The sequence below is a fragment of the Brassica napus genome, chromosome C9, assembly GCF_020379485.1.
Source record: "Brassica napus cultivar Da-Ae chromosome C9, Da-Ae, whole genome shotgun sequence".
NCBI lineage: Eukaryota > Viridiplantae > Streptophyta > Magnoliopsida > Brassicales > Brassicaceae > Brassica > Brassica napus.
The window spans coordinates 56,442,291-56,496,433 of NC_063452.1; the positions used below are offsets into that span (position 1 = coordinate 56,442,291).

General features: G+C 35.1%; 5 protein-coding genes, 2 long non-coding RNA genes and 1 pseudogene across 14 annotated transcripts; 4 read left to right on the forward strand and 4 right to left on the reverse strand.

Moving 5' to 3' along the window:
* The first annotated feature begins 4,028 nt into the window (after positions 1-4,028).
* Positions 4,029-7,603, forward strand: LOC106426120 (protein DETOXIFICATION 25). Its single transcript, XM_048769081.1, has 9 exons — positions 4,029-4,274; positions 4,795-5,079; positions 5,465-6,006; positions 6,094-6,180; positions 6,262-6,318; positions 6,413-6,651; positions 6,792-6,910; positions 7,147-7,233; positions 7,319-7,603. Exons 2-9 carry the CDS (start codon positions 4,813-4,815, stop codon positions 7,412-7,414), a joined length of 1,494 nt encoding a protein of 497 aa, XP_048625038.1. The 5' UTR covers positions 4,029-4,274; positions 4,795-4,812; the 3' UTR covers positions 7,415-7,603.
* Positions 7,603-9,950, reverse strand: LOC125593090. The gene is made up of 2 exons (XR_007328999.1): positions 9,250-9,950; positions 7,603-9,159 (listed from the first exon to the last, which is right to left on the reverse strand). It is a non-coding gene; the product is annotated as an uncharacterized LOC125593090 (long non-coding RNA).
* A 190-nt stretch (positions 9,951-10,140) lies between these two features.
* LOC106426184 (chromo domain-containing protein LHP1-like) lies at positions 10,141-12,330 on the forward strand. The gene is made up of 6 exons (XM_013866893.3): positions 10,141-10,623; positions 10,827-10,852; positions 10,950-11,036; positions 11,121-11,825; positions 11,897-11,957; positions 12,061-12,330. Exons 1-6 carry the CDS (start codon positions 10,315-10,317, stop codon positions 12,106-12,108), a joined length of 1,236 nt encoding a protein of 411 aa, XP_013722347.2. The 5' UTR covers positions 10,141-10,314; the 3' UTR covers positions 12,109-12,330.
* Positions 12,331-13,393: 1,063 nt separating this feature from the next.
* On the reverse strand, positions 13,394-20,279 carry LOC106426117 (annotated as a pseudogene).
* A 251-nt stretch (positions 20,280-20,530) lies between these two features.
* On the reverse strand, positions 20,531-22,069 carry BNAC02G07380D. 2 transcript variants are annotated; one of them, XR_007328998.1, is made up of 5 exons: positions 21,831-22,069; positions 21,609-21,751; positions 21,324-21,451; positions 21,122-21,231; positions 20,531-21,050 (listed from the first exon to the last, which is right to left on the reverse strand). It is a non-coding gene; the product is annotated as an uncharacterized BNAC02G07380D (long non-coding RNA). The 2 variants fall into 2 exon arrangements; XR_007328997.1 differs by having other exon boundaries at positions 21,609-22,057.
* Positions 22,070-22,178: 109 nt separating this feature from the next.
* Positions 22,179-25,604, forward strand: LOC106426186 (tRNA (guanine-N(7)-)-methyltransferase-like). Of its 5 annotated transcripts, XM_013866894.3 has the most exons (10): positions 22,179-22,436; positions 22,512-22,568; positions 22,675-22,750; positions 23,007-23,086; positions 23,185-23,234; positions 23,347-23,431; positions 23,521-23,619; positions 23,738-24,389; positions 24,631-24,902; positions 25,175-25,604. In XM_013866894.3, the coding sequence occupies exons 1-8, from the start codon at positions 22,179-22,181 to the stop codon at positions 23,963-23,965; spliced, it is 933 nt and encodes a 310-aa protein (XP_013722348.2). In that variant the 3' UTR covers positions 23,966-24,389; positions 24,631-24,902; positions 25,175-25,604. The 5 variants fall into 5 exon arrangements, with proteins under 5 accessions (XP_013722348.2, XP_013722320.1, XP_048625036.1 ...); XM_013866866.3 differs by lacking the exons at positions 22,179-22,436; positions 22,512-22,568; positions 22,675-22,750; ... (2 more) ...; positions 23,347-23,431; positions 23,521-23,619 and having other exon boundaries at positions 24,194-24,389; positions 25,175-25,535; XM_048769079.1 differs by lacking the exons at positions 22,179-22,436; positions 22,512-22,568; positions 22,675-22,750; ... (2 more) ...; positions 23,347-23,431; positions 23,521-23,619 and having other exon boundaries at positions 24,384-24,444; positions 25,175-25,535.
* A 20,441-nt stretch (positions 25,605-46,045) lies between these two features.
* On the forward strand, positions 46,046-48,383 carry LOC106426181. Of its 3 annotated transcripts, XM_013866891.3 has the most exons (4): positions 46,052-46,386; positions 46,567-46,681; positions 46,827-47,479; positions 47,578-48,383. In XM_013866891.3, the coding sequence occupies exons 3-4, from the start codon at positions 46,872-46,874 to the stop codon at positions 48,269-48,271; spliced, it is 1,302 nt and encodes a 433-aa protein (XP_013722345.2). In that variant the 5' UTR covers positions 46,052-46,386; positions 46,567-46,681; positions 46,827-46,871; the 3' UTR covers positions 48,272-48,383. The 3 variants fall into 3 exon arrangements, with proteins under 3 accessions (XP_013722344.2, XP_013722345.2, XP_013722343.2); XM_013866890.3 differs by lacking the exon at positions 46,567-46,681 and having other exon boundaries at positions 46,046-46,386; positions 46,796-47,479; XM_013866889.3 differs by lacking the exon at positions 46,567-46,681 and having other exon boundaries at positions 46,053-46,386.
* On the reverse strand, positions 48,337-49,947 carry LOC106426182 (xylulose 5-phosphate/phosphate translocator, chloroplastic). Its single transcript, XM_013866892.3, has one exon. It carries the CDS (start codon positions 49,711-49,713, stop codon positions 48,508-48,510), a length of 1,206 nt encoding a protein of 401 aa, XP_013722346.1. The 5' UTR covers positions 49,714-49,947; the 3' UTR covers positions 48,337-48,507.
* Between the last annotated feature and the right edge of the window lie 4,196 nt (positions 49,948-54,143).

The following is a 54,143-nucleotide window of genomic DNA, read 5'->3' on the forward strand; positions in this document are numbered from 1 at the left end:
CCTACCTTGAGGATTTTAGCTCATCATTTTCTAAAACTATTTTCAGTATATTTTGTCATTAAAAAAACTCTATAATATATTTAAAATTTATTTCAATGTATTCTTCTAAAATAACATTCTCCTAAATATAAATTAAAATATAGTCATATTATTTCTTCATCTAAATATAAAAGAAAAAAATTATCTTTATTTAAAAAAAAAAATAGAAATAAATTGGAATATATTTACGTTTAAATGATATTCCTTCCATTTTTAATAGGTGACATGTGAGAATATTTTATTTATTTCAAATTAGATGACGTTTTTAAATTTCAATACAAATTTATTAAATTTACATAATGATGATTCTTTATATTATGCATTGTGTTTTTATTGCCTGAATTATGATTAGGTGTATAATTAATGATATTTTTGTTTTAAAAATATAAAATTAAATATTTTCCTAATTTCTGTGCATAAATATAAAACGTCAAGTAATAAAAAAACGGAGGGAGTAATATAAATAAATATAGAAATGATTTGGAAATACTTTAATTATTGTCTCAAAAGAGTTATGCTGATTTTTTTTTAAACAATTCATATGTCTTTCAGTGATTATCCATTCCACACAAATTTCGTTGTATATTAAATATTTTTTTTGTAAACATAGAAATATGCATCTATTTAGATATACAACTAATAAATAGTAATTACATAATTTTGATTTTAGCTATATCAAAAAGGCCAAATAATTATTTCATTTAAAAATCATAATAACCAAAAATATTTAAAACATAATTTATGAAATAGATTGTCTGTAATAAATCTATTTTAAAGATTATAATTTTGGTTGAGATCCATGTTTGTTACATATCATGTTATATAATCTCGCAGTTCCAATATATTCTGAAACTTCTAAACATTGATGGTCTTTTTATAAATTTTCTATCTGAATCGAAATTATTTGTTTTTGTAATTGTTTTGTTTCAAGATGTCCGCAGTTGTACTTGATATTTAAATGAAAAAAGATATATGCAAGATATATATGAAAAAAACATGAATGAAAAGTTGCTACTCTTTCGGATATTAGCTAAAAAGCCGTCGTCATCTTGTCAGCCGTTAGGTAAGCCATTTATTTTCATGAAAGAAAGCTGTTTTGGAATTGGAGCAGAAAGATTGTTTTTTAAAAAGTGAAAGAAAAACAAACAAGAAATTTGAAGGATTTTTACCAAAAAAGAAATTTGAAGGATGAGGATAGGAAAAAATACTTTCCATATCGACTTTAACCGAGGTTCTCTATTGAGAAAAACATCATCTCTGTTTATCGTCATCATCAATTTGATTTAATTTTGACTGAAAAACACTCATATTCATAGATGTTTGGTGCATCTGAAACATGAAAAACAATAACATTGGAATAGCAAGTTATAAAGTTAGCTAAAACTAGTAAAATTTAAACAAAATAAAAACTACCCACATTTCGCTGCATGCTACAATTTAATACTTGACAACCAAGAAATTCAAGTTATAAACTTCTGGCCAGAAGTTGGATGGGATGAGTCATAAGTGTAATGGCACCTAAAATAAAGAGAAATATAATCATACTAAATAGCTGAAAAATACATATCATAATTAAAAGTCGTCTTTATTGTTCTTAATAAGTTAATGCAAGGATTAGTAGGACAAGAATAAAAATAAAACAGATGGAACGTATCCAATTGAAACGTGGATACATTGCTAGGAAGGAATTGTCACAAACTTATATTCATAACGTGTAGCTAACACGGGTCCCTCGTTTACTCTCGAGTCATCGAAGGTGTCTCTAAAACATCGCGTACTGTGTGCTAAACGGGGCGTAGTTTGTTTAACTATTTTCGGAATACTAGCTGCGCTTCTATGAAACGGGACGTAGCTCTTTGGGTTTCAGCTTCTTCTTTTTTGGTTGACGTAGTTTTTAAGTTTTGAGGACAAATTAAGGGTTTAAGAGTAATTACCAAAAGAACAATCAAGGAAATTGTTTAAGAAATGAACAATATTTTTAATTGTTTAAGCACTTAAAGGAACCTTTACAGAAAGCCAGGCCAACTATTGTCGTTTATGTATGACATGATTAACCTAACCTAAAGCAAAAGCATCTATTTGTTTCACTATTGGCCATTGCTTTTTGACGAGAGAGATATATGCTCATTCTACTCCAAAAGTCCAAACTTTTGATCGGGGATCCATGGATTTGATGTTTATTTTCAGCACGTGGATAACACCTACAAACTTGATTGGTGATGCAGATAAATATTTGAAATATTTCTAAATATTTATTATTTAGTTTATTAATTATTTAGATAATTATCTTTATTATTTTAGGATTTTATGGTGTTTTTATATATAGCCGTCTAGGCTTAAGTTTGTATTAAATTTATGAGTTTATTAATAAAAGTTAAGAGATTTTTCTTTAATCCTTGTTTTTGGCTAGATCATTGGTGATCTCAACGAATTTAAAAAGACATTGATCTTAGTTATTCTTAGACTAAATAAGATCTTTGTGTTATTCTAGTTTTCCGGATATTCTCAGAATCAACGGATCTCTAGTTCTATCTTATAAAGCTTCCGTTACATCAGTTGGAATCAGAGCAGGTTTTTTTTGGTTTCTTAATCAAAACTCGATTCTGGAATCATGGAGAATTTGTTCGTTGAAAGTGAAGAAATCGTTTACATAGAAATTATTGGCGATCATGTTTATGATATCTACTATGACGATAACATAAACTTCATCAACGATCAGTTATCAAGAGACGTGGCTGTAAATCAAAGTCAAAGCATGATATCAAGAGAAGAAGTCCACGTGTGCAGCCATTCCAAGCCCATTGAAGGTGTGTTCGTAAGGAGCATGGAGATATCAGGGGCTTTGTCTCTTTATCATAACGAATACATGAAGATAAAATTTCAGATCCTTGTGATGTGCTTTGCTATGGTAGATGTGAAGATCAAATTGATGGTGCAAAAGAATTATATTATTTATTTGATGGATATTATCGATGGAAGGCCAAGGAAAAAGAAAAATATGTGTGTCATGGTCAAGGTTTGGGGATCGAAGACCACAGTTAAGATTCGAGGACGAATCTTCTTCAACCCGGAGAGAATGATGCAGATAAATATTTGGGATATTTCTAAGTATTTATTATTTAATTTATTACTTATTTAGATAATTATCTTTATTATTTTAGGTTTTATGATGTTTTTATATATAGACGTCTAGGCTTAAGTTTGTATTCAGTTTATGAGTTTATTAATAAAAGTTAAGAGATTTCTCTTTAATCCTTGTTTTCGGCTAGATCATTGGTGATCTCAACGAATTTAAGAAGACATTGATCTTAGATATTCTTAGACTAAATAAGATCTTTGTGTTATTCTAGTTTTCCGGGTATTCTCAGAATCAACGGATCTCTAGTTCTATCCTATAAAGTTTCCGCTACATCAATTGGCTCTCCTGGAGTCTATGTCATATACTTTTGATCTTTTAAAAGGTTTTATATATATATGTGTGTGTCAGTGTGTGTGTTATTTTTTAAAGACGTTTGTTATTTGGAAATCAACAACAAAACAAAAATCCATTCACATAACTATTCTTTATATTAATAGATTTCCAATGTCAAAGAACATAAATTATTGTAGATTAATGAAAATCTATATGCAGCAGAGTTTTTAGTTTGTATGTATGTTAAGAGTAAAGTTGTTCATCAGAAACATAGCGCAATGTAACCATTTATTTTGAATCTTTGTAGTTGAGATAACAATGTATGTTATATTGTCATAAATGAAATGTAAGTATCATATGAGATTTGATCCATTCGTAATAAACAAAAAAAAAACAATTTAGTGGTTTAACAGTAACAGACCACAGAAAAAAATCAACATAAATTAGAATCAAAACTTGGTTTCTAAAATTTCACATTATTGTTGTCCTGGCACAAAACGACAGCCTTTCCCTAACGTTTTCACATCAGAAGACATATGCATTTTTAGTGTCTGTATATACACGTCGTATAAATCTACTCTCTCTTTTCTCGGTCTTTCACTATATATAGCTACGCATTTTAGTATAGTCTCACAACAATTTTCCAGAGTGAGAGAGAGAGAGGGAGAGAAGAAGATCACACTTAATTTCCTCTTGCCTCTCTTCTTCTTCTTTGATTTTTCTCGGTAATACATAATTTCGCTCTCCGTTCTCAGAAAATAATTTTGTTGCTGTTGTTATTCTTGGTTTCTCCGACTCTTTCCACTTGAACCAAGTTCGACAGGTAAGTAAATCACTCCATACCTTTTAAAATCTTGTAGAGTATACTACAAAGATGTATATACATACACATTTATATATATATAGATATCTAATGATGAATATGGGGAAGAAAACCCTATATCAAGAAATGAAAAAAAGAAGTTTTTGAGAATTAGATATATTTAGGCCGTCATAGTCGATTAGTTTTTAATGGAGTTTCTCAAAATATAGTTTAGCATTGAAAAATATTGACCATCAAGAAAATGACATGTTTGCTGAAAGTCTCTCATAGAAAAATCGATCATATTCTTCTCTTTTCTTTTTCTTCAATTTATGTTTTTTTTTTATTATATTGTTTCTAAGAAACTCATGGAACTACTCTCCCATTGTGCATGCTCGTAGTTCTCTAATCGCTGTCGCATTTGCATAGCTGTGTTAAACAATTTTTTCTAAAACCAATATGAAGTTTTGATTGGAGGTTAATTTATCTTTGTGACATGTCTATATAAGTAATTAGTATAACGTTTAATTTTTGTTCATAGAAATTAAAGAGGGGGGAAATGAGTAGAGGTGGCGGAGAAATGGAAGAGAGACTGCTAAATGCGTCAGAGACAGAACAGAGGAGAGAGAGTCTCTACTTGAGAAAGAAGATTTGGAGTGAAGTAAGAAAGATGTGGAGAATAGCTTTACCATCAACTTTGTTCAGAGTGATGTCGTTTGGTTGCATAGTGGTAGCTCAAGCCTTCATTGGCCACTCCAGTGAAACGGGTCTTGCTGCTTATGCTCTCATTCAGAGCACTTTCATTCGTTTCATCTATGGTGTTATGGTAAGCACCTTACAGTCCATGATCGGTTTAAATCCAGGTGACGACATATCGACATCTCTAGTATATATCATCATATGTTAGAATAGTACAAACATTTCTCATTATAAAAATAATTGTAAACGGAAACATGCATAACGCAAAGAAAAGTAAGAAAAAAAATACTTTTGTGAAAACACTAAACTAAAACGTGGTGGTTGATTTGAAGGTAGGAATTAATGTCCTAATATATAGTAAACGGGAAAAAGATTAAACATCTATTTCACATCGTTTATTGCAAAACCAAAAATAAAAAAAATAAACAACGAATGAGTATCGTTATGATGGAAACAATATTGTATGATTGAAACGCATGTGTGTATAAAAAATGGTTTTTTTTTTGTGTTAGGCCGGTATGTCGAGTGCGACGGAGACGCTATGTGGACAAGCATACGGAGCACAACAATACCACATGATGGGGATATATCTACAACGTTCTTGGATAGTAGACACCTTTACAGCCACTCTCTTTGTCCCTTTCATCATCTTCGCGGGTCCTATTCTTCGGTTACTTGGCCAAAACATTGAGATCACCAAGACCGTAGACGAGATCTACCCTTGGGTCATTCCTTATCTATACAGCATCGTTTTCACCATGACAATCCAAATGTATCTCCAAGCGCAGATGAAGAACGCCATCATAGGCGTTCTCTCGACCGTAGCCTTGGTTGTGGACATTGTGGCCACGTGGTGGTGCGTGAGCGTGATGGGGATGGGAATCCATGGTGCGCTTCTAGGACTTAATATAAGCTCGTGGACAGTGGTAATAGCCGAGTTTGTGTACGTGTTTGGAGGGTGGTGCCCGCATACTTGGACAGGCTTCAGCACTGCTGCTTTTGTTGATCTTTTCCCAATGCTCAAGTTATCCATTTCCTCTGGATTCATGCTTTGGTAAGTTTTTTTTTCAGGGTAAAACATGATAACTAATGACTCTTCTTGTGTTATATTTATTTATTTTTATTTTTTTGCTTTGGACAGCTTAGAGTATTGGTATATGAGCATCATTGTCTTAATGTCTGGATATACAGAGGATGCCAATATTGCAATTTCTGCATTTTCCATATGGTATTACTTACAATCCTCACGAAATTAAATATCTAATGTTATTATACCATTTAAAAACTACATCCTCAATCCATTTTACAGCCAATATATATACACTTGGGAGATGAACATAAGCTTAGGCTTGTTGGGTGCAGCATGGTATGTAAACTATCTACACTAATTTTAAGATATTTTGTATTAGATTTATTTGTTAATACTATATTATATGTTGCAATCTATTAGTTATCATGTTTTACCCTGAAACAAACGAATTGGGAAAAGGAGATGCCGACGCAGTGAGATTCTCGATAAAAGTGGTGCTTGTGGTATCAGCGGTGATTGGTGTGTTATGTTCTATTCTGTGCTTAGCATTTGGTGGTCAGATTTCGTATTTGTTCTCCGATAGCCACCAAGTTTCAGACGCAGTCGCTGATCTCTCCATCGTCCTTAGCCTATCCATACTCTTAAACATCGTCCAACCCATTCTCTCTGGTTAGTAAATACTCAAAACCCTTTTATTATATATATATATATATATATATATATATATATATATATATATATTAATATAAGGTATAAGTATAACTAAAAGTTCTATTCTAACCACAAAAAATACTTTTGAATATAAACAGGAGTAGCTATTGGAGCAGGGATGCAGAGTGTGGTAGCATTTGTGAACTTAGGAACTTATTATGGAGTTGGTATTCCCTTTGGGTTCATCCTTATCAACATTTTCCGTTTTGGTGTTAAGGTCCGTAACTCTAAACTCTTACATGGTTTCACTAGTTATTAGTTTTTTTTTAATGAATGTTAAATTTATTCAACTAAAAAACTATTTTACGATGAATATTTTTTTTTGTATCAAAGTGTAGTTGGAAAGGGAAAATTTTTTTTAAAAGAATTTATATGTCAATTATTATTAGTTTATAATCATTATAAAAACTATTTATATTCTAATTAACCAATATTGTATTCGTTTAATTGCAGGGACTGTGGTCAGGAATGCTGGTTGGAGTTGGTATGCAAACGTTGATATTGTCTTATGTTATTTACAAAACTGATTGGGAAATGGAGGTAATTTACTTTGTCTTTTACTCCTTAATTAATTCGATTGAGCACAAACTCAATATATTAAAAGTTGAATTTGACCTAATTACAGGTTAAGAAGACGAACGAGCGTATGAAAACCTGGACTCTAAAGTCACCTTCTGTAGAACCGAGTACTATCACGACGAGAGATGAAGAGAGAAAGTGATTATACATATATATTTAAATCATTTAAGAAGTTTTACAATATTCTTTTTATCGTTTGAAATATAATATTTACGGTGTTCTGTAATTTCTTGCATTCGCGTAAGAAAACAAAATACCTTTGTTGAGATTGCATTATTAGGTTAGTGCAACTCTCATAACTTTGAAAAAGAGGTTAATAAGGTTTATCTTCCTTCTTTTTTCTTGATTTTTCAAAAAAGGTTGTTGTTCAGATTTCTTAGAGCATGGTTAATGGAGGTGCTTAGAGGGGAGTGCTTAGCAAAAAATTAATATAATAGCGGATGGGATCCACACAAAAACTAAGCACCTGTGCTTATTCTGTTTAATTAAGCACCGGTGCTAGCACTGTTTCGCGGGCCCCACTGATACGTGGCGGCCCGCGATTGGTTTGTTTTTAATTTTTTTTAAAAAAATCAGAAGAAAAAAAAAAAAAAAAATTAATCACCCATTTGGGGTGCGTTAATGGTGCTCTTAGCTATCTTTTTTCTTGTTTTTTGAGCAAAAGCTATCTTTTTAGTTGTTTTGTTTTAATATACTTTGAGTTTTGATTGGATATATATGTATTTTGATTGTGGAAAATTTGAATTGTTTGAGTACTTGTAATCATGGGTTTTCAAAAGAACTCTTATATACTATATTTCAAAGTTTACAAGAAGTTCAGTACCTTACCATTTGATAAGAAACTCATTTGTTTATGTCAAATCAAAGCTAAATTTTTAGTAAGCTTACATGTTTTCTTCTTTCATCCCCATTTGAAATTGTACAAACAACTTTAAAAGAAGCGCCATTGTTAAATTAAAAAACGAGTGTGAATCCTATAATAACAATTAACCTAATGAAACTGTATATCCAAAATCACGAGGAAGCACTTTCATGACATTCGTATCCTTTTGCAAATCACAAAGACAAAACATATGATTATTAGCTCAAATTAATTATGTTGAGGGAAAATCTCGAGCTAATCATCAAGAATCTCCATCGTTCGGACACAAATGCTCAATGAGAAACAGCAAATCGCTAGCTATCTTGATCGTCGAATACACTGACAAGAATCCAATCCTTATCACATGTGGTTTATTAATTTTCTTTGTATAAGAGAGATACAAAGCTATAAATCATGAAAATAAAGATAATGAAATCAATGGCATGCAGCATCCTCCAATACCACCCACAGATTTTAATTGCAGTATGTTTTATTTGTTGTCTTTTCCCGTGTAATATACAATATTAAAACAAAGTTTCAGAATTATTTGTTCTATATCAAAATTTATAAGACAATGTATCCACCTTAGTTTCTAAGCGTCGAAAATCTCAAGATTTACAATGATTAGTCCAACTCTGAAACATGATGGCTACACAGCTCTCAGACTAATATGACCTCAACGTTTCATTATAAATTTTCTTATCGATGCAGTAATAATTTTTTTGGCTGCTAAATGTAAATATCATTTAAAAATGAAAAGTTTAATTTTACAAAGCAAAGAGGTAGAACTATTTTTTTCTGCCAAAAAAAACAAGAAGAAAAAAACAAGAGAAGCAGTACGTAGATAGGTGGAAGAAGAAGATTGGGATCATCTAATCCATAATTCCATACCGTCATTAAGTTGTGGAAGCTTTGTTTATGTCGACAGGAGGTGATGATGTTGCGGTCTTGCGGATGTCCCTGTCGAGCTTGAAGATGGTTGCAGGCGTGAGGAAAGTGTTGTAGTAATAGATGTTACCAATCAACTTCAATGTTTTCAAAAACATATGCATGAGAATTACAAATATATCTTTATATAATAAAAGAAAATATTGTTCCATTCCTTTTTTAATTACCTTTTCCCCTTTATCAAGCAAATCCATAATCTTTCTCGCATTATGGTACTGAAGAACATACTCTCTCATGTTCGCGCAGTTTAACAAAGATGTTTATGTACAAAATGGTGGTAACCAGTGAACAGAAATATAGTAATGAAACAACTTGGAAGATAAGAAAAACATAGCATCGTAATGAACGAACCATGTAATCTCGTGAGTAGACGCTACACATGCTTATACAAAAATATAAAACCAACATTGGAAAAACCTAGCATACCGACGGTAAGTTGGAGCTAATGGTTTAGTGCTTGGAATAGTTCTATTGCACCCCTAGTTCGATTTCCGTTGGGAAGGATGTTTTACGCTATGTCATTGGTATCAGCGCCCGTTAATCATGACTCAAAAAAAACCTAGCGTATATGTATATGTACAGACTATTATGTGAATGTAACTCTAAAAAGATCAAATTCATAAACTAATATAATTCACAAGTTAAATCAAGTTTCGATCGTTAAATAAATTTAGAAAACATCACTCGTACTCGTAAAAATCCGAGCCGAGCTGGATTAGTTTATAAATTTTGATTTATTTTGACATTCTTAAATAGGTTTTGGAGTTCGGATTTTTGGGTCGGGTTTGGGCCGGTTCCTCTCGAGTCGAGTCTTTCGGATCTTTGACATTTAGACACAATAGGTACTTGTAAATTTACGACGCGAATTGCGTTAGTTTTTTTCGGATCCGGATCGGTTCGAGTTTATAATTAAAACACCTCTGAAATACTGCCTGGATTAACATCATCATGTCATTAATAAAAAAAATTTCAACTGAACAGTATTTATTATTTTTGTATAACTTTGTTATAATTATCTCTTTAACTTGATGTTTTATCGAGATATAACCAAAAAAAAAGGACAATAAAAAAGGAGAAAGCTGGTCTTCATTCAGGTCACACGGGTCTGGTCTTCTTCCTCCAAAAATAAAACCTCAAAATTTTGGGAAAGTTTCAATCTTTCCTTCTCCTTCTCTGATCTCGCAGAAGAAGAGGAGGACACGATTAAAAGATTGAGCTCGGATACTCAGATAATGAAAGGGGCAGGTGTTAAGAAGAAACCCCAGGTGGTGAACGACGCTGGTGAGGCGGAGACGGCGGTGGAAACAGCCGGAGGAAGCGGGAAAAGAAGTGGAGACGGTGGGTTTGGCAGTGACGACGGCGGAGGTGCAGATTCAGTTCTCCGCGAGATGGGTGATGATAGGCGTACGGAGGACGAGGAAGAAGAAGACGACGAAGACGAAGAGGATGAAGAAGACGGAGGAGGAGGGAAAGAGGAAAGGCCAAAGCTTGATGAAGGGTTTTTCGAAATCGAAGCTATTCGTCGCAAGAGAGTTCGTAAAGTAAGCTCCTTTTTTTTTTTCCATTACATTGTTTGTTCCTTACAAAGTTGTCTCTTTTATTCATTTGTAAGAAACCTAACTAACTTAGCAGAACATTGAATTCTATGAGGGAAAGAAATCTCCTTTATAATTAAGCAGAATCTGATTCAATGCTTGCTTTAATGTTTAATATGTTCTTATCTGTTTTATGGGTTTGATTGTAGGGAAAGGTCCAGTATCTAATTAAATGGTGAGTTCTTTCAAACCTACACTCAGTTTCTTGATCAAAACATATGCTTATTTTTTCAATTGACATAAGTTTTTAAAAACTCTGGTTGTTGTGTAAGGCGTGGATGGCCAGAAACTGCCAACACATGGGAGCCTAAAGAGAATCTCCAGTCTATCGCTGATGTTATAGATGCATTCGAAGGAAGGTAAATTGCATCTTAATGTTATCATTCTTTTTTCGATTGGTTTGTTTCAAAGTTATATGAAAATTGCTTTCTTTGTTTTCAAAGTTTGAAGCCAGGGAAGCCTGGAAGGAAGCCAGGAAGGAAGCGCAAACATCATGGAGGTTCTAATTCTAATACTCAGTTGAAGAAGAAGCAGCAACGTTTAATATCTACTACATCACATGATGCTTCTGAGAGATCAGACTCTTTCACATCTCTTAATAACTCCAGCCTTCCTAACATTCGTGGTCCACTTAACGACCTCTGCGGTTCAGGAGATGGGGAAACTGCTTATGCAGCAGCCAACCAAGTTGAAGCTAACAGCAGGAGGAGTGTTGGGATGGTTGGAGAGGAGAAAGATTACGATCCGACCCTTAGCGAGCTGAGGGGACCAGGAGGCGTTGATAATGTTAGACCAAATGGGCTTCTCAAGGTTTATCCTAAGAACAGTCAGTTCATAGGTGCTAAGCGGAGGAAGTCTGGTTCTGTGAAAAGATTCAAACAAGACGCATCCACAAGTAACAACAACAACAACCACACAACAACAGCTACTAATGATCAGAATGTGACGCAAGAGTTGGCTACGTTAGACTCTTTTGGTGGAGTCGCGAGGATAGGGAACGAGTATCCTGGTGTGTTGGAGAATAACAATCTCTCTCAGAAAAGCAAGGTGGAGGAGCTGGATATTGCGAAGATCCTCAAACCGGTGAAGTTTTCTTCGTCTGTGACGAACAATGTACAAGACGTGTTGGTGACCTTTTTGGCTCTGAGGTTTGTCTCTTCACTCTTGTGGTCAATCTTCACATTTGAATTTTACTTACTTTGGCTGCTACTACTCATAGGTCTGATGGGGAGGAAGTGATGGTTGACAACAGATTCCTCAAGGCTCACAATCCTCTTCTGGTAATTTAATACTTTCATAGCTCTTTTCTTGTGCGTTTTTTTACTCATTAGGAAGATTCTAAAAGCTTCGTCTGTTTTGTGTTTTTTTTGTTGTTGACGCCAGCTGATTGAATTCTACGAGCAACATCTCAAGTACAATCCCGAAAGATAAGAATTTGTTTGTATACAGGACTTGTAGGTAGAGAGAGAAAGATTTTAAGTTTTGTCTAGTGTAGAGTTGATGTAGTGGCAAAGTTGTATTCCCTGGGAGGTTTCAGATTTGTATTTGCTTTTTAGTTTGGTGGAGATTTATTATGTTAAAGCTTTGCTTGTTCAAAGATCAAAATTCATGACGCTTTGATGCTATCAAAATATATAAGATCAAATCGATATATACTTGTGTTTACAAAGTTATAACAAATAAACAACTTTCACTCTGGTGTAACCTTGGGTTGATGTAATTTGGAATATCGCTTTCGAGCTGAAGAAACAGGAAGAAACTTGATCCTCTTGGGATTTGGTTGCTTCTTGTACAAGTAATGTGCCTCGTGTAGTCTTCTTTTCGGAACTCTTGCGTCATCGAATGCTTCTGAAAACTCCAAATCAGGACTGTAAATGTTCTCAGAGAACAGTAGTGAGGATGAGCTGCTATCATGCTCTTGTAACATGTCTTTAAACGTAATGAGGTGCACCCCCACATTTTTTAACCTCTACAAGGGGGTTAGAAGAATCTCTTTTTGTGTTCTCGATTGAAAACTGAAAGAAGAATTCGTTGTAAGCTCCCATGGACATGCAAGTTATGCTGAACAAGAGAAGGTGATCTGATCCAAAAGTCATGTTTGCGAAAGCTTTTGGATCAGGATACCATAGCTCATCCATAACAACCAGCTATTTAGCATCAACTCCTTTTAAAATACAAGAACAACGTATCTTGACATCGTTCATGGAGCACTGCCCATTGCCTCCAATCATGATGCAGGTGGAAAATCCCAGAATATCAGATGATGATTGACTCTGAGGCACGTGTATTCTTAGCGAAGGTCCCATGGTTTGGTGACTGAAGCAAGATGGCACATCTCTTCCAGGAAAGTACAAGTGTTCTGGTCTTGCTGAGTCTAGCTGCACGTTACGGTGAATGAGACTCTGTGCCTCTTGATCCAGTTTGTAACAGTTGCTCGCTACAAGCTTGCGCAAACAACGATGCTTGAAGAAGCATGAGATACTCTCTCTATGTTAGAACTATCATGTTTATTGATTAAGATCCACCCAACCGCCCCTCTTAGACTTCACAAGCCGAAGTGCTACGCCAGTTACAATCCTCCTCAATCAAGGGCAAGCCCAAGACTCTCTAACTGACTGTTATCCTCTCTCACTTGGGTCCTTTTATATCTCAAGGCCCAAGTACAATCTCCTTATTCTCTAGTACTCGTAACAGAATAAATCCACGTCATCAAACTCTAACGGCCAACACTCTGTTCTTCCTCCTCTCCCCTGTTCTCCCTTTCTCTTCTCTTCCTCACATACACTCTCTGTAGCATATCAATACCTCCGTTCACGAGTTTCAGCTTGTCCTCAAGTGAAAAAAGTTGGAAACTGATGTTTCACCTCTCTAGCTTTCAACCAAGACATCTCATGATCCGGAAGATTACGCCATTTGATCAACACTTCTAAGTGACCCTCTTCATCATAACGAGTATCCTGAATCTCCTCTGGTTCAATAACCAACTCACCATTATCATCCAACCGAGAAGGTAACTCCGAAACTGCTGTCGTACTCCCAATCACCGGTTTAAGCTGTGATATGTGAAAGACCGGGTGAATGCGAGATGATTCAGGTAACTTCAGACGGTAAGCTACCTGCCCAACTCGCCCAATCACCTCAAATGGACCGTAGTACCTCGCAGCTAACTTCTGAAACACACGACGAGCAACAGAATGCTGTCGATACGGCCGCAGTTTCAGATAAACTGAAGTGCCTACCTCAAACTCCAAATCACGACGATGCTTGTCAGCGTTGTTCTTCATCAGCTCTTGTGCCCGTAATAGATTGTCCTTAATCGACCCCAACATTCTATCTCTTTCCTTGAACGCCGACTCCACTTCAAAATTTACAGTCGATCCTGATTCATTTGAAAGCAAGTGAGGAGGATCGCGACCATAAACAAGCTTGAAAGGGGTACACTTTAATGTCGTGTGATATGCCGTATTATACCACAGCTCCGCTCAAGTCAAAAATTTTGCCCATGTCTTAGGATGTGTGGAAGCAAAGCAACGCAGATAAGTCTCCAAACATCTATTCAAGACCTCAGACTGTCCATCTGACTGCGGATGAAACGCTGTACTGAAACGCAGCTTAGTTCCCGATAACCTGAAACACTCCTTCCAAAATTTGCTGAGAAAGATTCTGTCGCGATCCGAAATAATAGACTTAGGATAGCCATGTAATCGAATAATCTCTTGAGTAAACTTGTTTGCCACGTCCACAGCGGTGAAAGGATGGCGTAATGTCAAGAAATGGCCATATTTGCTGAGCCTGTCTACTACCACAATAATCACATTAACCCCTTGTGAAGTAGGTAATCCTTCAATGAAGTCCATCGCCACATCCTCCCAAATCTGCACGGGTAACTCAATTGGCTGCAATAGCCCAGCAGGAGAAAAAGTTGAAGATTTATACGTTTGGCACACACTACAAGCCGCTACATACTCCTGCACTCTCTTACGCATTTTCGGCCAGTAAAACAGGTCCCGAACCCGTTGTAATGTTCGCAAAACCCCAGCATGCCCCCCATGACACTGTCATGACATTCTTGCAAAATCAACTGAATGTACCTGGAATTGGCAGGAATGACGAGTTTGTTTTTAAAGAAAAAACGCTCATTGACCAACGTAAACACCGCTTTCATTTGTTCTTCATTCTTGAATCTCCTTATCAACTTCTGAATAGTCTCATCCTTCTCAATTTTTTTATACAAATCTTGCAATTCCAAAGTAGAAGGAACCGTTAGTGCTAGCAAGTCCAGAGTCAGTCTTCCCTCATCAGTGTGATCAATCCTAGATAACCCATCTGCCACCTTATTCTCACTGCCAACCTTATACTCAATGTCAAACTCATACCCCAAGATTCTCGTAAGCCAACGCTGATAGTCAAGCATTATCTCTCGCTGCTCCAACAAGTATTTTAGGCTCTGTTGATCAGTCCTCACAATGAATCTTCTACCCAAGAGATAATGTTTCCACTTTTGAATGGCCATCACAATTGCCATTAGTTCTCTTTCATAAATTGGCTTATGCTGTTCCTTATGAGTTAATCCCCTGCTGAAATACGCTATTGGATGTTGATCCTGCATAAGAACTGCTCCCAACCCAATGCCTGAGGCATCTGACTCGACGATGAATAGCTTATTGAAATCCGGAAGTGCCAATACAGGAGCCGAGATCATTGCCTGCTTCAACTTATCAAACGCCCGTTGAGAAAATCTGACCATAAAAACTGCTCCTTCTTCAGTAATTCTGTCAACGGCTTAGCAATCGATCCATAGCTCTGAACAAACTTTCTGTAATAGCCAGTGAGACCCAAAAATCCTTGCAACTCTTTGACCGACTTTGGATTATGCCATTGTTTCACTGCTATCACCTTTTGAGGATCAGTTGAAACATCCTTGCTTGTAATCACATGTCCCAAATACTCCACTTTCTCTTGTGCAAACGCACACTTCTTCCTGTTCGCAAACAGACGCTGCTCCACGAAAATATCCAAAACCAGCTCCAAATGCTTCACGTGATCCTCCACTGTTCTGCTGTAAATGAGGATATCATCAAAAAATACCAGCACAAACTTCCGCAAATATTGTCTGAAAAGATCATTCATCAAGGCTTGGAATGTGACCGGAGCATTAGTGAGACCGAAAGGCATCACTAAAAACTCAAAATGACCATCATGCGTACGAAATGCAGTCTTCGCAATATCTTCTTCTTGCATTTGTATCTGATGATACCCAGCCCGAAAATCCAACTTTGAAAAGATCTTAGCTCCATGTAATTCATCCAACAATTGATCAATCATTGGGATTGGGTACTTGTCTGGAACTGTAGCACTGTTCAATGCACGATAATCCACACAGAATCGATGTGAATTATCTTTCTTCTTAACCAACAGAACCGGACTTGAATACGGACTCTGGCTCGGTCTTATCAACCCTTCCTCTAACATCTCTTTAACCATTCTCTCCATCACTTCCTTGTGTGCGTGAGGATACCTGTAAGGTCTCACGCTTATCGGTTTAGAGCTATCCAACAACACAATTGCATGTTCCCGACCTCTGACTGGAGGCAACCCTACCGGTTTCTGAAATACCCCGGCATAGTGCTGCAACGTCTGAGCAATAGGTAGTGGTAACTCCTTCACTGTCTCACTCCTTTCCTCCAACGATCGTACCTTCATCTCAACTCCTTTGTGACACACCGTGTTATCTGCTGTGAATGATTTAAGAGATACGGTCTGAGCATGAAGCGTTGGATCACCTCTTAAAATCACTGGTGCTCCCTCATAGACAAAAGACCATTCATTCTGTTCCCAATCCACCATACATTTGCCCAACGTTCTCAACCATTCCACTCCAAGGATAACGTCAACATTACCCAACTCCAAAACCACAAAATCTGCTTCAAAAGACATAGACGGTAACCCCACATTCACCTTCTGACACACTCCTGTCCCCTGAACTGAGATTCCCGTTCCAAGCAAGACACGCAGATTCGTATTCTCCATAACCTTAAGCTTGGTCTTCTGTACTGTCAAAGGTGAGATGAAATTATGAGTCGCACCGCTATCTATCATGACCACCACTGAATTCTTCTTTATCGCCCCCTTCAGTTTAGTTGTAGTGGAACATGACTGTCCCAAGAATGAACTCAAAGAAAGTGCCATCGTCGAAGCTTCAGTATCCTCTGTTTCTTCCTCTACTTCAACTAGAGATTAATCCATTATCTTCATCTCCATTCCATTTACGACTGTCAAAACCTGGAGCATACGGTTGGGACACAAATGCTGCCTTGACTACTTATCATCACAGGTGAAGCACAGTCCCAAACGCTTTTTCTCTGCTATCTGAGCTTCAGTCAATCGTAATTGCGGTCTCTGTCCTCCTGTCTCAGTCTGCTTCGCCTGCGTCGGCTTGAAAGTCCATCCTGAGCTACTCTTTCCAGAGGAAAAAGATTTGATAGACGTTGTTTTTGAATTGTCTTTCCTCTCTGCTTGTCGCTCTCTACACACCACCTTATATAAAACACTGTCTTCCATCTGATATGTTGTTGAAATCATTTCATCCAAGTCAACTGGTTTGCACATCGTTACAACTTCTCTCATTTCAGGTTTTAACCCATTCATGAATATCCCTTCGAGCTGCGTATCTGTCAGACCAGTCACCAATGTTGATAGATCTTCGAAGGCATGGATATACTGAGCTGCAGTACCAGTCTCTTTAACCGCAAAGAATGGCTGACTAGGGTCCCTGAACTTCTCCTTACTGAATCGCGCTATCAGTTTGTGTTTAAACTCCATCCAGCTTCTGAAACCTCTTCGATGTGATTCACTGTTAAACCAGCTGAGTACATCTCCTGCTAAACTTACTGAGACCACGTCCAATTTAGCTCGGTCATCATAACCGCCAATCCTGAAAAAACGTTCTGCAAGAGCTAGCCATCCATACGCATCACAACCATCATACACAAGTAATTCCACTCGTTTCTACATCCTCTCACGGTTACCAACAATCGAGGTTCGATCTACCGCATCCTCATTCCTAAAACTACGGCCAGGTTCCCAGTTTGCGTTATGTACCTGATAGTTAGGATGACGATACGGTGGAGGTGATTCATCGGGAACGTCGATCGCTTTAGAGAGCTTCTTCTCCAACCGCGCACACATCTTCTCGCAACACGCTTCAATCCTTGATTCAATCGAAGCTTCGATTCGCGATTCCATCTCCTTCGCGTTTTTCTCCAGTTCAAAAAAAGATTCGGTGAACCGCCGATTCGTCTCGATCTGGACCGTCGACTGATCTCGTAACGTCGCCGCAAGTAAATCCAAGGTCACCGGAGGATCCGCCTGACCGTCGCCGGTGTCCTTCGTCCTCTTCGTCATCGTCGCGATGGTTCTCGATCCAGAGCGTTCACTCGCACCAATTTGTTAGAACTATGATTTTTATTGATTAAGATCCACCCAACCGCCCCTCTTAGACTTCACAAGCCGAAGTGCTAAGCCAGTTACAATCCTCCTCAATCAAGGGCAAGCCCAAGACTCTCTAACTGACAGTTATCCTCTCTCACTTGGGTCCCTTTATATCCCAAAGCCCAAGTACAATCTCCTTATTCTCTAGTACTCGTAACAGGATAAATCCACGTCATCAAACTCTAACGGCCAACACTCTGTTCTTCCTCCTCTCCTCTGTTCTCCCTTTCTCTTCTCTTCCTCACATACACTCTCTGTAGCATATCACTCTAGCGATGCGCAGCCATGTGCGTAGATATAGAGGAGACCCCGTGGAAGCTCATCAGGCAGTGCTTGAAGTCTCTGGCAATTGTTTAAATTCAGTATGTTCAACCTGGCGAGTCCTTTGATGCTCGCGGGGATGAACTCAAAATTATTACCACTCAAATCAAGTTCTGATAGACTCCATAAGTCACCAATACTGTTAGGAATCTCTGTCATGTTCATGTTGCTTAGACACAGAACTCTCAAGTCATCAAAACTTGATAAGCGAGGACATAGAGAATGTAAACCTTCTGAAACATAGAAGCTATCCCCAATTGCTAAAACTTGAAGACGGGTAAGTAGCGCAATTGACCGTGGTGCTCGTCTTATCGCTGTTCTTCTAGCTTGAAGCACCTTGAGGGCTATCAAATTACCATTGTTTTCAGGCAGTTCTTTAATACCGGTCCCTTCTAAATCAAGCCACCTCAAGCATCTCATTGTCTGGCATATTTCTGGTGGAAAGCTCTCAAGTACAGAACAGCCAGAGAGGTTGAGCCTTTCAAGTGATCTTAGCTCAGAAATGCTTACCGGGAGAGACTTCAGTCTTTCATTTCCTGAAATATCCAATTTCGATTAGGTATTTACAACGAGAGAGATTCATCTTCTTCAATTTCCCAACAGGCTGCAATTTTTTTTTTACATGAAATGGTTATAGTCCAATAACAAAAGTAGCAAGGATCTGCAGTTACTATGGAGAATTTACCTGGACTCCGTTCCAAAGTTTTTGGAGATGGCTATTACTCATACAAAATTCAACAAGAAACTCCGGATGAAATCTTGAAGGCATAGACTTTAAAGGGTATCCATCCCAGTGTAGAGAACGAAGCTTGCGTGGGAGATAACTTAGGCCATCAGGTAGATGCATTCTGGTCTCTCCGTTATATGCAAGGTCATAGAAGTTGAGAAGCTTGAGATTAGACAATCCCTCGAAAGCTCTCCAAACATTCTGCATAGAAACTCTCCTTGTAAAATGCCTAACTCCATATCTGTTATAGACTTCCTTCACATTCTCTATGAAGCAATGAGCTTGGAATCGACATGAGAGTCCACTGTATAAGTATTTAGCAATCGTAGTTTTCCCAACTCCACCCATTCCCCAAATCCCTACCATTCGAACATCTTCGTCCTCTATAGACATCATAGACTGCAGAAAGTCCATATGGGAACTCATTCCAATCAACCCTTTTGAATCATCCAATGAAGTGAAAACCAGTTTATCAGAAATGTCTTTAACGATCTTCTTAATCAGCTTTGACTCATCCCTCCTATACCATACAAATTTTCATCATTGTATTAACTTTCAAATACACCAATGAGAGATTGCAAAACAAAACAAAAAACCTAAACAAACTTACCAATTCCGAGAATCTTCACCAGAAATAGCAGCTAGTATCGTCAAAGCTTCTTTCCATTTCTTCACCTTCTTCTTGTCACTGTGACTCTCAACATCCTCACCGAAGCTGCCACTCTGTCTTCTCACATCTGAAGGATCAACCTCGTAGAAAATGGGTATGATAGTCTGTTCAAATGCGTCTTTACATTCCATGATCTTCAAGAGCTCGTCCAAGCACCAGCTTGAGGCGGCGTAGTTCCTAGAGACCACGACCTGGAGCCTTTGATCACGTCTACAAGCTCTGGGGAGATTGACTTGCCTCTCTCGAGATCCAAATCGTCTCTGAACGCATTGATCCCCATCCGATCAAGCTCGCAGAATAGATGGCTCACGAATGTTTTACGCACATCTTCTCCTCTAAAACTCACGAAGAAGAAGAAGAAGAAGGTGAAGAATGACAAGGAAGATAAGCCATGGATTCTCTGTCCAAGCTTCTACCACAGAAAGTCGTCAAGTTTTCTCTCCTCCTTGCTACAATAGAGTGCACAGGTTTCTATTATCACCATGAAAATGATATTCAGACGTTAGAAGTCAAAGGTTCCAACTTTCTAACCACACGTGGTAGAGTCAGAGTCAGAGTCAAAAGTCAAAGCTTTTTGTCCTCACTGCTATGGCAAAGTAAAGGCCTAAACAATAAAGTATCATCATCCAGTGATTCTCTGAATCTGGAACCTTGAAAGATACTTTTACGAAAATGGTTTCCAACTTCAAAATCATATATCTTTACATACTTAATGGCATCTGATAGAATTTGATCTTAAAGTGTAAACAGAGTTTGAATTGAGGGTGAAGAGATAGAAACAATGGGAGATAACAAAAATCTTGAGGGAAGTTCAGATGAATACTTTTAATAGTCACTCAAGGAGGTGGTGAATCCAGTCTCTTAAAATAACCGGTGAACCATATACCAAGGTCTGGTTTCTTCGTCTGAACTCTGAACCAACAGGCGAGTGGTAAACACCGTTGAAGCTAAGATTAAGTGCACCTTCAAGATGAGCTGAAACCTCAGGTACCACATGTCAGCTCTTCCACAAACATGCTTATATCCTTGCCCTACAAAACGAGCACGCAAACTAGGCCCTGAAGAAACCAATGCTATAGTAAGCGCTGAGATCGATTCATCAGAATCAAGATTTGCATCTGCCTTGTCCACTAAAGGAGCTCCACGAATGTATCTACCTATAGACTATCGATTCAAGATTCCAAGTTTAGATACAAATATCACACATGTATGGTGTTTGGAAGAAGAGACACTACCTCCCGGCAATACAGCTCAAGGAGTGTAAACAGTTTTTGCACAGTGCTCTTCGACGTAATGGAGAAGACCTCTTGTTTGATCAACCCATGATAGCCCTCTGGGTGGTGGTCTACACGGTATACAAATCCAACATAGTTTCAAAACTTGGCAAGCAACATCTTTTGAAATATCTCTTGAAAAAGTAATGAACATTTTTGTTACCTACAAGTGAGGCGTACCCAGTGTGAACAACAAAGGAGATATCAGCGTTTCCGTACTCGTCCAGGTAAACTCGAGCAAGCCATCCTCCAGCTGAGACTGAGTGTCCAATCAAAGACAATCCTTTTGACCTGTAAGTGACGTATTTCAAGGTTACCGGAATTCACAACTGAAACTAGCAGCTAAGTCTGATATAATAAGACCACAAAGCAACAAGTTTTATCTATCTTATCGACAAACAAAAATCCAATGAGTCCGAAAATCATTGTACACTATGAGACTTCTTACGGTAACTCAATCAAGAACAAGACGAGGGCGTAGAGTGAGTGCCACGCCAGTAGACTGGATCAACCAAACCGGCTGCATTTCAAAACCAACAGCTGCAGTAACATCGTACTCATCCAAAGTTACCTCCAGCTTCCTGTAGTCTCCTGAATTGCCCCTAAATCCTAAAATAGTCTCAGAATTTGATCCAATGATAAAAAAAAAAAAAAACAAGGGTTTAATGACGTCGCCGGAGGAAGAGGGAGACGATGGTGACGTGGCGTCGGATAAACTGGGACTCAGCCTGAGCGACGGAACAATCGCCGAGGCCATCGTTTTGTTCAGTGAATGTGAGAGAGAGAGCTGGAGCTTCTGAAGTCGTTAATATATTTACAGAATCACCCCGGTAATTTTGATATTTATCAATTTAAGTACAAAACTCTTGAAAGGTTTCTAGATTGAGGAAGCAGCTTTCTCTCTCTCTCTCTCTCTCTCTTTTTCTTAACATTTACACCAAAAAAAAGCTCTCTCTCTTTCCTCTTTTGGGGGGGGGTTTAAGACGCAGACAGAAGAACAGTGAGAAAAAACACTTTTATGTTATCGTCGAATCCAATTGAAACAAAAAAAAAGATGGGTTCTTTAACTCAAGCGTGCTCTTCCTCTTCTCTGGCGAAGAGTGTGTTCTCCTTGGCTTCATCACCTTTTATCTTCACGAGCAGGCGCAAATTCAGAGCATCCACCTCCGCGTCGTCGGCGTCTAATTCAGCTTCTCTCGATGTAAAGGAAGTGAGAAGCACTGATTTGGTGGACTTGGAGTATGCCGACCTTAACCTCAAGTACAAGATATCTGAAGTATCCTCCTTTCATCTCTCTTTATCTTCATTCTCTCTTTCTTCTTTTCTTCTGCTTACATTTTTTTGTTTGCAGGAAGTGGGTCATGTAAGAATCAGACAGCATGTTAACCCTCTCAGTTCCTCTTTCTCTGTAAGTTTATGTTGGTGGTGTTGCTAAGCTTTATGACATCTTTTCTTTTCTGTATTGATGTGGCAAACAGTGTGACTGATTTACAATGTTTGTATATCTGATATAGACGCCAGCTCCAGTTCCTGCTTGGGAGGAAGTGTATAAGGATCCATCGCTACCTCTTATGGTTGATATTGGAAGTGGTATCTTGTGAGCTTTACTTAAGACTTGTGGGAGCTTTTGATAGATTATGTTCTTTAAGTTGAGTTTATATTTCACACTGGGAGACTTTTGGTAGAAAAGTTGGAATCTTTCATCTCTTTCCATGGCATTTCAAATATCTCTCCTCTATATTGTTTCTGGTTGTAACGTCTCTTTCGTGCTTGAAATGTGTTTTAACTTGTAAATACCAAAACTTTCCCTCCGCCTTGTGAAATGGTTTTATGATTTGTATGACAGGTAGTGGCAGATTCCTCCTGTGGCTAGCCAAGAAGAATGCTGATTCAGGCAACTACTTGGGGTTGGAGATACGCCAGAAAGTATGCTTCTTTGAGCTCCTTTTGACTGTTTCCAATTCACTTGACCATTCATCTGCTTTTTTTTTTTTTTGCTTAATGTATTTTCGGTTTCTTTGCAGCTGGTCAAGCGTGCTAACTTTTGGGTTAACGAGCTGGGACTTTCTAACGCGTAATCTCTTGCATTCCACAAAAATCTTAGAAAACATCTTTTTAGCATTTTGAATACTCTGTTGATTTAACTTCTTTGATATATATATATATCTCTTGTGGATGTGTTTCAGACACTTCATTTTTGCAAATGCCATGGTTTCATTTGATCATCTTATATCAAGCTACCGTGGACCGTTGGAGTTTGTCTCAATCTTGGTAAAGTGTGAAAAGCTGTGAACATCTACAAGCCTGTATCTATCATGTGCTGATCCAAGTTCTTGTTTTGATGTTTTAATTAAACGCAGTGTCCGGACCCACATTTCAAGAAACGCCATCACAAGAGACGTGTTGTGCAAAAGCCTTTGGTAGATTCCATTCTGAAAAACCTAAAACCCGGTGGAAAGGTAAAGTCTTTGCTTAGTCAAGTTTCCGCACTTTCAAAAGCTTCGTTTACCTTCCAATGGCTACCGGTTTGTTTCATAGGTTAGAGTTAGACTACTAATTAACGAATCATTGCAACAGATATTTGTGCAGTCAGATGTGCTCGACGTAGCTCAGGACATGAGAGATCAGTTAGACGAGGAAGCAAAGGTTCTTGAACATGTGGACACAGTCGATACAGAGGAAGGTTGGTTAAGGGAAAACCCAATGGGTATACGAACTGAACGAGAGATTCACGCTGAACTCGAAGGTGCAAGGATCTACAGAAGACTATATCAGAAGAAGATATTGATTGGTAGTCTTCAATAAACCATCAACGTGTAATAGAGAAAAGCTAGAGCTTCAAAATTCACATGTTTTTGAGCAGTTTGATTTATTTTACAGAAACGCCCCATAAGTTTCAGCTTTTATCACAATTTTAAGTAGTACAATATAAGAAATATGTAGTGGATTATGCGAGTGAATTTTGACTAGACAGTCTAGAATCAGATCCTATCATAATATAAAATTCTTGGATTTTTATTTCTTTCTTCATGTGTAAGATTTAAAATATTCATAATCGGTCGGTCTTCAGACAAAACAACAACAAAATGGCATATACTTAGGTCAGTGTAATTAATATACATTATCTTGAAGAATTTTGTGAAAAAAATAAGTAAAAGGAAACGCGTTGCGTGGAAACTACGGCTCGTTCTTGATCAGCAGCATCTCAAGCGTTTCCTCTGCTTCTTTGGTACGCAAATCTTCAATCTTTGTCTTTTGTTTCTGGTTTCTTACTATACTATAGGGTTTGTGTGTTAAGCATCTTTTCAGTCTTGTGAATATGAGAATCCTTAAGCTGTTTTACAGTTTCTTATGTCCATGTTTATTGCTCTTATTCTCTTATCATTTTCTTTATCTTATGAACATGCATGCATGTCTATCGATTTGTCTTCACTATCTAACGTCAAGGTGTGTTCATATTTTGTTTACAGTGGTCGACTAGTCTGAGGTCTAAGTTTGAAAAAGAAAATGGGGGAGGATCAGCGTAATCACAGTGACAAAGGATTCTTCCACCACTTAGCAGGATATGCAAGTGGACGCTACCGACCTCACGGTCATCATGGTTATAATAATCACGGTCATCATGGTTATGGAGTTCCTTATGCATATCCTGCTCCTCCTCCTCCGTATGGTTATCCACCTGTTGCTTATCCTCCACATGGTGGTTATCCTCCACCCGGTTATCCACCTCACGGTTATCCCGGTCAGTCTCACTCTAGTATTTTCAATCTCATTTACATTCTTCCTCTTACAAATGTCACCACATTTAGCTAGGTTTTCAAGTTATTTTGTGTTTGCTTTTTTTTGTTACAGTATGTATTGTTTCTGCCAAAGATCATAACGCAGAATAGTGAACATCTTTATATTTGGAAAATATTAGTAGTTTTTTTATTGTAAACGCAAACGCAGATACGTTTGGAATTATAGAGACCTTTAGGCATGATGTTGATGAGGAAAACCAAATAAATGTTACAGGACACCACCACCACCACGGAGGTATAGGAGGGATGATAGCGGGTGTGGCAGCTGCAGCAGTTGGTTCTCACCACCATGGACACTATGGTCACCATCACGGTCACGGCTATGGGTACGGGTATTACAAACACGGTAAGTTCAAGCACGGAAAATTCGGGAAACGCTGGAAGCATGGCATGTTTGGGAAGCACAAGGGAAAATTCTTCAAGAAATGGAAGTGATTTGTTTCCTGAAAAAGATATAATCCAATTCAGAGACCATACATTATCATTATGTAACAACAATAAATAATTAAGTCTCTGAAAATGTTACATATTTATTGTGAGCTTTATAAGAGGCTAGAATGTCATAATCTTTCTTTCTTGGTTTGGTATTGTCAAGCTTTTCTTTTGTTTTACATTGTCATGTATAAAGTTTGTTTCATTTGGTAGTCGGATACAAAAATCCACTTGTTTGAAAACGATCTTTTATTACTGATGGAGAATCTTCAATAAACCACTCATTTTCTTCTTCTTTCCTTTTCTTTTGGAGTTAAGTGTGATTAAGATCGGTCACGTTAATACTTATCCACTTTTGTTTAGTGGGTAAAATGTTTCTTGGTTTGGCTTAAGGTATATATATAAGAACAATAAATGAAGGGTTTTTTTGCAAAATTGACTCAAAACTCAAAGTCAAACCTAAAACTAATTCATGATTTTTTTTGGATTTTTCTTTTGTCCTATTCACTCCACAAGTTCATATTATTCACGAAAATGCCATTAGTTTTTTTTTCTTTTTTTTCGAAAATGACATTTTTACTCTCTCATCCTCATCATCTTCAAGTATTTACAAGATTGTCATTATAATCAATACACCAACCACCATGAGCAACCAATTTGAAGCTCTTAATGCACCTCAAATCGATTTACACTCTCTCTTTCTCATTTGTTATGAACTAAAAACAACATCTCTTTCACTTTGCCTCCATATTCATTCAAAAAACTCAAGCTTTTGATTCAATTTTTTTTTATGGTTGATAGAGCCATTCAAGCATACTATTCTTGGTGGGTTACTTTCGTTTGAGGTTTTGTGTGGTTGGAGAAGACTCTGTGTGCTAAGGAAGTCATCTCACTAGTTTAAGGTATGAAATTAAAAAAATTTCCACATCTGTTCGCGTAGAAGACTTACCCGTAAGTAGTCTGGCTGTAGAAGACTTACGGGTAAGTCTTCTGGTCAAACGGACGACTTACTTGTAAGTCGTTATCTTTGTTTGCTAAAAAAAATCTAGAGAATACCCTAGACGACTTAGTTTAGATAAACGGGTTAGTTTTGTATTTGACCGAATTGTGTCAGATATTTGACTTTTCCTGGATAAGTCGTCTCCGAGAAAACAAAAATTTCAATATTTTTTTAAAGCTAGACGACTTATTGGTAAGTCATCTTAAGTTACTTTTGCAATTGGAAAATAAAACTTAAATATTTAACTTTTCCCAGACGACTTCCACGGAAGTCGTCAAGTAAGACGACTTACTTGAAAGTCGTCCGACTTACTTGAAAGTCGTCCGACTTACTTGAAAGTCGTCTGAGTTACTTGAAAGTCGTCTATGATAAGCAAAGTCGTCCAGATTTATTTCCTAGATTCTGGTTAAACCTTGATTATCTCGGACGACTTTCTCGTAAGTCGTCTACCTTGACGACTTTCAAGTAAGTCGTCTGGGTAAAGTTAAATATTTAAGTTTCTTTTTCGAATTGCAAACTAACCTGAGAAGACTTACAAATAAGTCGTCTAGCTTTAATAAAATATTGAAATTTTTGTTTACCCAGAGACGACTTACTGGTAAGTCATCCAGAAAAAGTCAAATATCTGACACAATTCGATCAAATGCAAAATTAACCCGTTTTATCCTAGAGGACTTACTGGTAAGTCGCCTAGAGTTTTTTTTTTTAAAAAACAAAGCTGGACGGTTTACAAGTAAGTCATCCAATTTAAAATTCAATTGCAAAAATGACCTCTTTGGACGACTTACTGGTAAGTCTTCCAGACAACTTACTGGTATGTCGTCTACGTCAATGTCTAGTAAACTTTCATTTTCTCTATGGTTTATTAATGTGTTTTATTTTGAATTTTTGTCGATGATGCGTCAGTTACATGCAGTGTATGAAGAATGGTTGTTGAAAGATTGCCGTTGGGATTTTGTGGTTGATAATGTCAAAGGAGCGAGAATCATTTTTTGGGGGGAAGGTTCGACACATGCTGAACTTCTTGCAATAGCTCAAGAAGATTATAACCTGGACATAAGCACAGAATCTGTGGAGATAACCTACTCATTACCAGCAGAAATGATGCTGGCTCCAGACACCCCTCCTATTCATGTTACAAGTGATAGACAAGTTCAAAACTTGCTCGAGATAACCAAAACGCATGGAGTACGGCTTTGTGTATAAAGCCGTAGCAAGGTGGAAACGGTTTTAGAGTTCAGGGAAGAAGCTGATGAAGCTGATGAAGTTGATGAATGTTTTGAAGATGATGATGATGATGATTTGGTTGAAGATGAAAATCATGATGGGGAGGAGGATGATGGGGAGGAGAACGATGGGGAGGAGGACGATGGGGAGGAGGATGATGGGGAGGAGGATGCTGATAACTCTATTGTTGCTGAAGTGGACGAGAATGGTGAGGATTACAGTGTTTATGGAAATGTTGAAGATGAGGATGAGGAAGATGATGATATGTGGTTTGAAGATTTCAAAAAGATTGAAGGACGAAGATCGAATGGTAACATATCTATGTCAACCAGAGTTTTGTTAGCAAGGATGCACTGCTTTCAGAGCTGCGGTTGACAGCAGTGAGGTTTAGGTTCTCCTTCAGAATATACAAGTCAACAAAAATTCTCCTTGTGACAACATGTCCGGTTAGTGGTTGTCAATGGAAGATCAGAGCGAGTGTGAAACATGGGACAAACACGTTTTGGGTAACAAAGTATGTGGAAAACCATACATGCTCAGTGGGAGACCGACTCGCTCAGCGGAGACATTGTACTCTGAAGTATGTTGGTAGGCTTTTCATTGATCGTGTTTGTAATTATTGATGGGATGAATCCGCAGCATATCACTGATGCAATGAATAACATGTTTGGCATGACACTTGATTACACCACTTCATACAGAGCACTTTTATATGCACAAACATTGGTGAGAGAATCAGCAGAAGATGGGTATTCGCGTCTTCCATCATATCTCGAGCAAATCTCCTTAGCAAATCCCGATTCTATCACGGCTATAGAACTTGATTATATCAATTGATTTAAGCATCTATTTCTCTCTTTTGGAGCTTCTATCAAAGGTTTTAAGTATCAGAGAATGATCATTGTGGTGGATGGGACTCACCTAAGTGGGAAGTATGGAGGTGTTATGTTAGTTGCAGTCGCACAAGATGGGAATTTTCAGATATTTCCATTGGCTTTTGGGATCGTAGATGCTGAAGATGAACCTTCTTGGGAATGGTTTTTCACAAAATTGGCTAGTTGTGTATCTGATGAGCAGCCTCTGGTGATAGTCTCCGACCGGCACACGACCATTAAAAATGTGTGTGATAAAGTGTTTCCTTGGGCAACCCGAGGAATATGTTATTATCACCCTCAAGATAACATTGTCAAAAAGTATAAAGGGAAACATCTCTTGTACTTGGTGAAAGGTGTTGCTTATGCTCATACTGTTTCAGATTTTGACCGGTACATGGCTGAGATACGGAGTGCAAACCCGGACCTTGCAACGTATTTGGAGAATGCCGACGTCAGCCTATGGTCAAGGGTTTATTGTCAGGGGGACAAGTACAACATAATGACAAGCAACATCGATGAATCTATTAATTCTGCTCTGAAGCGAGCTAGAGGATTTCCGGTTCAGTTCCTGTTGGAGTTCATAAGGGAGAGGCTAGGAAAGTGGTTTTGGAAAAGGAGAGAAGATGCTTTGAGTCTCCCAACTCAACATAGTCGAGGTGTTGAATACTTGCTTGCTGTTCGATCGGAGATAGCAGATACGATGACGGCACAACCAATTGATGGGTTGTGATTCTTTGTGAAATGTGGCAAAATAGACTGTGTGGTTGATTTGGAACATGGAAAGTGTGATTGTGGTGTCTATGCAGTGGAGAAAATACCTTGCTCTCATGCTATAGCTACTGGAACATCTGCTGATTTGCATATCTCCACACTTGTATGTCCAGTGTACTCAAAGGATTTTCTGTTTGCAGGATACTTAGAGAATATATATCCTTGTGTTGGACAACAAGTTGAGGAACACACATGCTTTCCTCCGGGTGTAAAGCATGGTCCGGGAAGACAGAAGAAACTAAGATGACAATCTTGGTTGGAGCTATCCAGGATGAGAGGACGCAAACCTCGGAAGCAACACAGGGTTTATAGATGCTCAAAATGTAAGGAAACTGGCCATACAAAACCATAATGTAAGAAATGACGTGGACGAACTTCAAGTAAGTCATCCAAAAGGTCGTCCAGTTAGTCGTCCAGAGTTTTTTTATCCAGAAGACCTTCAAGTTAGTCGTCCAGTGTTTAGTCTTCCAGTGTTTAGTCTTCCAGAAGACCTTTAAGTAAGTCGTCCAGAAGACCTTAAAGTTAGTCGTCCAGGGTTTTTTCGTCCAGAAGACCTTCAAGTTAGTCATCCAGGGTTTTTTCTTCCAGAAAACCTTCAAGTTAGTCGTCCAGTGTTTAGTTTTCCAGAAGAACTTCAATTAAGTCGTTCAGAAGGTCGTCAAGTTAGTCGTCCAGGGTTTATTCTTCCAAAAGACCTTCAAGTTAGTCGTCCAGTGTTTAGTCTTCCAGAAGACCTTCAAGTAAGTCGTCCAGAAGGTCGTCCAGTTAGTCGTCCAGTGTTTAGTCTATGTATTAAAAATTTGTGTTATGAACTTATATGTGTTAACTTCTTTGTCAAATTGCACTACCAAACAAATTTAAGAAGGTCTTGCTCTTTATATTATCCGAAAGGTTACAAAAGGTCACTGCACAAAAAACAAAGGTTACAAAAGGTCACTGCACAGAAGACTTTCTATACTACTTATAGGTTACAAAATAGGGATCAAGTTCAAATTCACACATCAGCCTAATCAATCATACAAAATAATCAAACATAGTCTGTTTATCACCTCTCATACACACCCAGGTTGGCATCACTGTCCTTGTTTTCGAACTCATGCGCGTCAGGAAGCTCTTGAAATATATCCACCGCCATCTTATCCCTTATAGTCTTCCCGTTGGGCTTAGCAAAGTCTTTTTTTACTAAACTATATCCCAAGAGTATGACATTCAATGTACTTTAGAGCGTACACGCCACAATCATCAGCTCGGGCCGGAGGTATATTGGTCGGTCTCTCTTATGTGAATGGCTCCAGGCTGTATTGGGCATGTTGTTCGTCTGAGGAAGCGCACTCAACAAGCAGATAAGGGATCATGTAGACAAAAGACTCCATTACCACATCGATTTCTTCTGGGGAGATACTGGAACAAATGCTGTCCCAGACGACTATGTGCCTCTTAGGGATCGATATCCACATAGCAATCCAATGAGTGTCGTTGTAGTTCACTGGCACATAGATATCATCAATATCCATCCCCCAAACCTTGTTCGATTGGCAAAATGATGGTATAGTGCTTGCATAATAATTCCACGCTCCACCAGGGAGTCTTCTTCCTAAAGCGTTCTGATCGGGCTCCGAGTCCTTAAAATCCTTGTAGTTGAATCTCCATTGCTGAGCAAAGAGATGATCAAGGAAGCACATTCTCTCGCTCCTGAAATGTTGTGGGTTAGCATCGTACCTCTTCCTCAGCACATTAATCCAAACATCAATATGCTGCATATAAAATATGGTACAAGTCAGAAGATATCAGACGATTTACTAGTAAGTCGTCTACGTAGAAGACTTACCAGACGACTTATTGGTAACTCGTCTACAAAGAAGACTTATCAGTAAGTCATCTAAGTCATAGCAGAAGACTTACATAGTCCTCCAGCCACTCTAAGGAGGTCCGGAGGATTTGATACCACCAAGTTCTACTTGTACGTGGTTTTTTATCGAGAGGTGTTCTATAATGACTGAAACACAAAATGTTGAAAAGCAATCAGTTTTTGTAGACTAAAGCAAGCTATTATGGGAAAAAACAAACACTTGCAGACAAGTTTTCAACCAATCAGCGAGCTCCTTCAACTTCTTCTTGTCAATTGGTGCAAAAGGATTATAGCCTGGATAAAGCTTTTTGTTTGGAATGATCACGTTGGCCGTGCTGTTTGCCGTATAAGGAGATTGATGTGAGGCAGCAAGTTTCCTTGTTCGATCACTCTTTGCACGGCAAAGTGCCAAAGCAGCATCCCTCTTTTCCAAATATCTAGCATCCTCCTTCTGTAAATCTGAAACAGTGGATTGATTTTTGTCCAATAGAACAAGGCTCGGTTCTGGAACTTTATCTTTCGAGCAACTAGCATCTGCGGGCACATCTGGACATTTATCCTCCGGCAAGCTCTTCCTTCCCGCGTTCGTCCCATTAACACTTTCACTCTGCAATATACAAGATGGGTTTATACAATAATAACCAAAGATCTATTTCAAACAATAATAACCAATGACTTTTTCCAAAGATCCATTTCATACACTATAAACAAAGCACACATGTTCTGACATACAAGAAACAAAGCAAATGCAACTTTTCAGTTCTTATTCTTAAGACTTTGTCTAGTCAATCTCTTGTTGGGAGAGGATTCGTTACTAACCCCGGGTTCGAGCGTCGGTTTAGGTGGAGGGGTAGTGTTTTGAGCTGATGTCCCTTTCCGTTTTGTGGTGATGCCAACCTTCTTCTCCACAGCTTCCACCCTTTCCGGCAGATACTTGATCTCCTTAAGGCACATCTCAAACCCTTCCCTCATGGCATCAACTGTGTCCTTGAACATGGTTTTAATGTCCTCTTTGGTCAACCCACCAACAGTCATAGTCACCTGAACCTCTTCACTAGCCTCTGCAGCTACCTCTTCACTAGCCTCTTTACGAGCTTTCTTCTGAGGTCTTGGACTGTCTTCCTTCACTACCTTGTATTGACCTAAGTATCGGTGACTTCCCAGCAATCCATGGTCCACTTCCACGGTTTCTTCACAAACATGAGTTTAATTATGTTCTCCACGGGCGTGTCCTGAACATCAAACTCCCATTTTGGAAACATTTCACAATTGTCCTTCTGAACAAAGTTGATCACCCTAGTCTGCAGTAAATAGAAGATATGAACTTAGATATTTGACGGATTAAGAAAGATGGAAATAAAAGACTTCGCATACGACTTATAATTAAGTTGTCTGGAAAGTCTTCCAGCTGGACGACTTAGTAGACGACTTATAATTAAGTCGTCTGGAAAGTCTTCCAGGTGGAAGACTTAGTAGAAAATTTATAATTAAGTAGTCTGGATAGTCTTTTCAGACGACTTAATTATAAGTCTTCTACTAAGTTATCCAGCTGAAAGACTTTCCATACGACTTAATTATAAGTCTTCGACTAAGTCATCTAGTTGGAAGACTTATAATTAGATGCATATCACTATTAGAAATAAAACAAAAGGAAAAGGGTGGTACACAAACTTTGAATTGTATTAGTTTATGTTAATCGACTGATATGTTGTTTAGTTGTTGACCAAGGTGTCGATGTACATGTATAATTTTCACTCACATGGCCCCTAAAGTTTGAATATAAATGAAATTATCATGTGATGATAACATGTCTTAGCGTTGGGTCCATACTAAAATTAGATATTTGTTACACAAAACGTAAATTTTATATAAAAATAGAATATAAAAGTTGAACATGACAAAAGATTAGTTGAACCACAATTTGACCTTGTTCATTTATCTAGACTTACATGGACGCTTGCAATATATTTATGTGTTTCTTAACAGCTTCTTGATCATTAAGAATTTCGGATTTTTAAATAATTATCAGAACAAACTAAGTTAAAAACAAATATTTGAGAGATAGAGGAAATGAGTGAACAGGGCCGGCTGAGGAGCGGGGGACCAGCAGTGCAACCGCCCCGGACCCAAGCCCGTGTCCCCCTGTATATTAATAGTTAAGAGGTCCAAATTTTTTTTAAAAATCTATATTTTTATATAAAAATATTTATAAATATAATAAATAAAATTGAAAATGGCCCAAAAATATTTGATATGCATATAGTTTTATTTTCATCACAAAATATACAAAATATTACTGATTAAATTTTAAAAATATTTTAAATATTATCTGAATATAAATCTTAGAGGGTAAAAAAAATATTTTTGACTTAGCCGTAACAATGTTAAACCGGCATTGTGAGTGAAACTATTGCATTGAAGTATTTAGCGACGAACTCTAAGAGACACCTCTCTTGTAATCCTGTAAAGCAGTAAAGGCATCGTTTATAAGAATGCTTGAAGAAATTCCTACAAAAACATTTAAGAGAAAGATCTAGTTTTGGAAGTATTTCGGATTCAGATGATCAATGAAAAGACAAGAAACTACCAGCGAATAGATTTGTCAGCTACATATAGTCGTTTAAGAGCGGTCACTCAAAGAGAACCAAAACGAACAAATGGTGTTAATTACAGGTGTATTTTCATAATCAAGTGTCTTTAAGCTGTGGCTGCAAACAAAACTCTCTAAAGCAAGAAAGAAGAAGAACATTTAATGCATGAAATGCTATTAGAGGGAGAATCATGAAACGAATGGTTGATAGGTAAAGAGAAAAAACCAAGATAATTAGCAATTTTGCAGGCATAATATTGATTTCGTTCTATCAAAATCAACTTTTTAATGTTGGGGTGTATCTTCTTTTTCACCACTATAAAATTTACCGAAGTTATATATGTCGACCAATAAAATAATCAGTTATGAAATAAAAAAATTCGAATGGTGCAAAACACAGACGATCTGAAACATTTTCATTTAGGATATCCATGCATTAAAATATATATATAAATATCCATTCCATGCATTTAGAAATGGAAACACGCATATACAGTTATACACGAGAATAAAGATTGGAAACTACACAATCTAGAAATGTTTTGACAGCATTAATCCAGAGTATCTAGACACGATTTTATTAATCTATTTTATTAAAATAGAACTGCAAATAAGAAATAACTCTAAAATTTACAACTTAATTACAACCAGATCGCGCAGATGTATTTTTTTTAAAATATGATGCTATTTGTTTTTTATGTCACTATTTAGGGTTAGACAAAAAACACGAATTCGAAGAATCGAACCGATCTCAATCCGGATAAGTAGTACCAAATCCGAACCAAAATTGATTAAATATCTCAATTATTCAAAATTTTGGTATTTGAAGAACTGAAATCTAATCCGATCCGAACCGGAGTATTTTGGGTATCCAAAATAAATTTATATACTTATATATATTAATTATTTTTATATTTAATATATATAAAAACATCCAGAATATTTATGATACTTTTAAGTTCGTTTAAATACTTGAAAATATGTACAAATAATCAAACGTAAATATCTAAAATATTTAAAATATACTTAAAACTCTAAAATAATTAAATAATTATTAATTATCTATCCAAATATTTAAACCAAACCAATTTAAATTGGTTATCCAAATCCGAACCGAATCCTCAAAGATCTGAACCGAACACGAAATCCCAAACAGACCCGAAAATGAACCCGAATGTCCACCCCTAATCACTTTTATATATCCTATATGTGTCATCATAGGTTACAAAATATGTGTTATCATATAATTAATCGTATTTTATATGTACCATGAAATAAGTTTTCTTACAATTAATAATATTTTATACGTACAATCATATAAATAATCGCATATATTATATTTTTAAATTTCAATGTGAAATATAAAAACCATAATTTAAGTTGGTATTTGAAATTGGGTTTTGTATTGTATTTTTTCGTATATATATTGAAAACATTTTTATAATGGTTATTAGAAAATATGTTAGTAAAAATCAAATTTTGAATATATGTATATTTTTGAATGGATTTTTGATATAAATCAATTTTAAATTATTATTTTGATTTGAATATGTATATCAAGTAACATAAACCCATTATTTTTAATATAATGTAATGGACTTCCAATTTTTTTAATAGCATAAACCCTTTATTTTTTTGGAAAATTTGCCAAAACTAACTCACAAATTGATTTTAACCCCAAACATATACTCAAACTTGAATCAAATGCAAAACTAACCTAAAAGCCTTGTGAAATTACAGTCCAGCCCCTTGTGACCAAACAAAAAATTAGAAGCCATTTTTACGAATATAACCCTAGTAAGTCGTCTGAGTCGTCTGAGATGTTGGAAGTCGTCCAGACGACTTCAAAGTAAGTCTTCTGGTGTAGCTGATCTTAAAAATAATTTATTAATTTTTAAAAAAATATTTTGATAAGCGAAAAATTAAAATCATGTAATTATAAACAGTTTTGAGTGATATAAATTAAAATATAACAAAATTGAATTGTTTTCAACATAGATGAGTGTAGGTAGTGAATTATGGTATTCTTTGGTCTAGGGTTTGGCAACATATGTTGTAGTATTGTATGTATACTTAGGGTTAGATTTTGGAAAGCTTGAATGTTTTTTTGAAAAATTAATTTTTTACCTATACATGTTTATTTTTGTGTATAGTAAACACTTTTGAAGTTTAATTTGATTTTATGAAGTGTTTAGTTAGTTAATTAAGTTTAAGGGTTATGTTTAGGGTCTAGACGACTCACATTTCAGTCGTCTGGTGAAGAAATTAAAACAGACGACTTACATGTAAGTCGTCCAAATATTCCCGCCTAAAATTAAAAAAAAAATTATTTTCCCGCTTAAATAATTTAAACCAGACGACTTACAAGTAAGTCGTCTGGGAAGTCTTCTATTTTAGTTTTCCACTAAAAATATTTTAATTTCCCGCTAAAAATATTAAAGTCTTCTGGACGACTTACAACTAAGTCGTCTAGGAAATCGTATGAATCAAAAATATTTAACCTAATTGGATTTTTTGTCTCCCTATATAAAGAAAAATTTACACATTCTCTCTACTCCTCTCAAATAGCTGCAACAAAAATGTAATGTTCATCACTCTAAAACTCTTCAACCTCTCTCTAATCTCTTTGACTTGAAAACACTAAACTTTATATGAATTTTTCAGTTTTGTCTCATGTCTTTCTTACTTATATATCTTTTTTTGCAGGTTTTTAATCAGATGGTACTCATCTTTCACTCATTTAAAGGTAGATCTATTGATTTTAGATATGTATTTTTGTGTGTTCTATAAAGGTAGATTTATCTAATCTTCCACTCATTTTCTCTGTTTTTAAGTCATTTGAACATTTTTGGATATGCAGGTTTTTCAGATCTTGATTTGATATGTTGAATTTTCAGATTTGGAAGACTTCTGGGACGACTTACATGTTAGTAGTCTAAAATATAATGCACCAGACGACTTCCAGGAAGTCTTCCAGACGACTTCCAGGAAGTCTTCCAGACGACTTCCAGGAAGTCTTCCAGACGACTTCCATTTCAGTCGTCTAGAATTCCTGGAAATCGTCTGGACTTCCATTCCAGTCGTATGAACTTCCTGGAAGTCGTATGGACTTCCCGGAAGTCGTCTGACGAAATCTCTCTTTCATAATAGATCTGAGCGTTTTGGTAAGTTTTTATGTCTGATTTTTCTTCATTTGGTAACTTCTTGTTGTATAAAGTTCTTACTTTTTTTCCCAAACTAAAACTCTCCAAACCCACTCTAATCTCTTTGACTTGAAAATACCAAACTTTACATGAATTTTTCAGTTTTGTCTCATGTTTTTCTTACTAATCTATCTTTTTTTGCAGGTTTTTAATCAGATGGTACTCATCTTCCACTCATTTAAAGGTAGAACTATTAATTTTAGATATGTATTTTTGTGTGTTCTATATAGGTAGATTTATCTAATCTTCCACTCATTTTTTTTGTTTTTAAGCCATTTGAACGTTTTTGGATATGCAAGTTTTTCTGATCTGGATTTGATATGCAGGTTTTTCAGATCTGGAAGACTTCTGGGACGACTTACCTGTTAGTCGTTTAAAATATAATGCACTAGATGACTTTCAGGAAGTCTTCCAGACGACTTCCATTTCAGTCGTCTAGACTTCCTGAAAGTCGTCTAGAAGTCGTCTGGACTTCCTAGAAGTCGTCTGGACTTCCTGGAAGTCTTCTGACAAAGTCTTCTTCCATATCAAGTGGAGTCCAAGCTTGTCTTTGTAGAGGAATGATATATAATAGTTTTGTGAATTGCATGTCTCCTCTTTTAGTTGTGAATTTTTTTGTAAAATCAGTAATAACTTTTCCCAAGATGTAATACATGTGCTAACAATGTGTTTACACATTTACAAATCAATAAAATAATAAACTTCAGTAGCCTTTTTATCAATAATAAACAAATCAATGAGATAATAAACTTCAGTAGCCCGTCTTCCGCTGATCCTCTCACCATTTCTTGCGCATATAACAATCCTCTGTATGAATTGGTGTAATCAAGTGTCATGCCAAACATGTTCTTCATTGCATCTTTGATATGCTGCAGATTCAACCATCAATGATTCCAACACGATCTATGAAAAGTTGACCAATGTACTTTGGAGTACAGCGTTTCCGCTGAGCGATTCTGTCTGGGATGGAACATGTATGAGTTGCCACATACTTGGTTACCCAAAACGTTTTAGTCCCATGTTTCACACTTGCCCGGATCTTCCATTGACAACCACTAACACGACATGTTGCCACAAAGAGAGTTTTCGTTGACTTGAATATTATGAAGGAGAACCTACGCCTCACCGCTGTCAACCGCAACTCTGAAAATAGTGCATCCTTACTAGCAAAACTCTGGTTGACATAGATTCTGTCTGCAGATGATCCTTCTCCTTCACAACCATATGCCCCTTTGTAATCATCAAAACAAATTTTATCATCTTCTTCCTCATCCTCGTCTTTAACCTTTCCATACTCACTATAATCCTCAGCATCAGCGACAACAGGGATGTCAGCATCCTCCTCCCCATCATGATCCTCAGCTTCATGCCTCTCCTCAACTTCATCCCCCTCCTCAGCTTCATGCCCCTCTTCATCTTCATCCCTCACATCAGCTTCATCCCCCTCCTCAGCTTCATCCCCCTCCTCAGCCTCATCTCCCACATGATCTTCATCCCTTTCCTCAGAAACCTTTCTCATCTTGCTAAAGCTTGATACACAAAGACGTACTTCATGCGTTTTAGTTATCTCGAGCAAGTTCTGAACTTGTCTATCACTTGTAACATGAATAGGAGGAAGGTCTGGAGCCATCTGTTGTAATGAGTAGGTTAACTCCACAGACTCTGTGTTCATGTCCAGGTTATAATCTTCTTGAGCCATTGCAACAAGATCAGCATGTGTCGAACCTTCACTCAAAAATAACATTTTCGCTCCTTTGAAATGATCAACCACAAAATTCCAACATTCATCTTTCAACAACCATTCTCCATACACTGCATGTAACTGACGCATCATCTGAAAAAAGTCAAAATAAAACACATTAGCAAACTTAGAACAAAGAAAAAGAAAGTTTATTAAAGATCAAAGCGGACGACTTCAATCTAAGTACCCCTGACGACTAAACTATACGTCGTCTGGTCAACGCAGAGGTTATTTTTGCAATTGACTTTGAAATCTGTTATTTCAGACGACTGAAAAATAAGTCGTCTACTTTTGTTTGGTTAAAAAAACTCCAAAAAAGCTAGACGACTTACATTTCAGTCGTCATAGGTTAGTTTTGCATTTGAATGGATTATTTCAGAAGTTTGACTTTCCTGGACGACTTACATTTCAGTCATCTCGTGAAAATTAAAATAATAATATATTTTTTAAACTAGACGACTTAATTAATAATTAAGTCGTCATAGGTTAGTTTTGCAATTGAAAAAAAAACTGGAATATTGAATTATATATAGACGACTTACAATTCAGTCGTCCGTCAGACGACTTACATGTAAGTCGTCCAGGATTTACGAGGTTTGACCAGAATCTCGGAGTAAAATCCTGTACGACTTACATGTAAGTCGTCGGACGGATGACTGAATTGTAAGTCGTATGAGTATGATTAAATATTGAAGTTTTTTTTTTCAATTGAAAAACTAACCTATGACGACTTAATTGTAAGTCGTCTTGTGTTAATAAAATATTGATATTTCAATTTTCACCAGACGATTGAAATGTAAGTCGTCCGGGAAAGTCAAACTTCTGAAATAATCTAGTCAAATACAAAACTAACCTATGACAACTAAAATGTAAGTAGTCTAGGTTCTTTGGAGACTTTTTTTGTAACCAAACAAAATCAGACGACTAAACTTTCAGTCGTCTCAGAAAACCGATTTCAAAGTCAATTGCAAAAATAACCTCTGCGTTGACCAGACGACTTCCAGGTAAGTCGTCTACAGCCAGACGACTTCCCATGTAAGTCGTCTGACGAACAGATCTGGAAAGAAACTCGATTTCATACCTTAAATTGGTGAGATAACTTCCTTAGCACACATATGGCTTCTCCAAGCACACAGAATCTCAAACGAAAGTGACCCACCCAGAATCGTTAGCTTCTATGACTCTATGAATAATAAAAAATGTAGAATCAAAATCTTGGATTTTTTTAGCTCATTGTGGAGAGAAAGTGAGAGATATGTTGTGTTTAGTTCACAAGAATGGAAAAAGAAGAAGGGTAACTCGATTTTGGGAGCATTAAGAGCTTCAAATTGGTTGATCATGGTGGTTGGGGTATTGATGACAATGATAATCTTGTAATTACTTGAAGATGATGAGGGTGAGATAGTAAAAATGTCATTTTCGAAAGAAAAAAAAAATTGATGGCATTTTCGTGAATTATATGAACTTGTGGGGTGAATATGGCAAAACCAATTTCCAAAAAAAAAGGAGGTTAGTTTTGTGTTTGACTTTAAGTTGTAGGTCAATTCTGCAAAAAACTCAATTTTGTTTCCTAACTTACTGCTATTCATGTTTCCAAATAACACTATTTTTTTCAACTGCTATCTATGTTACCAAACAAAATCTTAAAGTACTTCTAATTTAATAAGATAAATACAATGTCATTGAAATAATTAAGGGAAAATTGCCAAAATGGAACAAAAATTTAGCATGGTTGTCCTTTTGGTATAAAACCAATTTTGTCCATTTTGTCTCCCTTTTACCCTTTTCCTTTATGAATTTAATTAAATAAATAGTTTAATGAATCAAAAAAATATTAAAAATATAAACAATTAACAAAACAGCGATATACACAAACACATATATTTTTTTGGTTGAAAAACTTGATAAATAAAATTTTAAAATTTTGTTCTACTAAAAGTAGAACTCGTCTTCTACGGAAAATGAGTTAGTAGAAAACAAATTCTTAAATAAACAAGTCCATCTACCTTTTTTAGAACGAAAAATCTACTTTTAATTAAAATTCTAAACATGAGGAATGCGAATTCTACTAATTATAAAGATATCTACTTTTCTCTCAAATGCAGTTTCTACTTTTATGAAGTATTCTAAAATTTAGGGAATGCAAAATCTAAGTACAACACGTACGTCTACATGAGGTAGAAATTGCATTCAAGATTTTTGTCATGGTTCTACTCATTGTAGAAAAGGTGCCTTATAAGGATAGGAAAACCTGTTTTTTCGAAAATTAAGGAAGTTTCTGCTAAGAAAATATTCTAAAAATATTCTAACTTCCTAAAACGTGTTTTGATCGATTTAGTTTGCCAAAATATATAAAAAAAACAATTTTTCCTTTTCTTCTTCATCAATATATGATTTCTCCATAGTTTGTCTTGTGATTTTCACAAACTCTTGTTCTATGATGCATATCTATACAACATGTGGTGTTTGGGAATTTGGTTCAACCACTGGATGAATTTTTTTGGCTGATGACAAAGGGGGTAGGCTACTGTTATTGGAATCATGTTCTACATTAGAAGATTTTAAAAGAATGGTTGTGGAGGATTTTGATATGGAAGAAGATTAGGGTTAGTAGGGATATTTGGTTTCGTACTTCAATGTCTTTTGTTCATTTTTTAAAAAATTGTTTTTACATTTCTTTTGCCTTCAAAACATTTTATTTTTATCTTTTTCATTAAACTTTTAAAAATTGTTTTAATATATGTTTAATTTGATTAATAAAAGGTTAGTTTTGGCATTATGGAAAATATTATACTATAGGGACAACTTAGTGATGGTATTATACTAAGGGGACAACCATCCTAAAATTTTGTTACGTTTTGGCAATTTTCTCAATAATTAATAAACTTAAATCTAAATTATTTTTTTTCCTAAATCTATTCCACGACAAATTCATGATAAATATTAAACTTAATGCACATTAATACTATAAACCTTAATATCTAAAGTAGAAAACCTATTTCCATAAATTTGTGGGTATTATACTCTATTAAATAATGTTTATTGCATTTTTCAAAATTTTATTGTTAATGAAATCAATTAACAATATTTAAAAAATTTAAAAGATATGTCGTAGTTGGGAAAAAAAACTAATAATGAGAGCATATTTAAAAGGATCCATTTTACTTGATAATTTTAAATTTGTACCTAATTAAAAATTTGAAATAACCAAGTTGACTAATCTATTTAATTGACGATATTGTTTTAGATATATATAACTAAAATGCTATTAGAAAATTATTTTTAAATTATGTATGATATTACATATGTTCAATTGAATTTTATCTTAAATTATTTTTCTTTAGTAAGGATTTGAAATATTAGATTTGGTAATAACATGTACATTTAAATATTAGTATTAAAAAAATTAAAAACACCTAAGATTTTTCTTATGAGAAAATTGTAATAGGGAAAATTTCAAAAGAATATTCTTCAAGTTTTATATGTAAAGAAAAACATTTAGATAAGATAACAATGTTCTAAAAAAAGAAAACAAAGTTCATATAAAATAAAAATCCTACATATAATAAAATGTTAAGGTCAATAACTTAAAATAAAATTAATTTGATAATAATAGAAATACAAGAAATGCAATTAATCATTCTAACAAATTACTCATTTTAATAAGTATAATATAAATATTTTACTAAAAATGCATGACGAATGTTTTCTATATCGGGTTGAGAAATTTAAAATTAAGACTACTTATATAACGGGTTGGAAATTTAAATATAGTTATCATATATGACCAAAACCTATCAAAACATCTCAAATATTATTTTCTCATATATATATTATAGTTTATGAAAAACACATACATAAACTAAAAATAAACTAAAAATATATATTTTAGTTATTATGTGTAATGTCATAATAAAAAAAATACATAATACGTGAAAACTAAATAAATATTATATTATTTATAGAAAACAAAAATATATTTCTAAAAAATGAAAAAGTGGTTTTTTTTTTACTGGGAACCCGAATGTTGTAAATAATTCTTTCCAATGCGTATCAAACCCGGCATATGAAAGGCTACTAGCATTTCTTTTACCACTAGCCAACTCGATATCAGGTAAATAAAAATGATATCGGTTAAATAAAAACAAATATTCGCTTGATATTTATATTTACAGTTATATAAATCATTTTACTTTTACTATTAGTGGACTTATTAACAACAATATATGTATTATGTGATGTATTTTTGTCACTATTTTAATATAATTTTTATAGATTATATAATGGTGTATAAAATATTTAGTTATATTACGTAACAAAAAAACATCCGTCTGGTCAGCGGGTCCAACTCTAGTTAAGATATTAAAAGAGAGAGATAGCAAAAGAAGTGTGTGGCTGATGAAGTAATTGGCAGGAAGAGCAGAGGCACATGTCGAAGATGTCAGCTCCTCGAAAACCCATCTCTATCCCTTTCCTCCTTTGCGGCTCTTTCCTTGTTTAATCAATTACTTTGGTTTTTATTTCTATTTTCTTGTTCAATGGAAGCTGGTTTTAAAAATGTCCTGAAATTATAATATTTTGTATAATCCAAACAGACCATAAATAAATGAACACAAGATCTTAATGGATGCAAGCTTACCAATATTTCCCAACCATTAAAACAGGGTGAAAATGGAATCTTTCGTCGTGTCATGGTCATATATGTTACTTCATATATATTTAGTATAATATTTTTTCCTCATGGATAATTAGTTCATATTTTATAATCGGATAACAATTTATAGTGGTATTGTAAATGATATAAATAAGCATGTGATGATTTTTTCAACAAGCATGTGATGATTTAGATATATAATATATCTTCGTTTATATTTATATCAGTTATGTATTAAAGATTTTTTCAGATGATTATGATTTTAACTATTTTAACCAAAAACCATTACAGACTGAATTAATTTTGTTGTACTTAACTCCATTATTTGCTCAAAGTACCTGTCAAATCCCTTATATATTAATTAAAAAAACATTACAATATTTTTTTGTAACCACATGTCATCACTACAATGATTTTTAGAATATATGGAGAAATAAGTTGATCCATCTAAATATATAATAAATTTTTTATTAAACTAACAATAAATTTATTAGTAATGTTCTTTATATTTCCTTAAATAAAAATTACTGAATTGTCTAATGTGGCTAACATATATATATGATATTTAATGATTTTGAATAATTAAAATTTGATGAAAATTAGTGTATCATCTATCATATTTGTTTAATTTTAAACTATTAAAATAAATTAAACATCCACATTAACCATATAATAAAAATTTATATTTTTCTGTATATGTTATATTTAAAAATTTTAAAAGCAACTTTAAATTACTAAAAGTGTTAAAAGTCTCAAATTCAAAAAAAAATTACTGGTTTAAAATTTTTGTTATCACAAGATACAAATGATTACAAAATCATGTAAGTAGAAAGTCTCATTTAATAATTATTAAGATTAAAAGATATCTATATCATTTTAAATTAAACTATATACTATATAAAATACATACATTTTAATTTTGAAATTTAGTTTGAACATTTTTTTCTGATAAAATCTTTGAACAAACATTGACAAATAATTTTTTAAAAAATTATAAAATACTAAATACTAAAACTATTAACCCCACAATAAAAATTTTGTTATCATTAATTTAAAGTTTTTGCTATAAAAGATAAAACTGATCAAAAAACCATACAAATAGAAAGCATCATTTAATAGACAATAATATTAAAATATATTATATGTTAATATAATTTAAATTTAATTATATATCCTATAAAATAGAAAAAATATTGTTTGGATTAATAAAATTTATTTATATGTTTTTACCAATTTAATTATATATGTAATGTTATTAATTTTTAAATTATTCAATATATATTTATTATTTCATCATATGTTAAAAAACATATTATACGTAAAATAATTTTTAAATATAATATCCATTTCGTGCAAGGTCCGGATCTTAACCTAGTTAATATACAGATTTTCGATGATCACCTTTTTTTTTGGATAATAAATATATATTAATTTTCATCCCCAAAAGGGCATATCGGAGCTACAATTCCGGTGAACTGAAGAAGGAAACGACAGGCCAGGTTACAAGCATCAAGATGATCACCTCTTCTAGGCTACTACTGCATTATTTCATCAAATAGTTGTAATTTCAGAGAAAAGAATAATTGAAGCTGCATTCTTAAACAATCTAAAAAAATAAAGTGGACAGTTGGGATATGAAGTCAGGCTTATGTGTCTGAAAGTGATTAGATTTTTATTTGCTTTTCGTTATTTTCTTAGTATTTATGTGTAAATATTGAATGGAAAAGAAGAGAGAAACATGGCTCCAGCTGTATTCACGTACCCATCCCTCTCTCATTTATATTCTTATAAAATGTTGTTTATTCTATATTTTTTAAAGTAATAAATAATATTGTATTTTGTTATCATACTGTATCATTTAGTTATTGACTTTCCATTGCATTATTAGTATTTGTTTTCCACCAAACACTATTAACCTACCTCTAAGTTCAATTATCGACTGCGGAAGTTAATGCTTATAAAATAATGGACATTCATTTACTTAAGAGATTTACGATTCTTACTCGTAACTCAATATGCTCAGAGGATGGGGCTTTTATTAAGCTAAAAACTAGGTATAAATAATGGATCATCTTGAACTTATACCACAAATACTTTTGAGTATTTAATTACCACCACCCCAAAATGCTTATACAACAAATATTAGCTTGAGATAGCGATTATTATTATATATATATATATATATATTAGTTAAAACCCTAAATTATCTTTTAAAATGTATAAAAATATTTCAAGATACAAAAAATTTTGACAGAGGAAAATATATATAAAATTAAAAATGTAGTGTGATGTGATAGAATTTGAGTGGACAGTTTTTAAGCATTATTCAGCATAAAATGTATGTTTGTATACATTATATATATATATATATATAATTATATATTTAAATTACATTAAATAAAATAACAGGTGATTTTTAATCAATAAGATGAAAATATTTATAATTATAATGATGGAAGAAACTCATATCTCTTTTTGAACAACTCATATGTCATATCTATATGTTAAATTATAAGGTAAATTATCTATATGACTTATTGTATAAACAAATTTCGATTTTGAGTTGTATATATTACAGATAAAGAATTTCGATATTATTTTTTTATATTACAGAACTTGGTCGAGTTACATATTATGGAGTTTGGACCAATGAAAAGCCAAAATAATTGTTGGACGTGTGAGGTAAATTGCATTAAGGAACAAAAATAGAAACACTTAAATTGAGTTTATATTCTCCCCGTCAATTTCGTAGCCAAATATCACAATTTTTCTTCGGTCTCAGAATATTTTTTACTTCCACAGCGAACGAGAGAGAAAGAGAAAGAAAGAAGAGAAAAAGCTTCTCTCTTTGTTTGTGCTCTGTGAAAACCCAAAATCGAATTCTCATCGTAATCATAAAGTCTCTGTCTTTAACCAATTTAAAGTCTCTCTTGATTCTACCATTTTCATTATTCACATTTTTTCCTAACCCCAGATTGATAAAAAAAAGAGAGTATTTTTCCTTTTAAAAGGATTTTGAAAGGTCCTAGCTTTCCTTGGGATCTATCAAAGTTTCTTGAAGATAATGCTTTCGGGTTTATACAGGTTTGTATCAAATTCGATAAAGTTTATAGCTTTTTCCTGCTAGGCTTCATTATCATATACAATTTGAACTCTTTTCACTTGACTTCAATTGCTTTTGGCTTCTTCTCTGATGACACCAGCTTTAATTTTGTTTGTTAATTTAACGAAGTTCGTCGTGTATTGCTGTTTGGTCTCAAGTAGGTCGATGTGACAGAGCTTTAGCTTGAGTTTTCTTTGTTTCTTAGAGATTATTAGCTCAAGACTGATAAAAGAACAACACTAACAATGATCCAGTGAGGACTTGATTCTGGTGCAAGTAATTAGCTCTGTTTTAACCCTCTCTCTATCTGATTCTGATAGCTAAAGTTTTCAACTGTGTGTTTCAATTTCTGTTAAAATCTGGTTTAGGATGAAACTAACTTTGGTTTAGTCTATTTTGTCTCTTGTGTTGGCTTTGTCAGATTGATTGATCATACCACCATGGGGAAACATCTCTGACTTTTCAAATGGATCCCCAAGCTTTTATCCGTCTTTCAGTTGGCTCACTTGCCTTAAGAAGTCCCAAGTATCTCCTAAACCCTGCTTCAACCTCTGATGAGAAGAAGAACTCTTGTTCCCAATGCTCTTGCGAGATAAAACTCAGAGGCTTCCCCGTTCAGACCACATCCATCCCTCTGATGCCTTCCTTAGACGCAGCTCCTGACCATCACAGCGTCTCCACAAGCTTTTACCTAGAAGAGTCTGATTTAAGAGCTCTCCTGACCCCTGGATGCTTCTATAACCCCAACGCTCACTTGGAAATTTCGGTTTTCACCGGTAAAAAGAGTTCTTCTCACTGCGGAGTTGGTGCTAAAAGACAGCAGATTGGGGTGTTTAAGCTGGAGGTGGGTCCTGAATGGGGAGAAGGAAAGCCAGTGATTCTGTTTAATGGATGGATAGGTATTGGAAAGAACAAGAGAGATGGTGGTGCACAGCTTCATCTGAGAGTGAAGCTTGATCCTGATCCTAGATATGTTTTCCAGTTCGAGGATGTTACTACTTTGAGCCCTCAGATAGTTCAGCTTCGTGGCTCGGTCAAGCAACCTATCTTCAGCTGCAAGTTTAGCCGAGACAGGTAACATATTATAATCTTCACTGATAGTTTGTAATAGCATAATCAACCAGCTTTAAAAAAAAATTATTTACTGATAAGCTTGTTTTTTGATTCCTCAGGGTGTCACAGGTGGATCCGTTGAACGGATACTGGTCAAGTTCAGGGGATGGAACCGAGCTTGGGAGTGAGAGACGCGAGAGAAAAGGCTGGAAGGTGAAGATACATGATCTCTCTGGCTCTGCTGTTGCTGCAGCTTTCATAACAACTCCTTTTGTCCCATCCACTGGCTGTGATTGGGTGGCCAAGTCCAACCCTGGTGCTTGGCATGTGGTCAGGCCTGACCCATGCCGACCAAACAGCTGGCAGCCATGGGGAAAGCTAGAAGCTTGGCGGGAACGCGGGATCAGAGACTCTGTCTGCTGCAGGTTCCATATCCTTTCAAACGGGCAAGAAGTTGGAGATGTTTTAATGTCAGAGATTCTCATCAGCGCTGAGAAGGGCGGGGAGTTTTTGATCGACACGGACAAACAGATGCTGACCGTTGCAGCTACGCCGATCCCAAGCCCGCAGAGCAGCGGAGACTACTCGGGTTTAGGACAGTGTGTCTCTGGAGGAGGGTTTGTGATGAGCTCGAGAGTGCAAGGGGAAGGGAAAAGCAGCAAGCCAGTTGTGCAGTTGGCTATGAGGCATGTGACTTGTGTGGAAGATGCAGCTATCTTCATGGCGCTTGCTGCTGCTGTTGATCTTAGCATTCTGGCTTGTAAACCTTTCAGGAGGACTAGCCGGAGAAGGTTCCGCCATTACTCATGGTGATCAAATGAACACTCTCTTTCTTTTCTTATTTGTACAGTTTTTGAATTGGACTCAAAGTCATTGTATTAGGAAGAAACTGGTTTAAGATTAATAAGTTTAACTCATCTCAGAATCAGACCGAACCAAGTAGCAACTAAAAAGAGTTCAACAGAAATGAAAAAAACAACAACAAAAACACAAAACCGAGGAATAATAATCAAAAGGCTTATAAGTAAAAAAAGCTTGAAGCTGCCATCTCAATTCTTCTTATCATCTCCAGCTTCAATCTTCTTCTTCTTGGCAGTCGCCTGAGAATACAAGAAAGTACCGAAAATCGCGATAGCTGATCCAAGAGCATTGAGAGGCCTAACAGGGTTCCTAAACACCAAAACAGTGGAGACAATCACCACCACCCTCTTCATCGTGTTCCCAACAGAGAAAGTCAAAGGACTAATCTCATCAAGCGCCTGGTAAGAAGACTGGTTGTACAAATGGTAGAAGACACCAGAGAGCAAAACCCAAAAGTAAAACGTCCACGGTTTCCCAACAGAAGCAATAGCTTTATGGTAGCCCTGAACCCACTGCGACCCTTCAACGAAAACCGCAACAGGAAACAGATAAACCAGAGAGAGTATACTGATGCAACCGTACAGATTCAACCCATCAATCTCTTTAAAACTCTGTAGACTCCTTTTAGAGTAAATGTTCCTTAAAACAAACCCAACGTTACTAATCATAGCTCCAGATAAGCCACCCAAGTTGAACGACACTTCAGTAACCGCAGCTAAAGAACAACCCATAACTATCGGTAGAATCGACAACCAAACAGCTAACGGATACGTGTCTCCCAAGAAAGACGAGAAAATCACAGAGAAGACAGGCTCGGCCGATTTGATCACGTGGGTGAAGGAGACAGCGACTTTGGAGAAGGAGACGCAAGCAGAGATGTGTCCTACTGTGTGGAACAGCGCGGGTCCGAGGAGAGCGACGATGAACGGCTTGGAGATTTTAGGGCAAGGGTAGAGCTTGAACGACCACAAGACGAGCATCCAGACGGAGCCGGCGAAGAGCTGGAAGGAAGCGAGGAGCCAGGGGTAAGGGAAGACGTTGAGAGCCTTCTTGTTGAAGATGTTGAAGACGATGTTCTGGAAGTACCAGAGACCGAACACTATCCCTAGCTGGAGATTCTTCGCTTTCTTCTCCTTCTTGGCAGCTTCCTCGGACTCGGACTCTCCGCCGTCTGGATTCGCGGCGGCGGGGACGGATCTGGATCTTTTGGTGATTGAAAGGAAGGGTTTTTCGCGAATCTGGAGATTGGGGATCTGTGGAAGGCTTAGTGGGTATTGGCAGCTGAAGGGTTTATCGGCGGCGGCGGCGGCGTGGAGAGCGGAGAAACGGGTAGGGTTTTGCCGGATCCGGGTGAGACCCGGGTTTAGGGAAGCTGATAGATTCAAGGAGATCATATTTGATTAAGCAAACAGCAATCTACGAACACAGAAACAGAGATAGAGAGATGATAAAAGAGACAACTTTTTTTGTTTGGCTCTGTACTAAAACTAAACGCCAGAGATCCGTTGGGGGAAAAAGAATACAATTTTTTTCTTTTTGAAAGCTCTGTTCTTGGACTCTGCTTAATATATAAAATCTGTAAAACCTTTTTATTATATTCCAATAAAATTTTAGTATTTAGTATTTGACGGCCAAGATTTGATCTTTCTAATGGGAGTTTGGTAAATTAGGTTTTTTTTTTAGTTTGAAAGGAAACCAAGGACACGTGGTAAGTGTCGGATCTCGAGATTCGACATTGGTGGTTGAAAGTCGTTGTCGGAATCGGTGGTGGGAGTGAAATGGCGGCGAAGCAGATGGAAGAGATACAGAAGAAGGTGAGGAAGATTAGTTACCCTAGGGCTAATGCTCCTGCTCAATCTCTCCTTTTCGCTGGGATGGAACGTTATGCTCTCCTCGAATGGCTCTTTTTTTAAGTTATCTCTCTCTTCCTCTCCGCAACTTTATGCATCTGATTGAGATCAATCAAACTAGTACATTTTGGGGTTTGGAGTATCTGATCAGAACTTGGACTTGTGTTTGTTGGTTTGGTTTTCACAGTGGAGAAGTTGCATATGGTTCAATGTAGAATTAAGTCTTTGTAGGGCATAATTAACGGGAGTCTCTGGCGGATTTTTTAGGCGGTGGGTTCTATTTTTCTTGTAAAAACCGATCCCAAAAGTTATGAATTAAGAAATGATTGTGGAGGATTTTTTGCACTGTTCGCGAGTTCCACCGACACGTAACGGTCAGCGATTGGTTCACTTTATAATTTTTTATATTTTTTTTCGGACAAAAAAAATAAAAAAATTTGCCTAAGAAACCGTTGACGGTTTTTAGCAATAATGATGGTCTTAAGTTGCTTGATTAGCCTTGGAATTTAGTTCCTTTTTATGGATGGAGATTCTCTTGGTGCTGACTTATTGTGCTTCTGTGGCTTATGTTGAAGGTTATTAGGTGATAAATCTCCTTTCTCACAGCAAAATCTCCAAGGAGATGCTGGAGTTCGTGATGAAGAAACTGTTCGTATTCAGTGTAAGCCTTTCCTTTGATCTTGTTGTTGCCCTTTCCATTATTACTTGAGCTTCTCTATATAGACTATGCAGCTTACTTCCATTGATCTTTTGGTACTTCGAAGAAGAGTCTGTGTAAGTGAACTTTTCGTCTTCAGATTTGGCAGAGATCGCTAAGTTTCGGGGGTTCACACCAACAGTAGATATAGAAGCCATTCAAGTAAGCATATCTTTCTATATCTAAACTTCCTTGAACTTTTCTTTTGTTTTGTAAAGTTTTAACTTTTTCAAGATGTGATAATAGTTATCATTGTTTTCTAGGGACATTGAACGTATGAAGATAGAATGGAAATGCTTCGCAATATTGTTGATTAGTGGAAGCAAGCCTCTTCTCAGTTTCTTACGTGTCGTGCTCACGTTAATTCTAACGATAGTTTATTACCGAGATACCCTTAATGAATTAAAAATATTCTATTTAAATACTACTATTAATTTTTTTATTTAGTTTCCTTTAAAAAAATTTCCAAATAACATATATAATAAAAAAGAAACATTTATAAAATTTAAAAACGAAAATATATGTATTTATAATATGTTATCATTAAAAAGGAAAGTTTACAAAATAGTAATATTCCATTTAAGACATATTTTTATATAACATAAAATATAATTTGAATTAATAAAATACTTTCCTTATATATATATATATTTTCTTAGATGAAAAAATATATTTTTATATAATGTGATCTCATAAAAAAAACTTCACACAGATAATCTTGACACTAGAAAAATAAATAATATTCTTTTAAAACATAATTTTAAACAATACAATAATATTATTATTTTAAACATTCTTCCAAAAAGTCATAGATTTAACTACAATAAGAATATATAATTTTAGAATAATAATTGATTTATTTTATAAATATAAATTATAGGTTGAGTCAAAACATATTAATAAATGAAAATAAAATATTAAGCAATTGTTACAATTTAGTTCTTTTGTAAAATTTATGCATATGCATGAAACTTCATAATATTATCTTTATATTAATTTATGTAATTTGGAATCACACGCTTTAGTTTATTTTTTATTTCATTCTAAGCACATTATATCTTAAGTCATACATAATCTTATTTAAATGTATTTACATATCTAAGACGCCAACCAACTTAAATGCAAATAAGAAAATTAATCAAAATTTTAATATATTTAGAATAACAAATATTATAGTTAAATTCATAGAAATAAATCCAATATATCCAAATGATAACTAAATCGACGGTAAAATAAAAAAAATGACTAAATATAACATACCTAAAATCACATGTCTAATTAAACTAATATTTTATTATTAATATAAATTATAAATACAAATTATAAATTTATTTAAAACTAAAACTAAATATCAATCAATTATTTTAGTGTATTTACTTTATAAATATTTTTTCTCGTGCTCATGCACGAGAAAATCACCTAGTATGTAGTATTCTCAAAATCTTGTCTTGTGAATTAAATAGTGAAGAATACAATTCCCAATAACACAAACTTTACTAGATTTATAGAATCATTAAAATATAATTTTTTTGAATAACAAAAGATTGTGTATAGAATTAATAAATCATCAAACCAATAACATTAGATTCTAGTGAGAATGTAAGCATCTATAAACCAAATAACACTAGATTCTATAAATTCTAACAATCACTATAAATATAACTCCCACTAACACCTCTTAACTGACTTTTGTTTAGGTTTTAATCATAGAGAGAGTTTTAGAAAAAAGTTGTTGTAATTTGATTAGCTGAGAGATTTTCAATTTTCAGTTATTTAATTAGATCTAAAATAAAAGATAAGTCTATAATTAATTAACATCACATACCAAATAATCTAAATGATATTACGAATAAAAATTTATGGTAACTAATTGTAGAAGTTATAGAAAGTGTTATAATGTTTTATTCTTTTTACATTTATATACTACATAAAATAATTAATAGAATACAATTTATAGAAATCGATATAATGATTTCATATTCTTATATAAAATATTATATTCATAAATAAATTATTATAATAATTATTAATGTCTTATAATGTCCATATATGCTTTATAAGTCATATATAAAAAATTTAAAGCATCTATATAATTATTTATCATGGCTTACAAAAATATTTTTTCATAATTATAAATTATTTATAAGATATTATAAAACACAATATTCAAGAAATTGCTACGTGTAATTACACGCTTTATAGAGGAGTAATGACTAAGCAGATAATTTGGGGCCTAGACGTTAGCGAATTATGGATTTATTTTATAAACATTTTACGTTTATATAGATATTTTAGTTTTTGAGTTTAATTATAAAATTATTGTGATTAATTATCAAAACTATATATACAACACAAAAGAAATTAGGGAAATTATACAAATTTTTGGATTTATATTAATATTATTGCATAATTTAACATATTTATATTGATTTTAACCGATTTAGATGATTCGGTTCGGTTTAAAATGTTCTAAATCGGTTGAAATAATATAAAGTTGTTCTTTTTAGAACCTTGGTTAGAATTATATAAAGAATAATAACATTTGATCAATTTTTTTATATATTTATAAACTACATAATATAATGAATGAAACTTTTAATCATTTTTATTTTTTTAAAATTAATTCTAAAATAAAATGAAAGTCTAAGCAAATTATCATCACTTACCAAATAACATAAATGATATCACAAATAATAATTTGTGGTAGCTAATTTTTAAAATTATAGAAAGTGTAATACTGTTTAATCATTTCTTTTTGTATTTATATAATATATAAAATAATGAATAGAAAGTTTTATATAAATCGATATAATGATTTCATATTCATATAAAAAATAATTGTATCTATAATTATTAATATCTTATAATGTCCATATATGTTTTATAAATAATTAGGTTTAAAGATTGGACTAACTATATTGAACAGAACATGTGAGAACTTCGATTAAAAATGTTTTGCATTTAAGTCAAACAATATAGTGAATAAGGTAATGTTATGATTGAAAAGAATTATAAGATGAATTTTTGGTTCATCGATTGTATGTTTTGTATTACTATTTAGAGAGAGAAACAAATATTTAGCAAAAAATATGTAAAAATAGGAAAATATTAGCAAAAATTTGATAAAAAAGAAGAAAAAGTCGAAGAATATGCATAATATGTGTTGGAGAAATGAATGCGATAATTACATATGTAATTCCACAAACATATGTTATTACTAAATGTTCATCAGTTGTTACTTTACGATATTCTATACATAATATATATTTTAATACAA

Excerpts from the sequence above, each read along its gene's own strand:
- LOC106426186 (XM_013866894.3), top strand. The coding sequence starts at position 22,179 with ATGTTATCGTCGAATCCAATTGAAACAAAAAAAAAGATGGGTTCTTTA. Across the intron at positions 22,569-22,674 it reads CTCTCAGTTCCTCTTTCTCT|ACGCCAGCTCCAGTTCCTGC; the intron begins GTAAGTTTATGT and ends TATCTGATATAG. Across the intron at positions 23,432-23,520 it reads TGGAGTTTGTCTCAATCTTG|TGTCCGGACCCACATTTCAA; the intron begins GTAAAGTGTGAA and ends AATTAAACGCAG.
- LOC106426184 (XM_013866893.3), top strand. The coding sequence starts at position 10,315 with ATGAAAGGGGCAGGTGTTAAGAAGAAACCCCAGGTGGTGAACGACGCT. Across the intron at positions 10,853-10,949 it reads GTCCAGTATCTAATTAAATG|GCGTGGATGGCCAGAAACTG; the intron begins GTGAGTTCTTTC and ends TTGTTGTGTAAG. Across the intron at positions 11,826-11,896 it reads GTGACCTTTTTGGCTCTGAG|GTCTGATGGGGAGGAAGTGA; the intron begins GTTTGTCTCTTC and ends TACTACTCATAG.
- LOC106426181 (XM_013866890.3), top strand. The coding sequence starts at position 46,872 with ATGGATCCCCAAGCTTTTATCCGTCTTTCAGTTGGCTCACTTGCCTTA. Across the intron at positions 47,480-47,577 it reads TGCAAGTTTAGCCGAGACAG|GGTGTCACAGGTGGATCCGT; the intron begins GTAACATATTAT and ends TTGATTCCTCAG.
- LOC106426182 (XM_013866892.3), bottom strand. The coding sequence starts at position 49,713 with ATGATCTCCTTGAATCTATCAGCTTCCCTAAACCCGGGTCTCACCCGG.
- LOC106426120 (XM_048769081.1), top strand. The coding sequence starts at position 4,813 with ATGAGTAGAGGTGGCGGAGAAATGGAAGAGAGACTGCTAAATGCGTCA. Across the intron at positions 6,652-6,791 it reads CGTCCAACCCATTCTCTCTG|GAGTAGCTATTGGAGCAGGG; the intron begins GTTAGTAAATAC and ends GAATATAAACAG. Across the intron at positions 7,234-7,318 it reads AAACTGATTGGGAAATGGAG|GTTAAGAAGACGAACGAGCG; the intron begins GTAATTTACTTT and ends ACCTAATTACAG.